The sequence below is a fragment of the Dermacentor andersoni genome, chromosome 1, assembly GCF_023375885.2.
Source record: "Dermacentor andersoni chromosome 1, qqDerAnde1_hic_scaffold, whole genome shotgun sequence".
Taxonomy (NCBI): domain Eukaryota; kingdom Metazoa; phylum Arthropoda; class Arachnida; order Ixodida; family Ixodidae; genus Dermacentor; species Dermacentor andersoni.
The window spans coordinates 361579311-361651399 of NC_092814.1; the positions used below are offsets into that span (position 1 = coordinate 361579311).

A 72089-nucleotide genomic window follows, 5' to 3' on the forward strand; every position below is an offset into this window, starting at 1 on the left:
GATCGCGATGATGCTCTCGCATCATCGGGCGGTGTTGCCATTGTTATTCAGAAAGGCATAGCGTGTCAACGTTTGCAGCTACAAACGCCCCTTGAGGCAGTGGCGGTTCGTGCTGTTCTCCTCAACAAACTTATCACTGTCTGCTCGCTCTACATACCCCCCCATTACAAATTAACTAAACATGAATTTCAGTCCTTCATAGACGAATTGCCAGAACCTTACGTTGTGCTTGGGGATTTCAATGCGCACAACAGCCTGTGGGGAGACTCTCGTATCGATGCGCGAGGTCGCCTCGTTGAACAGTTCCTTTTTTCGTCCGGTGCGTGTCTGCTGAATAAGAAGACATCCACATATTATTCTCTCGCAAACAGAACATTTTCTTCAATTGACCTCAGCCTACTTTCCCCTTGTATGCTGTCTGAACTCGAATGGGAAGTCACCAAGAATCCTTACGGAAGCGACCACTTCCCCATACTGCTAAAAACACATAAAGAAAAAGAATGTCTACCACAGGCTCCTAGGTGGAAGATCGATAGAGCCGACTGGGAGAAGTTCAGAAACTTAACAAATATCTCATGGAATGACATGTCTTGTTTAGGAATTGATGCTGCTGTGCAGTATCTCACAGCCTTCATTATAGACATGGCATCTAAATGCATATCAGAAGCACATGGCTTGGCATGTAAACGGCGGGTCCCGTGGTGGAACGAAGACTGTAGGATCGCTCGAAAGAAACAAAACAAAGCGTGGGGGTTGCTACGCGCTTCTCCCACTGCAGAGAATCTAGTCAACTTTAAGCAAGTAAAATCCCAAGGCAGGAGAACCCGCCGACTGGCCAGAAGAGAAAGCTGGCAGAAGTATTTATCGAGCATTAACTCGTTTACAGACGAGGCCAAAGTCTGGAACAGGGTAAATAGAATTAGAGGGCGACAAACATATTCACTCCCTCTGGTAAATACACAAGGCGATACACTAGAAGATTAGGCAGACTCACTTGCGGAGCACTTTCAGAGCGTGTCAAGTTCAAACAATTATTCGCAATCTTTTCTCATACATAAAGAAATAGAAGAACGTAAGCCTTTAACAAGAAAAAGCCGACAGAATGAGCCTTACAACCGTCCTTTCAGTATTGCCGAATTGAGAGCTGCCTTGAGCGCATGCAAGAGCTCCGCACCAGGATCTGATAGAATCATGTATGAAATGCTCAAAAACTTACAAAATGACACCCAAGTTACACTACTTACACTTTTCAACACTATCTGGGACGCAGGGTACCTTCCGACCGCATGGAAAGAAGCCATTGTGATCCCTGTTCTAAAACAAGGCAAAGATCCTTCATCAGTGGCAAGCTACCGCCCGATAGCCCTCACAAGTTGCATGTGTAAGGTATTTGAAAAAATGATAAATCGGCGACTGATCCATTTCCTTGAAGAGAACAAAATGCTTGATCCCTGTCAGTGTGGCTTCCGAGAAGGGCGCTCCACAACCGACCATCTTGTACGTATTGAAACAAATATCCGGGACGCATTTATACATAAACAGTTCTTCCTCTCGATATTTCTGGATATGGAAAAGGCGTATGACACAACGTGGCGTTACGGAATCTTAAGAGACCTGTCAGAAATGGGCATCCACGGTAATATGTTTAATATAATAAAAAGCTATCTGTCAAATCGTACCTTCCGGGTAAAAGTCGGCAATGCACTCTCACGTCCTTTTACGCAAGAAACGGGTGTACCCCAAGGAGGCGTGCTCAGCTGCACGCTATTTATCGTGAAGATGAACACGCTTCGTGCTTCACTACCACCCGCCATCTTTTACTCTGTCTACGTGGACGACATTCAAATAGGCTTCAAATCCTGTAACCTCGCAGTATGCGAGAGACAGGTACAGCATGGTTTGAACAAGGTGTCAGGGTGGGCAGAGAAAAATGGTTTTAAAATCAATCCTCAAAAGAGTTCTTGTGTGCTGTTCACAAGGAAGAGAGGCCTGGTCCCGGATCCTTGCTTGGAAATGTGTGGACATCAGATACCTGTAAAAAAAGAGCACAAATTTCTAGGTGTTATACTCGACAATAAACTTACTTTCGTTCCACACATTAAACATCTTAAAGAAAAGTGTCTGAAAACAATGAACTTAATGAAACTTCTATCCCAGACTACATGGGGTAGTGATAGAAAGTGTTTAATGAACCTATACAAGAGCCTAATTCGGTCTCGATTGGATTATGGTGCCGTTGTGTATAACTCTGCCGCCCCGAGCGCGCTAAAGATGCTAGACCCAGTCCACCATCTGGGAATCCGACTGGCCACTGGCGCTTTCAGAACGAGTCCCATACAAAGTCTATATGTGGAATCAAATGAATGGTCTCTCCACCTACAGAGATCATACATTAGCTTTAGATATTTCCTTAAAGTACGCGCCAATCCTGAACATCCATGTTTTCATAACGTTACCGATATGACGTGCGCTACACTTTTCAGCAATCGTCCCTCCATAAGACAGCCTTTCTCGCTGCGTGTGAAGCAGCTTAGCGATGAAATGCATGTCCCGCTCCTCGAGCATCGCTTAATGCACTTAACCAAGCTCTTACCTCCTTGGGAGTGGCAGGTGATACAATGTGACATATCCTTTATAAAAGTTACAAAGCACGCTCCTGAGGCTGAAATCCGAATGCATTTCCTAGAACTCCAGCAAAATCACTCCTGCGCAGAGTTCTACACAGACGCTTCGAAGTCAAATGCCGGGGTATCCTATGCAGCCGTCGGCCCATCGTTTTTGGAATCCGATGTACTGCATCCGGAAACAAGTATCTTTACGGCCGAGGCCTACGCACTACTCTCTGCTGTAAAGCACATAAGAAAATCGAAACTTCCAAAAGCAGCGATCTATACAGACTCTCTCAGCGTCGTGAAGGCCTTAATGTCACTCAGCAAACATAAAAATCCCGTATTCAATGAACTGTATTCGGTATTGTGTAAAGCGTACTCATCTAACCAGAACATCATAATATGCTGGGTACCTGGCCATAGAGGTATCGAGGGCAATGTACTGGCTGATAAAATGGCCACATCACTCACATCACTAAACTCTTCTTCTGCAGTTGCTGTCCCGTTCACAGATCTGAAGCCTTTCTTGCGTAAGAAACTGCGACAACACTGGCAACGCATGTGGAACGCAGAAATAAACAATAAACTGCACGTTATAAAGCCACAGCTAGGTTTTTGGCCCTTCCCATCCAAATCACGGCGAACAGATGTCCTATTCTGCCGCCTCAGAATAGGGCACACATTTGGTACACACAATTTTCTTCTTACTGGAAACGAACCGCCAACCTGTGGTCGATGTGGTGAGAGGCTGACCGTCCTCCACGTCCTCTTGGAGTGTCGCGAAGCCGAACCTGAAAGAAAGAAGCATTTTCCTCTTGCATATCGTCATTGCATACCTCTTCACCCAGCAATGTTTCTTGGTAAGGAACCACTTTTCAACACCAAGGCAGTTCTCGACTTCTTAAAGGATGTGGTTCTACACGTTATAAGCCCAATAAATTCGTAGAGCATCCTCGCTCCAGAGGATGCCGCTGCGATAATTGTTCTGAATAGCACATGCCTCCAGGCCCTTGTGTTTTCAAGGGCCATCTGGAGGCAGTAGTGCTCTAGCATTTCTTATAATCTGCTATATTTTACCTATCGTATCATTCTTTTTAAATGCATCTAAATGTTCATAGTACAAGTCATACGTCATCGCCATAATTTTATTATACAGATTTTACGCACTTTATTGCGTATATTTTAAGGCCCCTTTACAGCCACGTCACACCAACCTCATAGTAATCATAAGTACATTGCAAACCCATTAGCACAGACATGGCGCTCTTTGGCCATACCTGGCCCTTGCGCCAAAAAACCCCCATACATCATCATTACCGCTCCCGTTCCGCTCCAGTAAACTTGCCATTATCTATAGCATCGACAAGTTCATAGACCAAACCGTCATGACATTAGTCGGTCAGCGGAGTCGGGCGGGCGTCTCAGTGCGCGTTTTCCGGACATCGCAGACCCGGCGCCGTAGCAGAAATCCTCCTCGCATCTGACCTTGCTGCATACGCGATTTGTAGCCGATGACTGTTTGCCGGTTTTATGTTTCGCGAGCCGAGCTTCACGCAGCTTCTTGTCTTGTGGCTACGTGTGAATAGGGCTGACACCGGGCTCCGTTGCGTACGTCCGGCACTGCGGCACCGAGCAGCCTACCAGGAGTAGCCTACCATGTGGCGCGCATTCAAAGGTAGCCACTACCTATTGTAGTGCTTTCAAGCGTTGTAAAGGAGACACTCGAAGCGATCGCCACTAAATGAGGACCGCAGTGTACGAGGGAATTTAAACTTTCGTTTCCAGCTCGCTTCGGCGCTCCCGAAGCAGCCGACGCGGCCGCTATGTCAACGTGATCCCTAATAGCACGTCCCGGCGGCGGTGGCGCCAGCTTTTCCAGTGGTGGAGCTCGAGGCCAATAGCAAGAACAATGCGCAAGCGGACGCAAAGCTGACAAAAGAGAACGGTCGTTTTTTGGCTCTCTTGTCGTATGTTTCGTCTGCGTTGGTGTGCTATTTTCAACAGAGATCGACTCGAGTTTTTTTTACATGTCAACCGAAAGTGAAATATAGACGAAATATATCCATGTAGCCAAAATAAATTTCTCAACCATGAGGCGGAGAAATAATGTAGCCCAAGAGAACTATTATTATCCCAGTCTGACGACTCTGTTGATTTGTTTGCGCTGTCTGGTTAGGCGCCTGCGAAATCACCTTCCGCCCTGTGAATTTGATAAACAGCCATTGGGGCGTTTGTGGAAAATGCACGGGATCAACTTAACACATTGTATCATATGTATACGCCCCACCCGCAAATTATTATGCTTGCATTTAATTTTCAATGTAGACTATGTGGTGATGATGGTGATTTAGTGGCGTCCTCTTTGAAACGGAGCGGCGATAAATACTCACCTTAGCCTGCTTTAGTTAATCAGGTATGCTATAGATGCTGTTCATTATAGCCTTTTGTGTACGTCTTCTTATTTTTTTTTCTCAGAGCTTCCCTATCTACCTTTTACATCTACCTATGTTAGTAACTGATCCGGTCGTATCAATCTCTTCCGTGCATTTTGTTCCCGACGAATACTCTATACATCACTCGCTCATCTCGACGGCTCATCGGTTGATACTTCGGTCCACATTAAACCCAAGCGATTCTGTGATGTGTACTTCACCTACGAACGTGCGTCGACGTCAGCGCCGCCTATCAGGCAGCCTAGTATAGACTACGCTGCGTTAAGGTGCCCTAATACGGCATCGAGGTTCACTAATGTAGACTAGTTACTCTAGCGTAGATCATTGGTCAGCGTACCCAGCATCAGTTGCAAACAAAACTCATTTGTACTGAACCAATTCCTCCCCAATTCGGAGCTTCAAAATGCGTAAAGCACGCTCTCATCTTTCAAATCGTCAATGTATAGACAGCGGTAGTACGGGCGACATACACATCATGCCCAGTCAGTGAAAACGAACAGCGTACATAAGGTGCCTTGTTGCTGTATGACGCCACAGTAGTTGTGGAAATATTTCATAAGTATACTAAATCTATGAAACGCTCTGCTTCCGGCGTTCTCACGGGTGTTGGAGACATGATCAAGTCATATAGTAAGCAAACGTGGAATAAAGGAAACGTACATAATTTGAGGCACTGCCTAAAACACAATTCAAGGACCTTGCCTCAACGGTCTCCTGACGCAAAAAAACTAGAAAATAGAAATTGAAATCGTTTACATATAAAATGAGTCAGAAGTATTCATCGCTCCGATACGCGCCTTTCTGTCTGCTTCGGCCTTCACTATGGCGCTGGAAGTTACGCAGGGATGGAGTCAAGGCTCCGGCCAGAAGCTGGACATTTTGGCTGTCTTTTCTTGTTTGTTTTCTACCACGCTACATCCGTTTGAGACGCCCGCATTCTTCTCTAGACGCGAGATGGCGCTTGGGCTGCCTCGAGTTGCAATACTACTCACCCGTTACAAACGGTACGACCACAAGTTCAGTTGAGTTCAGTTCAGTCACCACGCCCTTGGAGCTACGTCACCCACGGAAACCAATCAGCGCAGGCGGTTGTAAGCGGAAAGAGGCCGAACAACTGTATCTACGCTGCCCAGCGCGCGCCACTGTTGGGTGTAGACTGGCAGTGCTCAGGTGTCAAATACATATTTTTTTTTTTTTGCCTGTGACATGGCCGATATATACATTTTCCACTGCTTTACCGCCAAATAAGCAATGATATGACAGGAAATTACTGAGAATGTCATCGCGGTCACGAAATCCACTAATTCCAGTTGGTTGGCTGCTTTCAACACAGATGCTGACGACATTGCGAATGTCGTTTGCGAGGGAGTTTGGAAGTGATTTCTGACAGTTTTCGACACACAATTTTAAATTTCCTCCTGCATGCAGCGGAAAAATATTTGGCTCACACGTTCAAAGCAGCTTCCTCTACAGGTCCGCAAAGGTTTCTTACTCTGGTCAAGAAGTGTTTCGGGGCCCCTTTAAAGCCCATCCATTAGAGCGCGAAAGATGCGCCGAACGGTAGACAATGCACAGAACCCTTTGATTTTCAGCATGCACCAACAAGCGCAGTTCAGCGTACACCGTCATACAGGCGTAGCGCGGTGAGGCAAGGGCGAAAGAACAACGGACCGCGTAAAAAGCCTAGCTTCACACACTGTACAAAATGCAGGAGCCTCGCGGTTCAAGATTTTCCCTTTGAAATACGAGTGGATGCGTCGCAAAAAGCTCGCAAAGGAAGATGTGTTTGACACGGTTAAAAGAAAAAGAAGGAATGTCGTTACCACTGGCCAGATGTCATTCTTGACCCGCTTGTTTCCGCCATTATTGTATACAACTGCTAGCGTGAACGTTACCTGAAAGGAGAGAAAGTGAAGTTGAAAACGCTGTATTATTTCTCATCAGCAGGAGCGCACCGGAATATCTGACAGAGGTGATAGCTATTTGTAAACTCGTGCAGCTTTATATTCTATTACAGCCATCACCACTATGACTTGACACATACAGCAAAAAAAGGAGTGCAATCCTCATCTCCATCCTACGCCATACGACTTGGGTGTTAGCGACGGTGCAAACCAAACAGCCATAAAGGTGCTTGATATTTGTGTATTCCCGAAAACAGAATTCGAGAGAGGGAGAAAACAACGTCCGCCTTCTTACACAGTCGGAGGAGGTATTTACACGCAGCTGCCAAACGAAGCGAAATTCTATTTGGCGAGCGCGAACAGAAATCGACACAGACGCCGATAAACGTGGGTAATGAGAGACGTTTATTGCACAGCACATTAGTGTATTATTATTGAACACGTATACACATATACACAGGTATCAGGAAAGGGAAAGCGAGGAGCAGGCTGGCAACTGCCACCAGAAGGGGCACAACGCCTGCCTACTCCTCTGAAGGGAGGTGACATCAACACAGAAATGGAAGATAGGAAGGAGGGGAGGAAAAGGAAAGAGGAAAGGAGAGCAACAGGACAAGTCTAAAGACAAAAGTAGAACACTGCAACAGGTGTTCAGGAAGACAGGTGTTCAGTGTACAGGAAGACAATAGCACGCAGGGAATATAATGACACTAGTAACGGCTGGCCGCTTACAATAATTTGGCACAAGTGGTGTAACCATGCTCCATCATGGAGTTTCTCTTATAAACGGAATAAAAATATGGAACATTTATTATTTTATGTAATAAAGTTAACCGGTATTCTATGGCACTGCTGTGACTAGAGCAGCTGCTATTTAAAACGCAGTGGGTCGTAAAACGTATTGTTCTGCTATCATAGACTAACATTAGAGTTGATTGGAATGTAACAGCTGACCTTTTTAAAAACATTGCATAAGATCGCTTGTACACGAGTTGCTGCAGTTAAATATCACCGAAGAGCCAAACACAGAAGCATGAATGTTTACTCTTGAAGGAAATAAGTGCCATTAGGTGTCACAAAATAGTTTGCAACACCTTCGCTTGCTTACGTATTACATCGTTGCCTACAATAAGCTATCACAGAAAATTACCACGACGAAGCTTCATTCGTGAAGTATTCCGCATGTTTACCTTCGATGAAATATTACAAATTGCTTTGTAGCATCTGACATTGTTAACTATCACAGAGGATTATCTAAAGTAAAACAAAAGATTATTGTCTGTAGCTAAACATCATCGACGAAATGGAAAGTTTCTTACAAGGATGTCTTCTGAAAAACTGTTTCTCGGCCGGGCTAGTCCGATCAAAGCAGTCACGCTACAAAGCCTGCGAAGACGGGTTGTGATGCAGGAATAGGTCGTCGGAGCATCGCCACTTTCCGATGGTCGGCTCGGTCTAGTCGGGCCTCCATTAACGAATCCACGTGAAGGCCTGCTGATTGTTCCGGAGGCTCTTGTATCGTACGTGAAGCGAATGCAGCTGCGGCAAGTGAGCCCGCAGGATCACAAAAAAACAGCTCCGCCATAGTGTCTAGGGTCGGAGTAGAAGTGAGCACGCAGAGATGGCGCAGGCAACGGGCCGCGTGTTTCTATTTACGCCCAAGCCCAGCGCTCGACCGCTGCGCCGCCATGCGCCACTCGCGCGTACCGCACTTCTGGGTACTTTTTTCGCTGAAGCACCACGGCAAGCGCCCTAAATCCCCTAGATTCTTCTAGGTACTTGGGGGACTAGGGAGGTGTTCTACGCCTGGGCGCGCAGTCTGCTTCGCCAGCTCGCCAACGGCCTTCGGCGACGCCCGCCTTCATGCCTCGGCAACGCACCGCCGTTCTACGCGTTTGGGTCTTCGGCAAGAACTCCGTTGTTTTTGTGCGCATACACTGCGGGTCTTCGCAGAGTGTAGAGGTAAGCATTTCCTTGTTTTTGTTTCTGAACTTGGTGTGATAGTTTGGTATCGCTGTGTGGCGGCTGCGTCTTGCTGCTGTCTGGGCTGGGAGAAGGCAAACGCTATATACTGAACGCTATACTGGTGCAGTAATCCGCGTTTCTCATAGGAGATGAAGTCAGAACCAAGTCAGAACTTAGCCGTTTTTGTAACACGGGTGCGCACTTTTGATGCGCGAGAGAGCCAATCGAAGTCGAGAACTTCCATCCAGATCGGTCCCGATCGCGATCATAAGTGTACGTGTGACACCGGTATAACCCACGTTGCGTGGTATACGCACCGCGTTCAACGAATTTCAATTTTTATCATAAAGTGGTCTTAGTTTTATGTACCCTTCCTGTTTATGTAGAAACGTTTTCTACGCTAGATTTCAGTATTTCACTCATGTGATTAATGGCTCTATTACTTTTTTGTGATCATTTTGTACCATGCTGTGCCAAAATTGATGATTTACTTGGCTTCTATTTTCCTTTTTGAAGTACCACATTCAAGCACTGTGGTCACGGTTTGGGTCTTTTGAAAAAATTACAAGCAATTTAGTTGAAGTATGGGTTTACTCTCTTCAACTGCTAAAAAATACAATGTGTAAACATATTTTTATTTACCTTGAATTTAACTCTTTCATATAATTAATACCTGGTTGACTCTAGGTGCAGTTTTTGACGCCTTAGAGATTCTCAAGCACTGATCTATCACTTTTGCTTGAGTTAATATTTGCTTTAGTGTCCCTTTAACAAGTCCTGTAACTGAAATAACTCGCCTTTTGCATGTGTCTCATCCCGTGTGCTGCAGGGCACTGCCCTCAGCCTTGTTCAACTCCTTAATAATGAATTGCCACATCTTATTGCTATCAAAATATGTCCCAACATAGTTGGCTGCATGCCGTTCCATGAGATTCCATTGGTCAGATTACTTTTAACATTGAGTTCACATACTCTCCATGTATCTGACACTGGGCAAATGAGCTCTAGCTTCTGTTGTACTGTCGCATGATGATGCACTAGTGAAGTCGGATTGTGCACGTGTCTTGAGTACTCCCGTTTTTTCAAGGAAAGTGGGTTCGTCGTATCATCTTATGTGCAAGTTTGAAGATGATTGTGTTTGTTCCGCAGTTTACCCCATCGCTGCCATTACTTATGAAAGTGTGATGATATTGAGATAAATAACGACAGCTGAAGCCTGTGGGATTTCATATTATGATTACAGAATACATTTTCTGTCATCACTGCTAATGAATTATTCTTGGCTTTCCTGTTGGGCACAAGCTTGCCAAAATAAAGCTTTATTTTCATTTGTTGCTTTTTTTTTTCTGCCATCTGGAGCGCTCCAGCCAGTGCATGACAGTACCTTAAAAAATTCCTTGCTACAGGCATGCCTGAATATGTTGGTCTCCTGCACACTATTGATTTGTCTTGGTGTAAACACATCAAAGTGCGAAAAATAGATAACTTGCATATGTCCTGCACTTATCTCATGTAGCTATCAAAAAACTAACTTGCTGGCCTGGCGCCCACTTGTCTAATCTGTGAGTGTTTGTAAGCTGTAAACATTAATGCAATAATATTAGCTGGGCTGCATGTACACAGAACTAAGACGTGCACATATGCCGATACTCACTTCCTTACAGATCTAAATAAAGAAAACTAACCCCACCTTAGATTGACTATCCTACTGAATGTCTTACCTAATGGGTAATATTACTCCAGTTTAGCTCCATACATACAGTTTGCAGAAGGAACAATTGCCAGATCTAAGAACATTAATATTCTCACCTTTTAGCCATGTGTATTCATTGTCACCTCTTATTTTATGTTTTCAAGTAAATATATTAACGATAAAAGTAGTGAGGATCATAAGCAGGCACTGTAACTTCAGCCAAGCGCATCAGTAACTCTAGATGTATCCACACTGACATGGAAAAGATTGCTCAGATTCGTGTTTTAGGAAGGGCAACAGCTCTTTGAGATGGTGATTGGTAAGTTTGGCAAAAATAGAAGTATGATGGATGGCCGCTTAGTTGGCTTACATATTTCATGTGAAATGTTTTGAGTATAATTCATGGTATGTTAACTAAGAGGTGGTTCATGATCATTAGTCTCATTTGCTTGTTCAAGCTGGAATGTGATGTCCATTGTCAGTACTCAGTTATAAGAACTTCACTAAATGATTAGAGCAAATGTTGCGTGTCAATATCGAAGGACGCAGATTGTTGTGAAAGAGAAACAAGAAAGAATAATAGGCTGCCAACGAGAACAATTTATTCTTTAAATGTGTCAACAGCAGTTACAAAACAACTTGGCACATTTGCGCTGCAAAAACGTAACAGACAGTACAACAAAGAACAAAAGGTGAAAAGTGAAGTCACAGAGGAGAGGCGGCAGAGAAAATAAAGAGCTGTACAATGCCAAAAGGATATGGTACAAAACGAAGATAGCATTTTTGTTCAGCTCATCTTACGTCTCTTCCATGGTTACCTTTTTCATGCAGTGCACCGTCTAACTCTATTATGCATTTCTGTTGCATCAAGGCATGTCTTTATGTTGCATCATGGCATGTATTGGTGCTGGTCACTTATCTAATCAACACAGGACTAACGCTACAAAAAAATTAAAATGGCGTGCTACATGATCAAATCATGCTTTTGGCATGTAAAACCCAGAATTCAATATAAAAAAATTCACACTCTATTCACACTAGGTTGAGAACGACACAAGCAGAGCTAGAAATGTTCCTGTGACCAAAGTAACAAAATTTACGAAGAGCGCCAGTGTAACACTGCCAATCACAATTTACTGAGGTGTGAGGAACCGAGGGCCACCATGTGGCATCAATGTTTGAAGCACAACTTATGCGCAAGGCTGGCAACTTGCAAGCTGAACGGATGCTATTCATACATTGCTTTGGGCTGTACCTTACTGCTACCAATCAAGAAGCCCTGCCTGATAAACAAAAGCTAGCCCTACAGCTCACTATAGCCACAGCACTGGTGGTTGTTACACACATAATGAAGGAGTGGAGGACAGCCGAAGTGCAAGCAGGATCGCCAATGCAGAGCACGAGACAGTGCTCGACCTGAACCAGCGCTCATCGCTGCGGACCTTTCTGCATTCATGGCCCATGTTCAGTAAACATCTTTTTACTTGCGAACGTAGATATTGTAAGCACTATTAACATACTTCGTCATTTTAATTTGTACATAGCCATCATCTTCCCTGTTCTACTTCTTCACGCATGAGCTGGGGCGTTTCCTTTTTGGAATAAAAAGCGCTTGACAGCTTGGTTGGTCTCAGTCATATAATATTAGTGCTAGATTTCAATACAAATAGCAATATCATCCTTGAAAAGTCGCTTGAAGGAATGGCACCATGAAGGCAACAGAACTAGAGGTGGACTCTTGGTAATGTGCGGATGCTGCATGAAGTATTTAAACCACCTCAAGAAGGGACAGACAATTGATATAGGGTTCAGGAGCAGCTGGCTATGCAATTTCATAAAAATAACAAACTGCAAAAGGGAAGGGGCATGTTAGCATTAGTAACCACTGCAATCAGACTTTGTGAGCTACAGTTACTGCTTGAAAATCGTCCTAGTGCAGGCCGAAACGGCATTTTCGATGACCTATGACGTGTGTTCAACATATTCACTGTCCTTAAGCATGCTGAGACATATTTGGTGGGTCAACTGTGAGGTGTCCGTAGAGTTTGAGTTCTTAATGGCATTTGGCCCCAGGTACATCATCCCGCACACTTTGGCTGAGCACATGCCCACGTTTTGTTTTCCTGATTTTTCCAGCTGTTCTTGGTCGGCCGGCAGGAATGCGTCCCGAACCTCTCGGTAGGCCAGGTCGGCGCCTTGCCAAGCTTGTTGGTTGTACCTTAATTTTGTTACCGTGCCTGATAGCCCTTCCCATGGCCTTTTGCCTCAACATGTATGCAAACACAGCGCTGCTGGTGTTCAGCTTTAACAGGTCTTCTGTTATGGACTTGATAACAGCAGCATACTGAGGAATGCATTCACCAAGTCCATGGGCGCGCTGGTATGCTTCATTGAATGCAGCACACTCTTTTTTGTGGTCCTGCAAAAAGTCACGTAAATGAACATGTTTAAATCTTGAAAGTCCTTTAAGCCAACAAATGTTTTTTTGCTTTGAAGTGATGTTTGTTAAAGCCAACGCACTTACATATGTGTTAAAAGAAAAAGCCAAAGAAGAGAACAGGGATGCAGACGGATGAAGCCATCAAAAATACACTCCTTTGATAAGTTGTTCAAGTCATGTTCTAGTTTGTGGACATCTTAACAGAGTACATTTTCTAAAAATCTACAAGCTATAGATGGAGATTGGATATTAGCTATTAAAAAAAGGCTATATTAAGCACCCAAAGGTGTATTTTAGGTGCTGTAGAGGCCACAATATGCACAAGCTGTTTGCACACAGTCATTTTTTTTGGCATGTGCGAATAGTAGATTTTGAGCTCGAAGCAAATATTGATTTTGGATGAACATTTTTTTATCGAATATTGAATAGCTGTTGTGTAGAGAATTCACTGCAAACTTGAATGAATGAATGAGTGAACTTTTTTTATTTATCAGGGAGAAACAGGGGGTTATGGAATGTAACTACTGAATATTGTACTAATTGTTCTGTGGAAGAATGAGATCAAACTTTGGTGCTGTAGGACTTGTTAAATAAATGTCAAAAGCTATAAAGAGGTTAATTGATAGTAAAGCATGGTGCAACTGTCTTTGTGAATGCAGTAAGTTAATGAGAAGAAACAAAAGTAAAACAGTGCACGCATTAACAATTAGACTACAGCTATGACTAGAAGTATAACGGGGATGGTGCCATAACAGTGCTTTCACTTTAATTAGACATCTCGATTACACTTAATAGACATCTTGGTGCTCATACTGACACTGTAGCCAGCGCGTGCACACACGTAAGCGAATGCATTCTAAGTTCTGTTACAGTGCCTCTTGCAGTCCTGGTATGCTTCACTGCATGGTATATATGCTTCACCGCATGACACACTAGTATTGCGACGGAGCGGAATCAAAAAGACCGATTATTACTATTACACTTTGAAAAACTATTTTTGTTGTGAACATAGAATTGCACAATATTCGAAACTACTAGTAAAGTTATGTCTCATATCTACCTTAAAGTACAAAAGCCTTCACTTAGGGGAGGAACAGTATTGTGCAACCCTTCATAGTCTCTACACTTGGTTGGATTTGCGACAGGCTACCACATGGACTAATAGAATGTTGCAGCAAACCTGCCATTTCATACAGTTCCTGATGCAATGAGCAGGTAATGGAGATATAAGGGCTACACTTCTTACAATGCATCATGTGCCACTTGCTTGCACAGAAATTGAGATGCTAAAATTCTAATTGGCATCTATAGGCATGTAGATTAGAAAATTGACAACTCACAGGCACCATCAAACTTGTGCTAAATTTCTTCATAACCCATAAATTCTAATCTTCTGCCTTTGATTTGAAGAAATGGAGATATAACCCAGTGTCTGCTCCTGAATGACAGCTTAGTGATATTCTTCAAAAGTTGTAGGTATTTTACTGCATGCCAAAATCATAGTAACGTTTTTTGTTTTAAAAAAAACGCACATGAGCTTATCACTGTTCCCCCTCCTAATCATTTAAAGTGAATGCCTTCCTTTGGATGCGTTACCCATTATTGATGTTTGGGCACCAACTGGTAATGGAAGCCGAGTGGCACTGGCTAGGTTAAATAAGCTAAAAGGTGGAAAAGTTGTATGTAGCCCTGATTGGATATCTTAAAAAGTTATTCACATTTCTAGATATACTTAGCACACTATAACAGCTGTATAATGCTAGACCTAAGCATTTAGGCAGAAGCTTTTTGGTGGCAAAGAAGTTTGAAAAGGAGGTAAGGGTCATGCATTGGTTGACAAAAGGAAAAACTGTAGTGTATACGAAAAAAAATTTACTCTTCCCACTGCTGTAGAAAGCAGAGAGAACAGCTAGTGAAATCAAAGTACCTAACTTTCAAATCAACACTAAGAAGAATTAGTGGATATAGACAAGTTGTGTAATGCATAGTACTATAAATGCTGGTGTAAGTGTGTGATGGACGCATCTTTTCTCTGTTGATAGTGTTGAGTCAAACCTGTTCAGAATTGAGCTCATCACATTTTGTAAAGGAAAATGCTATCAAAACCTCGTACCAGATGTATTTGGCCCAAGTCAGCCATCTCTTCTTGCACCTCTGGCGCTGTGGAGATTGTCTGCGTCTCCTGCCCTACGTCTTCGTGCGAAGTGGATGGTCCTGCTTCGCACACAGATGAGGGTGCCAAGGTGGGGGCATGTGCAGTCAAAGGCATGAAAAAGCCTGCTGCTGGACAACGCTTTCCGAGGGCAAGCTGGCCAAGCTCTGTGCGGTCTCCAACTGTCAGCTCCGGGCTGTTCGGGAAAGCACCACCAAAGGCTTGTTGCACAGCAGCCTGGTGCTTACAGAAAGCACCCTGGTTCCCTGCCCTGCAGCTGCATAGCCCAATGTCCGCCCATACCTCATATGTCCCAGTTCCAGAAGAATTCGGAACATGGTAGCAATTTTGTTCTACTTCTAGAATTGATTTTGGGGGGGATTCCGGCATTTTTTGCAGAAGGTGCTCATAGCCAATTCGGTGGGTAGGTTCCCGATTGTGTGCGTGGCGCAGCAGCCGTGTTTCGAAATATTTCTCCCAATTAGTAATCACAAATTCAATTAAAGCTACTGCGTTGTAGGCTTTTGTTCTGTTTAGGATGATGTCCTTTAGAATACGGACAGAAGCCTCCGAATAGTTATTTGTGTTTTGGCCTCTTGTTAGCACACCAGTACGATACAAGAGCACCCACTCACATTGGCGCAAAAGAAACGTGTTCACTCTCTGAACATAGGGCATATGAGGCAGGGACTGAAGCTCTGCAATGGCTGTCTCCAGTTCGTGCTCCTCCTTTGCATAGAGAATCTGAAACACCAGTTCAAGCATGCATTTCTTTATTAGCATTTTGTTTTCAGCATATCTCGTTATCTGCTATTTCCATTTCTCTGTTAAAGCAGAGTTTTGCAACCATTAAAAAGTATAACTTTTCCAGAAAAGATTTCCACATGGAAAGAGTACAGTATCATGATATATTTCTTTTTCTTTTTTTTCATTTCATTGCACGTGTCAGTGATAGCAGTAACTTTGCTTTCAGTATGACTTCTCTTCAGCTACATATTTTTTTTACTTTAAATAACTTGTATGCTGTGTTCCTTTTCTTCTGTTACTGTTAAAAAAGATTGCCAAATTTCATGCTAATTCGACACTACATGCACAGGCCTTTGGGAAAAGGCAGTAAAAGGTGCTGTGCTTTATTGGTTATAACTTATCAAAAAAGATATTTAAGTGTTGATAATGTCACCTGAAAAATAAATTATTAAAAGATAGTGGAAATTCAATATCCAATCCTTAGTGTAGGTTTGTTCTGTGCCTATCAGCATGGGTCATGTGGGCTCACTGCTTAGTCCCTCCAAGCATGCTCTTTTTCTGCCTTTTAATGGGAACCACATTTCTAATAAATAGTAGTTTTTCTAGTGATGTGTGTTTGTGAGTGCATGTGTGTGACATTGTTTTCTGTGCTATGCGTTCTGGTTCATGCTAGCCAAAGAAAAGTCATGGCCAAAATTTCCTGGCTGCTCTTATTAATCTCAATTGAAAGCTGTTCAGCTGAAAGTGCTTAGAGATAGCACTGCATGTGCGGAAGCATGAAAATAATTTTTGCAACTTTTCTGCTCTAATTATGAATAAATTACTTGGTGTGGAGAGACAGGATTGCTGCATTGTTTTGGTATTTAATTTGTATAAAGTATGCAGCAAACAAGAAAAAATGAAAATATATAAAAGGGTATGAACACACTAATAAGACTGTTGAGTTTAGAGTGACACAAGAGGCCTTCGCTAGAATCGGGATATTTGTTTTTGAAATAATTTACATTCTTACCTCAGACAGAGCTCCCATGAATGAGGAAATTATGTGAATGTGACAGACGTGACAGAGCAGTACAAGCATGACAAATTTGGATTAGCATGCTAGGTGGCATGAGGGTCCTCCCGTAGTCTGTTTTTGGTTGACTGTACATTACGGTGAAACAATGCCAACAGGAAATGTCTTGTCCTGTCCCGTTTTTCACATGTCCCGTCATCTGCACTGCTTCGCCATAGTGCTGTGCTGATTCTGTTTTGATATTATGCTATGGCTCTACATTGTAATTGGAGTGAGAGAGTGAACAAGGTAGTGCACATTGCCTCTGGGATGATGCATGCAATTAAGTCAGCTCACTTATTCCTACAGTAAGAAAGGGATGTAACCTATTCTTCCTTTTTCTTTTTTTTCACAGGCAAGTTGGATTGTGAGGTACATGAACGGCCTGTTACTTTTGACAAGTTTAGTTGCAAACAACTGCAATAAAGAAGCGCTAATAGATTGACCCCCAGCCGCAAAATATTGCATGGCATGCAACCACATGGCAAAATAGGCTTCTGCACCTTATAGCGGTGCACACTTGTTATTGACAGTAATATTTCTGCATGTGCATCCTTCCACAACTGCAAACGTGAATATTTGGTGTTTTTGCTATGTGTGCTCGCAGTATGTCAGTTTGAGTGGGAGATGTCACTTATCTGTTTGTATTCTTGCAAGTTGGGTGGCTTAAGGAGTGAAACGAAGTTTGCGCTGTTCACAGGGCTTACACTCCATCACTAATGTGACAGCGCATATCATGTGTGTTCGGTGACGAGTGCGCAGCGGTTCTTCTTTCTTAATTTCACTTCTTTGTTGCCAAGCTCCATTTGTTCTTATTTTTGTCTGTGTATGTGTGTTTTCACATCTTTGAACATGCTAAAGGATTCGCAGTGGAAAAGAAAGACTAACCAAATCTTGTTGTAGTTTGCAAACACACTGTGCATACACATCGTTTAATACTACTGCCTAGTCCCGTGACCCATCATAAGACTTGGTGTTCCATTGGCCCATGGTGCATTTCTGTGCATCATTCCTTTGTCTAATGCTACACGGCATAGCTCTTCACAACATGCAAAATACTACACACATTTCAAGGTGCATGTCACTTGAAGCAGGAATCCATGTTACATAGGCATCGTAGGGCAGTTGTTGGATAAAAGTTCTGTTTCCAAAATTTTGGTAATGTGAACAGTTCTCAGAAGTTCCGATAATGGTCTCATTGTTTGCTGTAGCTGCATAATGTTCAGTGTGCCGTATTTAATAAACCATGTTCAGTAAGCAAACTAAGGCCTCCTGACATCCAAGCATTCCGAGCCAATGTACACCTACCAGTCTAAGATAAAATTACAGCACAAAAAATATTTAAGCTGACCAAAACAATTTGACTTTATAAATACATAACTTCAGTAGTTCATAGTTTCATGCCAGAGGTTTTGATGACACTGCATCAAGTCTTCTTAAATATCTTAAATTTCTTGCTACTCAAAGGGCCCCTGAAACAATTTGGAGAAATATTGTAGACGCATAGGGTTCAGCTACAGTAGATTATTCGCATCACAATTCGTAGGAAGCGCCGCATGTTAAGATAGCTAGAGACGAGTACAAGTTACCCTCCTCCATAGTGATGCATTTTCTCCTCAACTTGTTCACCGAGTGATCGGGGCTAAGCTCCGCCTTCACTGGCTCTGCGTCATGATGACAGGTCATGTCATCTACTTCCATTTGTCTGGGAGCGAGTGCTCAAAGCCTCTCCAACCTCTCCGCCAGCTGCTTGGCAGTCGATCCCACGGTGTAAGCGAGAGCTATCGAAGCAGCGTGCGCTGCGAGCATTCTATCGCAGCGCTGAACGTGTCTGCTATTTCGGTAACCGCAAGCGAGCTGAGCGTTTCAAAGGATGGGTGGAGGCATAAACTCAAGCTAATGAAAAAGCTTTGGCGTAGATGTATGTGAGTGGCCTGATTGGTCTGCATGGTCCAGCCACCTAGTGGTGCAGAGCTTAACCACCCAAAGAGCTAATATTGCTCTAACCAAGTGTAAAACGTCTTAAACATTTACAAAAACAATGTGTTCATGATTATGCTCCTGAGAAAAATTTACACCAGTATCAAAGTATAATAGACTTCGCTACAGCTACTGTCCTTGGTTGAACTTTTGCAACCAGGTGGCTTCACCGTGCAGACTATTCACATTTGCACTTCTGCTCATCCTGTAAAACGGCACAGTCAAATGGCCGGGTCCAGTCTGCTTGCGCTTGCATTTACCCAAATAATGGACACGCGAAACACTATTGTGGTAGTAATTCTCAGGCGTAAAGTGACGGCCACAAACGCGCAAAATGGCATTGATCGGATAGCAACAGTCTATGCATTGTAGCCACTCCGCTCGTCTGCTTCCTTGCATAGGGACACAAAGTTGCAGCTTGACGTATTGCCAGTTGCTAGGTTTGCGGCCCACAATGTGACAAGGGTGAACCATGGTGCTTGTGAAAGTAAAGATCGAGATCAACACTGACTGTGGGGCTCTTGTTGACACGGAGAACGTTGTAACAAAAGCAAACACTTGCTTTGTGCCACAAGTGCTTAAGTGTAGTGAGAAATTGTCCTGGTGCATTCTCTTTGAGTTACTTTCTTTTTATAGAAAAAAATTAATAACATTCCAATTAGTACAAACATTTGTTCACCATAAAGGTAGAAAAATTATAGATGATGCGCTCTAGGTAGCCTATGGGATAACTCACCACACTGCCATCATTAGGAAAACTTGCGTCAAATAGTCAGGGGTGGCTGAAAATTCAGCCGAGTGACATGGTGCGATTGGTAGCAATGTACGTTTTTAAAACCTTATAATAAATTACAGGCTTTACGCAGAGCACTTAGATATGTCAATTAACGATCATAAAGATCTACCCTAACAACTCAGTACGATTGTACAAAATCGTCAAAATCATTTTAGGGTCTTTTACTAATTAGTATCTAAGTATACGCAACGAAAGTATTAATTATCTGAAACTTTGCTCTACCTTCTGGAAAGCTGCCATGAGCTGACGTCTTTCTGCTTTCCCTATGCTGTTCTGTGCTGATTTGAGCCAGCGCCACTCCGCTTGCAACACATGAAAATGGCACAGCAGCTGCCTGGCGGAGGGCCATACGTCACGCAGGGCATCTTTTTCCGCTCTGGCATTGTCCGTCATGAACGCACAGGGCACCTGCGTATCACAAAAATAGTGTCTGTTAGTAGTGTTATGCAGCACTTTTTTATATATTATGACCTATTATGCAGCAACAGCTCATTGGTCACTTTTCAGTGCAAGTCATAATGGGTACATATTGGTAAAAAGCATGCATGCACACGAGCGGTTATTTTTCATTCCTTAGCATGCTCTGTAACCACAGAATCATTGCCTGTGGTAAATTGAATGTTGCGCAACAGGTGCAGAGCCAAACAAAGGCACTTTTGACAAGAGTGCCGCCACCATCCTCTACTTTCCTCTAACAAAATGTTAGGATCATTCTAGCCCACAGAAGAAGACAGGCCATGAGTGAAGGGAGTCAGAGGCTTTAAGGAAACACAACAAAGAAAATGTGAGGACAGAAATGTAGCTGCAAATTGACCTGCCAGTATGCCACATTACCCCGACGTTCACACCTACGAGTACGTAGCTTTTTAAAATGTTTCTAACTGGTATGTTAGCTCATTTCTAGCTAGCAACATACGTAGGAACATTATCATGAAACAATGTTGTGCTTAGCACTGCGTCAACTACCCTTCTATTTATTTATTTACCTACTTCACTTTTGTACTTCTAATGCTATACTTTATTTATGGCCTATTAAGCTTGGATGACAGTGTACGTTCACTGCACAATATGAACTCAAGATCATCACAATAATTCAAGCAGTATGTCGTTGCTGCCCCGATAGATGGATTGCCAAGTGTCCTTATAAACCTGTTGGCTGTAAAGAAACATGTAGTGCAGAGTAGGCTGCAGTTTCACTATTTTTTCTTTACAATGCTAATTCAAAGCTGAACAGTGAATAAAAGCAATAAATTAGATTATTCTTATAAAATATTACTTTAGAGCCTGCCTCCTCCCTCCCATTCCCTTTTGTTTCATTTATTTGTTGTAAAAAGTCTGGTTAGTGAAGGGGAAAATAAATTGACAAATATTTTGTATTTAATTTTGTGCCACTTTGTGGCTACAGTGACGGCATGGTATCAAATTGTATAGCTTTTTCGCCTTTGTGGAATAACACAAGGTGAAGTTTTTTGCCTGTTGACCCTGTAGGTACCTTGGGAGGCAGTGCAGCCCGTTAAGATCAAACAGGTCTATAAACTGAAGAAAAAGAAAAAGAACAGGGAATCGCAAGACTATGTCGCTGCTCCCTCTTCACTTTTTGCATTCCCTCGGGTCTGCTAAGGTGCAGCACATGCTAATAATGTTGTATTTGGTATTCGAAAAGGTCATTAACTCAATGTGATAAGTAATGATGTCATTATATGTGTTTTGGCATAACTATCTCTGCCGTTCTCATTATAGGCGCACATAATGTACCCAAGTCAGTGCAGTTCGTGCCCCTGCTACAATGTGCGAGTTCTGCTCCTGCTGTGTGCCGAGTCTGGTTGTCACACTCTGTTTCCCTTCAATGTTTGTTTGAGCTTTGGGACATCTTTGCCTTGTGGTTTTAAGGCTGTTCTGTTTTTAGCAGTTGCACATATACCAAAGCACTTGAACTGTTGTTACATGTTAGTCTCACATGTTTCTGTTGAATAGAAATGCTGAGGCAGCTGTCACCTTGCTCCATTCAAAGATACCTTATTGGCTATTCATACAGCTGCCTGGCAAGTGATGACTACCAGGTCTTGAGAGCAGTGCTTAAATTTTTTGAAAACTCGCATTTCAATATCACAGTTGCCTTGGATTTGCTTTGATATTGTTAGGCATAGAATGCTGTGAATAAAATATAAAAGGGTTTTACCTTGTTGTTGCCAAAGCATTTGGGATAGTTCTTCTCGAGGAGCTTGAAGGCAAGCCTGTAGGCTTCTCTGCTCTGACCGCGGTGTATAAGCACAGCTATAGGAACTGCACCTGCTTTGGTCGCTGTCAGAAGTATAGTAGCTGTATTCCCATCTACATCGCATGATGATGTCGAATCTACAAAAATGATGTTCTGGGCGGATTCCAGGTTCTGGGCACGGCGCATGATGGGCGTTATGACCAGTGCTGCCCAGCCACCATCTGATGTTTCACAAGTGCTGACGTCTGCTCCTGCATATTTGCCACAAAAGGTACAAAGTTAACGGGTGCTAAGTTGTATTGATACAAGCAGAACATACAAGTTATGATGCCAATTTCGTTTTTTATCATAGGGAACTGCTGAAAGAATTTCTGCAACTTTTCTTTTGTGTCATTAGATACCAGTCAAATGTTTCTTTTTCTTTCTGCAGCATCAATTCTTCTAGTTAAGAAGAAATAAAATGCTGGTGTTTATCATATGCTGGCTAGATTTACATGAACGGAATTCACAAGCGGTGTTTTACTGCAATATTTAGGTGAATCATACTAATACAAAAGCATTATGTGGCCCATTACACAAAAATGCATCAGCGTGACCGAAAGATGGTACCAAAAATGGCCAACGCTGCAAAGAGTAAAAATACATGCAAAAAGGCTTGGATTGATGTCACATTTGTGAGGAAGCTTCCTGTAAACAAGGTAAATTAATGGCTTTGAAAAGAACATTTTGTAACTTTCGGTCTGGGTGGGAATCGAACCCCGGGCTTCCGGGATGCGAGACAAGCATGCTTCCCCAACGCCACAGCGACTCCATGTTTCTGGCTGACTAAAGGTGTGCCTAGCGCATGCGTGATTGCACACGTCACGTCGTAGCCATTTGAGTGATTAAAGGTGTTTCACCAAAGGGACTATAATGCCAAAAGGACTATAATGCTTTTGCATTCCTAGACTTAAGCAGTCTTCAGTGTGCCTGCCGAAATTTTCTCTTATTGCATTAGGAACAGTTCAGTATATTTTATGACTGCTAAGAAATCATTTTCATGAGGAGACTTACCTCCAGCTGCATATTCATCCACTTTCTCCAGCAGCTTTGCCACAGGATTCCCTGCTGGTCCGTATTTAGCATTTCTCCACTCTTGATGCCAAAAGTAAACACTCTTCCTGTTAGGGTTTATGCTCCCATTGGCAAGAAGAAATGGGCCATCAGGCTTGGCGGACAGAAGTTGTTCATGACGCTGGATTGCCTCTGCCGGAGTCATGCCCTCCTCAAAGTACTCTGAGAAGGCACTTCTTACTTCAGGGCTTGCACGTAGTAGACGGAGTGCATCAGCGGACTCAGTGCTGTGGTTGTGCCTCTCTCTCAACTTAACCACAGCAGGCAATGGTACTGCTTTACGCAAGAATTCATCATTTTTTTTTGTGTCCTTGTTCACTTTTTTTATCTTAATGTCAACTCTTGCCTGGCAGTCAGTATTGCGTCCTGCTGCAGTTTTGTTGCGCTTACTATGCTGGCAATGCCAGACCTTGTGGTAGACCATCCTGCAGGTGAAATGTAATTACACATGTCAGTAATAAGCACAGATGTACTGGAAATATGAAAATGCTGTCCAGCACAAACCTGGTGCATGGTCACATTCAACCTGTCTAACATAAGTTTATTACTGGAAGTGAATTCAATAGCACTTGCCTCATTTCTAAGAATGCAAAATAGTGGCAACAAGGTACAGCTTAGTGGAGTTTGCCATACAATTTAGCTGCTGCTGGAGCGTATAATCTGTTGCTTTTGATTACAAGTGCTCTAAACAAGTCTGTTCCAAAATAAGAAAACATTCTTGACATGTATAAAATTATGCAGGTCCCACACACTGTGGGAATCAATGTAAGCGAAGCTTTCCATGCTGGATGCTTTTATTGACAATAGTTAGCGGTGATGTTGACAGCTAAAGCTTTATTTCTTCAACATTTAGGCTAACACGAGAGTGGTCAGCTGATGCTCCACATTACCTTGCGTGCACCACTGCTGTTTGTCTGCGTAGTACACAGAACACATAGGGAGAGGTGTTTGCTTCAGGTGTTGTTGTGGGCCATATTTTATAACCTCTGAGCGAGTTCAGCGTTGTCATTCCCTCACTTTGCGCATCGCATTCTGGCAAAAGTATTAAACTTGAATTGGATTATGGGGTTGTACGTGCCAAAACCACACTAGGATTATGAGGCAAACCGTAGTGGCGGACTCCGCATTAATTTTGACACCGTGACATTCTTTAACGTATCCCAATATATAAGTGCACATGCACTTTCTATTTCGCCCCCGTCGAAATGTGGCTGTCGCGATTGGGATCAAATCCATGACGTCTAGCAATGCCATAGCCACAAAGGTAATGCGGTGGGCACAGAACTGTTGATTTGACGGTCGACTGCTTCCGTAGTGTCTCCTGGACCCTGCGGTGCACTTTAATTAATGCGGCTCTGCTTCTCCACGCCCTGCGTAAGTTGCCCACTTCACATATTTGCATGGCGTTTATTTTTCAGAAATAGCAGCAACGTACCTTGAACTTAAGCTTATTCTGTTTTCCCGCAACCCGACCACTGTCCTAAAGTAGTGGGGTTTCCTTGCCTACTCACGTCACCTCCTCCCCTCTCTCATATGGGAACTGACTCTTCTCCTCCTTCTCTCTACAATTCTGTGTCCCCTCTGGCCTGGCACGTTAGTAGGAAGGGAAGCACTGCAGTTTATGCAATGCTTCTGAGGGGAGTCAAATAATTACAGCTGTCAAGTGGCTAATGGGGCGCTGGCCAGGGAGCTCCAGAGGGCATTGTGCACATTCGACATGGTAGGGTGAAAACGAGTTTCTCCTGTGGCCATTCCTCTCTGACTCTTGCCCGTCATCTATATACAGGCTCTGATTCCCCCCCACCGCCCACGCGCTGTGAACGACTGCAGCAGCCACAGTAGCCCACAGCAGCAGCAGCTGTGGGAAAGTCGAAGGAAGAGGCAAAGAAAGCTTCGCTTTAAAAAGCTGTCCTGAACAGGTGAACCACACTTTTCCGCTCATTGAAGAGGGAACCTCCAATTAAGATTCCTCACTTCCTCCAGAGGCTTTTGAATCCCATACTTCTTCTCATGCTTACTGAGACACTATAAGAGAGCCTGTGCTTAGAGAAAAGTGGTGCGTTTGTGGCATGGTTCCTTCGCATCAGTAATTGTCCTGTATCTCTGGTGTTACTATAGTCGCATTAAAAAAGTCAAGTGAAAAACATTCCTCTGACCATACTTTACAGCCACCAACTGATAACAAAGTCCCTCCTTGCCCTGGTGCAGGGCCCTGAAGTGTTAACGTTCAACTTTGAAACCAGCACTTCGAAATTTCATAGTTACAGCCACATTATCCTGGTATTGTGCTGATGTGCATGTGCACTGTTTATTGCAATTGAATGCCAGTCCTCACTCATGTAGACATATTGATTTAGTGTTTGCTTGAGATGGAACTGCAGTTAATAATAATTGGCCGATTCCAAAAATCTTTCTGCGCGTGCGCCAAGCCGGCACGGCATGAGTCTCCCTTGCGATGGTTATCGTAACTAGACTTGGTTGGGAAACAATGCGAGACAACGCGGCCACGCGGCTACTCTGGACAGTGTTGCTACGGAAGTACTGGTGGTTGCTCTTCTGATTTTTTTTTCGAGTATACCGGTTAATTGTGTCGCCTATGGGTACACGAACTACTGTGCAAATGGAAACTCGAGCTTCTTCCAATTTCCATCTGCAAAAATGTATGCGAAGATGGCTCTGTGGATATCTGCAGCGAGGCGTGCAAACCGGGACAGCTAACTGTGGCAGCCAGCAGAGCATTCTAGAATCTTCTGGGCGCACTTCATCACTGGCAAGTTTCCTTTAAAAAAAAAAAAAACTCCGAGTGACCATCGTATTGCAACCTCCTTCTCTCAAACGTACACCGGCCGCTGAAGCTGATAAACAGTGGTGTAGCAATAGGGGGGGCCGGGGGGCCGTGGGCCCCGGGTGCAAGGGGCCTGTGGAGGGGGGGGGGGGGTGTCATATACGTCTGAAGACACCCCTCTTTCCGCCGGCTACACCCGGGGGGGGGGGGGTGACAGAAGACCTATGGGCCCCGGGTGCCAGACGACCTAGCTACGCCACTGCTGATAAATCATCCGGACTATGTGCCAACAGTGATCACGTACAGCAAGACTCCGGACGATGCTGCTGTACGTGAAACTTAAGTACACGAATGTGCTGTCGCAAAAAATTTGTATTGCTGCCCTGTGGGTCACGATGTTAAGTCACCATGCACAGGGACTGAAAGGTGTGTAGGATCCTGTCAGGGTGTTTATTCAAGTTCGTTCGGCTCTGAATTGTTCTGGGGCCGTCTATAGTTTGGCTGCCTCGTTACTATAGGCTCTTGCATAAGGTCTACAACACGTCATCGTGCCGACGTGAAGGTGGTTCATTGTCACGTCAGCTAGCTTTCTATCCACCGCTCATATTCTGCATGTTTTAACGTATGTACCATCATTGGCCGTGTTTAATATGTTTCCTTAGTATGCACACTGACAGGACAGCGCGAGCCGAACCCCCCTTCTCCCTTCATTCTTTCCCCCTTTTCTTTTTCTGCACGCGATTGCACTGTGCGCTGCCTTGAGTTGCACGCAGCCACACTGCTATTATTTTCTAATGTAAATGCAGCATGCGAGTTGTCTTATGAAGCCAATGCACTAAATCGTACAGTCAACTGTATTTGCTTGTAACAGAAACATATCATTACATTGCTGTGCAACAATGTCGTCCACTAGCATTTCCGCTTACTGAAAAGTTATCATGATCTGAGACTTAAAGGCAGCAAAAATGTGTTATTTTAATAGAGTAGTTAATGATGTGAGTGAGTATAAAGACATTTTTGACGTTGTTTTAACAATTTCTAAAAGTATCTAAACGTTGCTTGGCCGTATATAGCATATCATGTTATGTATAAGCTGTACAGGAACTGCCAACACAGGTTCCAGTCATATACTACACCGACACCATGTATACACTGCCCGTCTTCATTGACGGCTTGCACATTGCCCGTACCAGTCAGTCCACCTTCTGAATCAGCTGTGGGGAAGCTTATAATTTGATTTGCCACGTAGCCTTCATCATGTAGCGCCCAGCCTCGATGCACCTGACGAACAGTTGAAGTGTTCGAGAAAAGATACCACCAAATGCCATCGTTCATTATGGAGCACTTCGAGAATCCCCGTTTGCACAAATGAGAGGGGTACATTGTCTTCTTAAATCATTACTCATGCACTGATTGAAAGCACTGAAACGACCCAGAAAGCAGGTTGTATCGATACACGGAGCACGAACTGTGTGGCACGAGATTCTCAGTTTTCCCTGCAGGTGGCGCTCACAATTTTGGAATCTGTCAATTACCTACAGTGTGGTGATGTGTTGCAGTACATATATGACGTCTCGTATATCGGCCATTAGTTCTATATAAAATCATGTTTTATATGAACGCAGTATATGTAGTGTAGATATCCCAAAATTGAAGCAAAATGTAAGGGTGTCACACCCCGCAGGGGCGTCTGCGTAAGCAGGCGTTTGGTGTGTTGCGCCACCACGTACCCGAGCACATGAGGGTTGGACCCTCCCGCGTGTAGCCGTGCGCGGCTTAGCCGTGTCCGGGGAAAGGGGGATCCTGGAGGTTGAGCCGATGTCGGGTGTTCGGACCTTTAAGGCCCCCCGGCGGAGGCAACACACCTCTTTGGCCTCTGCTTCACGTAGACGGCACCCCCGGACTGACCCACCCGGGGGAAATCGGTAGTTGCCTTTTCCTGTCTCTCGCTCTCCCTCCAACCTTCGTCTTTCCCTCACTTTCCATCTTTCCTGTCTTCTCCTAACTTCCGCTCACTTCCAATTTTTCCAGGCAGCAAGGGTTAACCTTGTGTGAATAGCCAACCTAGGTTATCTCATATTTGGTTATAGTGATAACGTACAGCTGGCGCTTACAGGACCTGTTTTTTACAGTCCCTGTAGCGTCCCCTTGTAGGGCTCCATGGTGGGTGGTTGGCGTTATTGCCGAAAATTACATTATTCTATGGCTAGTTCCTTCCCTGCACTTCCTGATCGCCCTCAGAAAAGAGGGCGCACCGATGAAGTATTCCAGTTTTTTGGACGGCAAAAAGAATCCTTCCCACGTTTCCACGTGATACATTCTGCAAAACCAGATAAACCAGTACGAACAATCTCACCCTTCCTTGTTTCCAAGTCATTGACTGAAGTCTTTGGTCCTGGATATAAGGCGTCGAGGATGGCAAGCGGAGATCTCCTCTTGGAGCTCCGCAATCAAAAACAGTATGAAAAATTGTCAACACTTGTTTCATTTGGGGAAACCCAAATAATTATAACCCCGCACCGCACGATGAACACCACCCGTGGTGTTGTCTCTGACGATGACATGATGGAGCTCACTGAGGCTGAACTCTTGGAGGGCTTCAGTGACCAGAATGTTATCAATGTTAAGCGAATTAAGATGAGGCGAGATGGAAAAGAGATCAAAACGAAACACCTGATACTCACCTTCGGCTCAAGTGTCCTTCCCGAGTCCATCGAGGCCGGTTATATCAAACTTCGTGTTAGGCCATACGTTCCCAATCCTCTGAGATGCTTTAAGTGCCAAAGGTTCGGCCACAGTTCACAGAACTGTCGAGGCCGGCTGACATGCGCCAAGTGTAGTGACACTGAACATTCCTCCGAAACATGTCAGAAGACTCCACATTGTGTCAACTGTGATGGCGAGCACGCCGCATACTCGCGCGCCTGCCCGTCCTGGAAAAGAGAAAAAGAGATTGTGACCATAAAAGTAAAAGAAAACATATCATTCAAAGAGGCACGCAGGCGGGTTGCATACCTTCCTAAGGCCAGCTTTGCCGAAGTGGCGCGTCAGGGGGCAGCGTCACAACGGCCTCCGGCGGCTGTCCGACCCACAAGCAGTGAGTCGGCAGTCACGCCATCTGCCCCCGCGGCGGTTGCAGCTAGCGCTGCTCCATCAACCGAGGAGAAGGGACCATCCACCCCGAAGGTGGGTGCAGCCGAGGCTGCCCCAACCTCCGAGGCTCCTTCCAGCGCTGGCAACGGCCAGCGCAGCCAAATCCCTCAGGGAGTCCCATCGACCTCCGGGCTGGTGGGCGCAGGGGTCTTGCCCTCCAAGGCGGGACTCCCTCTGAAAACTTCCCGCTCGCAAGAGCACGTGTCCGGCGCCTCACAAGAGGCAATGGACACCACACCTATCCTCAAGGCGCACCAGGCGCCTAAGGAGCGTCGAGAATCACTCGAACGCTTCAAAAAGAACAAAACACCAATTACAGGGCCTCGAAAGGGCTCTGTAATCTAAGGCATCTTTCCGTTTCCGTACACACAGCACTAATTTACATTAAATATGGATACACAAATCATACAATGGAACGTCAGAGGTCTCCTTAGAAACCTTGATGATTTGCAAGAACTCATCCACAAACATAATCCAAAAGTGCTGTGTTTACAGGAAACACACTTAAAATCTAAACACACAAACTTTCTCCGTACGTATGTTACGTTTCGCAAAGATCGCGATGATGCCGTCGCATCATCGGGTGGTGTTGCGATTCTTTCTCATAGAAGTATTGCGTGTCAACCTCTACAGCTACAAACGCCCCTTGAAGCAGTGGCGGTTCGAGTTGTCCTACTAAACAAACTCATCACCATTTGCTCCCTTTACATACCCCCGCACTACCAACTGAACAAACATGAATTTCACTCCTTGATCGATCAATTGCCAGAACCTTATGCTCTTCTTGGCGATTTCAATGCGCACAGCTCCCTGTGGGGCGACTCTCGTATAGATGCGCGAGGTCGCCTTGTTGAACAGTTCCTTTTTTCTTCTGGAGCGTGCCTTATCAATAAGAAAGAACCTACATATTACTCTCTTGCAAACCGATCCTTTTCGTCAGTAGATCTTAGTATAGTCTCCCCGTCGGTACTGCCTGAACTTGAATGGGAAGTTACCGACAACCCTTACGGTAGCGACCACTTCCCTATACTGCTAAGATCATATAAAGAAAACCAATATCCACCATACGCTCCTAGGTGGAAGATTGAGACAGCTGATTGGGAGAAATTTCGATCTCTAACTAGTATCTCATGGGCCGACCTGTCTTCGTTAGGAATTGACGCTGCAGTTGAGTTTTTTACAGCATTCATAATAGATGTCGCATTTAAATGCATATCAGAAGTAAAAGGCTTGGCCTGCAAACGACGTGTCCCATGGTGGAACGACGATTGTAGGATCGCTCGTAAAAAACAGAACAGGGCGTGGGGGTTGCTACGCGCTTCTCCCACTGCAGAGAATCTAGTCAACTTTAAAAAAGTAAAATCCGAAGGCAGGCGAACCCGCCGACAGGCCAGACGAGAAAGTTGGCAGAAGTTTCTATCGAGTATTAACTCTTTCAGAGATGAGGCGAAAGCCTGGAACAGGGTCAATAGGATAAGAGGGCGACAAGCACATGCACTCCCTTTGGTAAACACAGAAGGCGATACCCTACAAGATCAGGCGGACTCACTTGGGGAGCACTTTGAGAGCGTGTCAAGTGCCAACCATTACTCGCAATCCTTTCTCATATATAAACAAATAGAAGAATGTAAGCCACTCATGAGAAAATGTCAACAGAATGAACCATACAACTGTCCTTTTAGCATTGCCGAGTTGAGAGCTGCCTTGAGTGCATGCAAGAGCTCTGCACCGGGATCTGACAGGATCATGTATGAAATGATCAAAAACTTACATAAAGACACCCAAGTTACACTAGTCACACTTTTCAACACCATTTGGGCTGCGGGATACCTCCCGACTGCATGGAAAGAAGCTATAGTGATCCCGGTTTTGAAACAAGGCAAAGATCCTTCCTCAGTGGCAAGTTACCGCCCGATAGCCCTGACAAGCTGCCTTTGTAAGGTATTTGAAAAAATGATCAATCGCCGTCTCGTGCATCTCCTAGAGTCCAGGAAAATGCTTGACCCATTTCAGTGTGGTTTTCGGGAAGGGCGATCTACAACCGATCATCTTGTGCGCATCGAAGCGAGCATTCGCGATGCATTCGTGCACAAGCAATCTTTCTTATCTGTATTTCTGGATATGGAAAAAGCGTACGACACAACCTGGCGGTACGGAATCCTGCGCGATCTTTCCGCGCTAGGTATCCGCGGCAATATGTTAAATATTATAGAGAGCTACCTAGAGAACCGTACATTTCGAGTGAAAATAGGTCCTGCACTGTCGCGTACATTCATACAGGAAACTGGGGTACCCCAGGGTGGCGTACTCAGCTGCACGCTCTTTGTCGTCAAAATGAACACGCTTCGTGCATCTCTACCACCAGCTATTTTCTACTCCGTCTACGTAGACGATATACAGATAGGATTCAAATCCTGCAATCTCACTGTCTGCGAGAGACAGGTACAGCATGGTTTGAACAAGGTGTCACAGTGGGCAGAGAAAAACGGATTTAAAATCAATCCTCAAAAGAGTTCTTGTGTGCTGTTCACAAGGAAGAGAGGCCTAGTTCCGGATCCTTGCTTACAAATGTGTGGACAAGAGATACCAGTAAACAAAGAGCACAAATTTCTAGGTGTCATACTTGACTACAAACTCACTTTCGTCCCCCACATTAAACATCTTAAAGAAAAGTGTCTAAAAACAATGAACATAATCAAAATTCTATCCCAGACTACGTGGGGTAGTGACAGAAAGTGCTTAATGAACCTCTATAAAAGCCTCATTCGATCACGACTAGACTATGGTGCCGTGATTTATCACTCTGCCGCCCCAAGTGCGCTAAAAATGCTAGACCCTATTCACCATCTAGGTATCCGCTTAGCCACGGGCGCTTTTAGGACAAGTCCCATTGAAAGTCTGTATGTAGAATCAAATGAGTGGTCACTCCATTTTCAAAGAACATACATCAGCCAAAGTTATTTCCTAAAAGTCCACTCTAACCCTCAACATCCATGTTTCAATACCGTTAACGATATGACATATGCTACACTCTTTCATAATCGTCCCTCAGTAAGACAGCCTTTCTCGGTACGTGTGAGGGAGCTTAGCGAAGAAATGCACGTTCCACTCCTCGAGCTTCGCCTAATGCATCCAGCCAAGCTGCTACCTCCTTGGGAGTGGCAGCTCATACAATGTGATATATCGTTCGTGGAAGTCACAAAGCATGCCCCAGAGATTGAAATAAAGATGCATTTCCGGGAACTCCAGCACAAATACTCCTGCACGGAGTTCTACACAGACGCATCAAAGTCACACGACGGGGTATCCTATGCAGCCGTCGGTCCATCCTTCTCGGAATCCGACGCACTGCACCCGGAAACAAATATCTTTACGGCTGAGGCCTACGCACTACTGTCGGCCGTAAAGCATATAAATAAATCACAACTCCAGAAATCAATTATATATACGGACTCCCTAAGCGTCGTGAAGGCCTTGATGTCACCCTATAGACACAAAAATCCAGTACTTAATAAACTATATTCCGTCTTGTGTAGGGCGTACATATCAAACCAGCATATCATTATATGCTGGGTGCCTGGCCATAGGAGCATCGAGGGCAACGTTCTGGCGGACGAGATGGCTACGTCTATAGCATCGCAAGCCGTTAACCCTACTGCTGAGGTGCCTGTCACAGATTTGAGGCCTTTCTTGCGAAGGCGGCTGCGTGCCCACTGGCAACGCATGTGGGACGCGGAAAAAGATAATAAGCTCCACCTAATAAAGCCACAGTTAGGACTCTGGCCTTCCGTAACAAAATCACGCCGGACAGATGTCCTATTCTGTCGTCTAAGAATAGGACACACATTTGGCACACATAACTTTTTACTCACCGGAAACGAGCCTCCAACCTGTGGTAGATGCGGGGAGAGGCTGACCGTCCTCCACGTCCTTCTGGAGTGTCGGGCAGCCGAATCTGAAAGAAAGAAACATTTTCTTTTAGCATACCGCCAGCACATCCCCCTTCATCCAGTAATGTTACTCGGCCCAGAACCGCTGTTTGACTCCAGCGCAGTGCTGGGCTTCCTGAAAGATGTTGTTTTGCATGTTCTTAGCCCCACATGTTCGTAGCGGGTCCTCTCTTCAGAGGATACCGCTGTGATAGCTCTTTCGTGTAGCACGCGCCTCTAGGCCCTTGTGTTTCAAGGGCTTTGGCGAGGCAGCAGTGCTCCAAGTAATTTTACTATCTTATACATTTTCCATTTTGCATCATTCTCCTACGATGGATTTTAATGGTCATAGTTTTCTTCATAAATCATCGCCATAATTTTATAGCACGTACATTTTACGCAGTTTACAGCGACTATTTTTAGGCCACTTTACAGCCAACTCACATCTTCCATAATAAATCAACAATAACACTTGTCATGGCGCTCTTTGGCCAAACCTGGCCCTTGCGCCACTAAACACAACACATCATCGTAAGGGTGTCACAGTTACTTTCATCATGCTGTGTAAAAATGTGCAAAGAGGTAGAAAAGTAACTGGGACATATCTGTATTTTGCCACACATATTAACTATGTATATCTGAAAAGTAGTGCTAATTAAAGAATGCGATGGAAATACAACTATATCTACAATAGGCCACAATTATTTGAATGTAGCATGAACCATGATGTCATGAATTAAATAGGTTTAGTTTACATTTGCAGAGGGGCTAAATTATAGGTGTAATGTTTTAAGTAACTAGTATCAGACACTTTAAGCATTGTAGATGCAGATAGCACTGTTTTGTCTCGTCCACGGAGGAAGGAAAACTAAGGAGAGGCCCTACCCCCTCCGCGCGCTTGGAGAAAAGTGTGGCGGAAATGACGTAGTAGGTTCTCATTTTTTTTGCTGCTTTTTTATTTTTTTGTTGTATGGCCACGCCTTTTGGGCCACAATGGCGGCGTTGTTATGGTTTTGAGCGCTCACACGTGTTGCTCTGGTAGGTTTCGGGCCGTGGCAAAGGCGCTGAGTGGGCGGGTTTGCGTTAGTCACCGTGTCTTGTTGCGCTGTGTTACCTGCACCGTGCTCTGCCAGATGTTGCGCGAGCGCGCGCGCTCCGCGCGCGACACCACGCGCAGCGCGCCGTGGTTTCGCGAAAGATGTAAACAAGAGAGGAGGGTGGCCCAAAAGGCGGAGCATCGCCATGAGCAACGCCGAATTCCGGCTTCACTTTTGCTTCACAAAGAGTGACGTCAGGGCCTCTCCTTAGTTTCCTTCCTCCGTGGTCTCGTCAGTCATTTAGCTCGGAATACTGTCGTGCATGTACACAACCCTTAGTATCAAAAGAAAAAAAAAAACTTGACCTGTTTACTGCACAGTACATACCACAAGAGCATGAACAGTAAGCTACATATCCTAGTAAAGCGGGGCAGAAATAGGGAAATTTTGTCGTGTGTGTAAAAGTAAATTGTGATGTTTTTCCCCAAATGCACTAAGTAATATTTTGCCCCCGCAGGGGCGTCTGCGTCAGCAGGCGTTTGGTGTGTTGCGACACCACGGACCCGAGCACACGAGGGTTGGACCCTCCCGCGTGTAGCCGTGCGCGGCTTAGCCGTGTCTGGGGAAAAGGGGATCCTGGGGGTTGAGCCGATGCTGGGTGTTTGGACCTTTAAGGCCCCCCGGCGGAGGCAACACACCTCTTCGGCCTCGGCTTCACATAGACGGCACCTCCAGACTGACCCACCTGGAGGACATCGGCAGTCGCCTTTTCCTGTCTCTCCCTCCTCGAATCTTCGTCTTTATCCCTCACTTTTTGACCTTTCCTGTCTCCTTCTCTCTTCTGTTTACTTCTTTTCTCCTGGCGGCAAGGGTTAACCCTGTGTGGCTATCCAACCTTGGGTACACCATATTCGGTTATAGTGACGGCGTACGACTGGCGTCGTGCAGACTTGCGTGCAAGCTCTGCCGCGTCCCCTCGTTGGGCTCCGTGGTGGGCGGTCGGCGCTGTTGCCGAATTTTTATATATTTCATGGAAACTTCTTTCCCCAAACTCCCTGATCGCCCTCACAAACGAGGGCGCACCGAAGATCTCTTTCAGTTTTTCGGACGACAAGTCCAGAACTTTCCTAAATACCATGTGATTCACTCAGAAAACCCAGACAAACTAGTGCGTAACATTTCACCGTTCCTTGTTTCGAAGACATTAACTCAAGTTTTTGGAACAGGATATAAGGCGTCGAGAATGACAAGTGGTGATCTTCTCTTAGAGCTCCACGATAAGAAGCAGTACGAGAAACTGCCGAAACTTGTCTCTTTTGGGGAGACCCAAATAACAGTAACTCCGCACCGTACCATGAACACCACCCGCGGCGTTGTCTCGGACGATGACATGCTAGAGCTCACTGAAGCTGAACTCTTGGAGGGCTTCAGTGAACAGAATGTCATAAATGTTAAGCGAATTAAGATCAGGCGAGACGGCAAAGAGATCAATACGAAACACCTGATACTCACTTTCGGTTCAAGTGTCCTCCCCGAGTCCATCGAGGCCGGTTATATCAAACTTCGTGTTAGGCCATACGTGCCCAATCCTCTGAGATGCTTTAAGTGCCAAAGGTTCGGCCACAGTTCACAGAACTGTCGAGGCCGGCTGACATGCGCCAAGTGTAGTGACACTGAACATTCCTCCGAAACATGTCAGAAGACTCCACATTGTGTCAACTGTGATGGCGAGCACGCCGCATACTCGCGCGCCTGCCCGTCCTGGAAAAGAGAAAAAGAGATTGTGACAATCAAAGTCAAAGAAAACATATCTTTCAAGGAGGCACGTAGGCGGGTGTCATACCTGTCTAAGAGCAGCTTTGCCGATGTGGCGCGTAAGGGGGCACCGTCACAACGGCCTCCGGCGGCTGTCCGACCCACAGGCAGTGAGTCGGCAGTTACGCCATCTGCCCCCGCGGCGGTTGCAGCTAGCGCTGCTCCGTCAACCGAGGAGAAGGGACCATCCACACCGAAGGTGGGTACAGCCGAGGCTGCCCCAACCTCCGAGGCCCCTTCCAGCGCTGGCGACGGCCAGCGCAGCCAAATCCCTCAGGGAGCCCCATCGACCTCCGGGCTGGTGGGCGCAGGGGTCTTGCCCTCCAAGGCGGGACTCCCTCTGAAAACTTCCCGCTCGCAAGAGCACGTGTCCGGCGCCTCACAAGAGGCAATGGACACCACACCTATCCTCAAGGCGCACCAGGCGCCTAAGGAGCGTCGAGAATCACTCGAACGCTTCAAAAAGAACAAAACACCAATTACAGGGCCTCGAAAGGGCTCTGTAATCTAAGGCATCTTTCCGTTTCCGTACACACAGCACTAATTTACATTAAATATGGATACACAAATCATACAATGGAACGTCAGAGGTCTCCTTAGAAACCTTGATGATGTACAAGAACTGATCCACCAACACAATCCAAAAGTGCTGTGTTTACAGGAAACACATTTAAAATCTAAACACACAAATTTTCTCCGACAGTACATAACTTTTCGCAAAGATCGCGATGATGCTGTCGCATCATCGGGCGGTGTCGCCATTGTTATCCATAAGAGCATTGCATGTCAACTTTTACAGCTACGAACGCCTCTCGAAGCAGTGGCGGTTCGAGCTGTACTCCTAAACAAACTCATCACCATTAGCTCTCTTTACATACCCCCACATTACAAATTAACGAAACATGAATTCCAATCCTTTATAGATCAATTGCCAGAACCTTACGTTGTACTTGGCGATTTCAATGCGCACAGCTCCCTGTGGGGCGACTCTCGTATAGATGCGCGAGGTCGTCTTGTTGAAAAGTTCCTTTTTTCCTCTGGTGCGTGCCTTCTGAATAAGAAGAAACCCACATATTACTGTCTTGCAAACAATACCTTTTCTTCAATAGATCTGAGCATAGTTTCTCCGTCCATACTGCCTGAACTAGAATGGGAAGTTACGAATGATCCTTACGGAAGCGACCACTTCCCCGTACTACTAAGAACACTTAAACAATACGAATATCCACCACAGGCTCCTAGGTGGAAGATTGACACAGCAGACTGGGAGAGGTTCCGAAACTTAACTAGTATATCATGGGATGACATGTCTTCTTTAGAAATCGACGCTGCTGTGGAGTACTTCACAGCCTTTGTAATAGATGCCGCATCTAAATGCATACGTGAATTAAGCGGCTCGGCATGCAAACGGCATGTCCCATGGTGGAACAATGAATGCAGAATCGCACGTAGAAATCAGAACAAAGCGTGGGGGTTGCTACGCGCTTCGCCCACTGCAGAAAATCTTGTCAACTTTAAGAAAGTAAAGTCCCAAGGCAGGAGAACCCGCCGACAGGCTAGAAGAGAAAGTTGGGAGAAGTTTTTATCAAGTATAAACTCTTATACAGATGAGGCCAAAGTATGGAACAAGGTAAATAGAATTATAGGGCGACAAACATATTCGCTTCCTCTGGTAAATACACAGGGCGATACACTGCAAGATCAGGCAGACTCACTTGGGGAGCACTTTGAGAGCGTATCAAGTTCAAATCATTATTCGCAATCCTTCCTGAAATATAAGCAAATAGAAGAACGTAAGCCACTAACAAGAAAATGTCGAGAGAATGAGCCTTACAACCGTCCATTTAGTATTGCCGAATTAAGAGCTGCCCTGAGCGCATGCAAGAGCTCCGCACCAGGATCTGATAGAGTCATGTATGAAATGCTCAAAAACTTACACAATGACACGCAACTTACACTACTCACACTTTTCAACACCATCTGGAATGCAGGGTACCTTCCAACCGCGTGGAAGGAAGCCATTGTGGTCCCTGTTTTGAAACAAGGCAAAGACCCTTCCTCAGTGGCAAGTTACCGCCCGATAGCCCTCACAAGTTGCATTTGTAAAGTGTTTGAAAAAATGATAAACCGGCGACTCATTCATTTCCTTGAACAGAGCAAAATGCTTGATCCTTATCAGTGCGGCTTCCGAGAAGGGCGCTCCACAACTGACCATCTTGTACGTGTAGAAGCAAATATTCGGGACGCATTTGTACACAAACAGTTTTTGTTATCCATATTCCTAGATATGGAGAAGGCGTATGATACGACGTGGCGTTACGGAATCTTAAGAGACTTGTCGGAAATGGGCATCCATGGTAATATGCTAAACCTCATAGAAAGCTATTTGTCCAGTCGTACATTCCGGGTAAAAGTCGGTAATGTACTTTCGCGTCCTTTTACGCAAGAAACGGGTGTACCCCAAGGAGGCGTGCTCAGCTGCACACTCTTCATCGTGAAGATGAACACGCTTCGCGCTTCTTTACCACCGGCAATCTTTTATTCTGTCTACGTGGACGACATTCAGATAGCTTTCAAATCCTGTAACCTCGCAGTGTGCGAGAGACAGGTACAGCATGGCCTGAACAAAGTCTCAATGTGGGCAGACAAGAATGGATTTAAGATCAACCCTAACAAAAGCTCTTGTGTTGTTTTTACAAAAAAGAGAGGCCTGGTTCCGGATCCTTCCTTAGAACTGTGTGGACAACGAATACCTATCAGCAAAGAGCACAAATTCCTAGGTATCATACTTGACTACAGACTCACTTTCGTCTCCCACATTAAACATCTTAAAGAAAAATGTCTAAAAACAATGAACATAATGAAACTTCTATCCCACACTACGTGGGGTAGTGACAGGAAGTGTTTATTGAAACTCTATAAAAGCCTCATTCGATCACGATTAGACTATGGTGCCGTGATTTATCACTCTGCCGCCCCGAGCGCACTAAAGATGCTGGACCCAGTCCACCATCTAGGAATCCGGCTGGCCACTGGTGCTTTCAGAACGAGTCCCATACAAAGTCTATATGCAGAATCGAATGAGTGGTCACTTCATATCCAGAGAACATACATCAGCCAAACATATTTTTTGAAAGTCCACTCTAATCCTGAACATCCCTGTTTTAACACCATTAATGATATGACATATGCTACACTGTTTCGTAATCGTCCTTCCGTAAGACAGCCTTTCTCGCTGCGTGTGAGGGAGCTTAGTCATGAAATGCGTGTTCCACTCCTCGAACTTCGCCTAATGCATCCAGCCAAGCTGCTACCTCCTTGGGAGTGGCAGCTCATACAATGCGATATATCTTTCATCCAAGTTACGAAACACGCTTCAGACATTGAAATCCAAATGCATTTCCGGGAACTCCAGCACAAACACTCCTGCACGGAGTTCTACACAGACGCATCGAAGTCGCACGACGGGGTGTCCTACGCAGCCGTCGGGCCATCCTTCTCGGAAACCGATGTACTACATGCGGAAACTAGTATCTTTACGGCTGAGGCCTACGCACTATTGTCGGCTGTGAAGCATATCAGAAAATCAAAACTCCAGAAAGCAGTCATATATACGGATTCCCTTAGTGTTGTGAAGGCCCTGATGGCATTCTCTAACCACAAAAATCCGGTAATTAACGAACTCTATTCTGCTCTGTGTAAAGCGTATATAGGTAATCAGCATGTCATCATATGCTGGGTGCCAGGTCATAGGGGCATCGAAGGTAACGTTCTGGCGGACCAGATGGCCACGTCAGTTGCATCATATTCTGCTAATCACACCGCTGCAGTTCCTGTCACAGACCTGAAGCCCTTCTTACGGAGGAAACTACAGAACCAGTGGCAACGCCTATGGGACGCGGAAACAAATAATAAGCTCCACGTGATAAAGCCACAATTACGATTCTGGCCTTCCGTAACAAAATCACGCCGGACAGATGTCCTATTCTGTCGTCTAAGAATAGGACACACATTTGGCACACATAACTATTTACTCACCGGAAACGAGCCTCCAACCTGCGGTAGATGCGGGGAGAGGCTCACCGTCCTCCACGTCCTTCTGGAGTGTCGGAAAGCCGAATATGAAAGAAAGAAACATTTTTCCATAGCATACCAGCAGCAGATCCCCCTTCATCCAGTAATGTTACTCGGCCCAGAACCGCTATTTGACACCGTCGCAGTTCTAAGTTATCTGAAAGATGTTGTGTTTCATGTTTTTAGCCCCACATGTTCGTAGCGTCTCCTCTCTTCAGAGGATGGCGCTATGATAATTACTTTGAATAGCACATGCCTCTAGGCCCTTGTGGTTCAAGGGCTCTGGCGAGGCAGCAGTGCTCCAAGTAATTTTACCATCTTATATATTTTATAATTTGCATCATCCTTCTACGATGGATTTTAATGTTCATAGTACTCGTCATTAATCATCGCCATAATTTTATAGCACGTAGATTTTACGCACTTTACAGCGACTATTTTTAGGCCACTTTACAGCCAAGTCACATCTTCCATAGTACATCAACATTAACACTTGTCATGGCGCTCTTTGGCCAAACCTGGCCCTTGCGCCACTAAACACAACACATCATCATCATCATTAAGTAATATTTTGTGATCTAATTTTTAATTGTGCATTTTCAGCAATTCTTACTATCTCATGAGAATAAACGTTTGTCATGTGTACTGACATTAAATAGTGCATTTTCCTGCATTCAGTGCATGAATAAGCTAGCCAGTAAAAATTCACGAATATAGGGAAAATAAGTATGCAAAAGTAAATGTTTTAGGCATTTTTTTCCTTTTTAGTGCCTTGTAGACCATTGCAAAATTTCGTAAGCAGGGAAATTCCCACATAGCTAACACAACCTAACCAAGGTGGTCGTGTTCCAGCTAGTCGCATTGTTAAACCTGAGACGCGTTTTCAAAGATGGTGCGCAGGAGGGAAGGCAGCAGAAATAATGCCAGCAGTTCGCATGCTTACACCTTAATTTCCGATTCTAACCTGACGACCGCCATCACGCACGTGATTAGGTCAAACTAGGTGTGCGGAGAGCGCACTTGCGGAATTTCGCATATCGCCCATTGGCTTCACTTCAAAAATGTTATAAAAGCTATTATAGCAGTTTCATTTGCCTGCTGCACTGTTTTGTCAGACTGAAATAATGGTACTCACTTTGTGCAGTTCGTTTGGTTGTATTTCATAATCCATGACGTGTTTGTCGCCGCCTTGTACTGCCGCATCCATTCTTCAGCAGATGCTGGATCTGCGATGTTCATTCGCAGGACTCTCGTGTCTGATGTCGACGCAGCAATGTCCTCCGCGCACTCTGTGTTGCCGAAATTGTGCCAAGCAGCTGATCTGGACACCGAAAAGTTATCAGTGCAGTCCATATCGCACGCTATTTCCTCGGCTCCAACGTCGCCAGAAAAGTTATCAGTGCAGTCCATATCGCACGCGATTTCCTCGGCTCCAACGTCGCCAGATAGTTCGCACGACATTGTGCACGCCTTTCCTGCACCAATCTCGAAAATATCTTTACAGAAAACTCCAAAATGTTTCGGGGCCTTGAGGTTCGCTGGAACAACTCGGGAGTCAGGACTTGACAGGTGAATGAAAAGCGCCGGTTGCGCGCGCGTATATATACCCGCGCTAGCGTGTGACGTAAGCGTCAATTCACGGCCGCTCAATATAACGCACTTGGTGCGGCCCGTCGCGTCGGCCGAGAGAGGCGTGACGCGCCTAGTTCCCATCGCCACCGCCGCAGCGCCACTGCTCCGGGACAGTTGCGGGGGGGGAGAGCTGTGCTCCGCCCGCCGCGGCCGCGCGGTCAGCGCTTGATTTGTTCCGATAAAGAACTGTGTAGCGGTGTTTCACAAAATATGAATGGTAATGTCAACTGGCGATTTGCTACTGATAGCAGTACGTCAGCATCGCTGCAGTTGTCAGCGACAGTTTGTGTCGGAAGTCACCTATGTTAGGTGCGCTTCTTCGAGCGTTCAACACACACGAAGCCGGTTATCCGCTATATTAACTTGTTGCATATAATTAGTTGGTTAGCATAAAAATGCTCGTTTTAAGAAGTCCGAACTCTGATCAGTCTGGTCCGCAATTAGAGCCGATGATTAATGCTGTTTTACGTTTCTGGACATGCAGAAATGTACTGTATTATAGTTCAGCTGGTTCACGCGGGAAATATTTTGCAAATGGGCAGTACTAGCCTACATCAATGGTCGCAAAGAAAACAGTAAAGCCAGAAGTCAGTAGGTTGCGTCCAGTTTTTCTTTTCATTTAATAGTTCATGTACACAGAATCTGAAAGCGTTACAAGCGCAGAACTTTCCTTGGGAGAGGTTTATGTGTAAGCAAAATTTTTTCCCATTGTCGAATTCAGGCTGCTAGCCCAGTTCGTCAACAATGGTCTTATGAGCTTGCTCAAAAATACTCTGCAGAGGTCCTCAGCGTGGTTGCGATCCTCTTTTTCACAAGTCAGCGCCGGACATGTGTGCGTGTGTGTGTGTGTGTGTGTGTGTGTGTGTGTGTGTGTGTGTGTGTGTGTGTGTGTGTGTGTGTGTGTGTGTGTGTGTGTGTGTGTGTGTGTGTGTGTGTGTGTGTGTGTGTGTGTGTGTGTGTGTGTGTGTGTGTGTGTGTGTGTGTGTGTGTGAATTAGTCGCTTGAACAAAGGACCAAAGAATGCACGCCTAATCCAATTTATTAAACTTGTAAAACAACTGTACCTTTTCCTCACATGCACGTGCAACGTAGCCGGCCAGGTATGCAATTGGTGCTAACTCTATATCACCTGCTAGCTCACTCCATATAGTGATGAATTCAAGCTCACTCGAGAGCTCACTGGCTGCAGAAGAGATGACAGCTGGCAAGACAAGTTTCACCATCCTGAATGGGAAGTTTAACGGCTGTTTTCGCCAAACATGGCGAAACCATGTTTTTCAACCATGCTGCCCGCCGTTGAGGATCGCACGGAAGTTCATGATATCGGATCGTCGGATCTTTCCTTGCGTTGGTGCTGCACAGCGGCACACAGCAGTTGCGCGGCATGGTACCGTCTGTGCTAACGTCTGTTCACACCGTGCACGATCACACACGTGCGCAGATCCAGTAGGGCAGTCGTATATCATAAAGAAACCCGCTGCCACGCGTGAGACCCACTGACTCTGCGGCAATGGAAAGCAATGGAAACACGCGGCTGAGAAAGCGCATCGCTTGCCGTGCACTTCATTTGTTTCGGTCTTGGCAGTATTATCTAAAAAAAAAAACGCAATAGTTTCGGTTTTGGTTCGCGGATGTTTTAAAGTTTGGGTTACGTTTTCGCCGCACGTTGCGGTTGCGGGTGAGTAGCTTGTTGATAGTGCCACTTGTTGATGTGGCACGTTGTTGACGGTGCCAAGTCGGGCTTATCTGTACTGGACTTATTGGCACCTCTTCGCTACGTACTTTCCACTTACCTGTGCTGTGGAGGTTTTGTGGCTTACAGGCGTGTGACAGAAATGGGCAACACGCAGCACACTCGGATTAGTAAGAGAAGCGGCTCAGTTTTGCTAAACGGTGGTAAACGTTTGTACCACACACCACTGCTACCCGCACGCTGGATTTGATAGCCATTTGCTATCGCCACCGCAGGAAAAAAGCTGGGCGCAACGCGATGAGCAGCTATCATTTTGGAAAGATTAAGGTAGGCTCCCACCATGTCTGCGAAGAAGCAGTTTAGTCTTTTAAAAAGCGCGGAACGCGAAAAATAAAACAATAAACGGCATTACATGTGATTGAAGCGCGAGAACGTTACGGTTTCGGTTTCGGCGCAAAAAACGCGAAATGCCACTTGCCCTCTCCACGCATACGTTGCCGTTACGGCGTTCGGATGTTTAACATGATGTGGCCGCTACGTCAGTTACGTGAATGCCATAAGCAAGGCTTTTGCAGTAGCTTAGTACAGCACGAACATTTATAGATCTAATCTGAAATTGTTGGTATAGCACACGGTTTACAAACTTTGATAGGGTTCTCACTTCCCGTTACTTTCGATTCCTGTCACCAGGGGCCTCTCTGTGAAGTGTTTCAAACATGGCGTCCCCCAGTAGCACCAGCACTCCGCGCGACTCGCATAACAATTCACCGTGGTTTTTGTTCCAGGAAAGGTAAATGAAGTTTTTTTGCGATGACTGCTTATATTGCTGTAGCATTTAGGAGTCCCGTGATGTTTCTGTTGGCGTGCATCACATTTGACTAAGCGTCTCTCGTACGAGCGCCCTTGTTTCAGAGTTGAATCATAGGCTAATGCTAGCAACTTACTTTATCGCTCTCTTTTTCTTTTCTTGTTGTCAGTATGTAACATGGTGTTGAGAGCAATGTACCAAGAGGAACACGACGGAAAAGGTTACGTGTTATCCCCGAGCGCAGGGAAGAAAGAGTGTCTTTTCGCCTGCTGCGGCTCTTGACTTTGATGTAAGGCAAAATCGAGAAGAGAAGACAGGCAAACTGTAAGCATCAGTTGAAAAAAAAGAAGAAAATGAAGAATTCCACTAGGAAGTGAGAAATAACGGCGTAGGCGTGTTCAGATGAGGACACACTTGGGGGAGTGCCGACTATTCTTTCTCAGCGAAAAATTTTGTATGAAGTGGGCATGTGGTCTAGTGCCTCTATAGAAAAGAATCAATCAACCTTTGTGTTAAGAAACTCAGAGCGAATTTGGAGAAAGTCTAATCGTGGAGAAGAGCATTCTTGCGACTTTCAGATTTTGCAAACTTGAAGACCAATCACTTCAAAAATAAAACTTTGTACACTGCCAAACATATTTTTCGTAATATTAAACTATTGGAACTACTGGCCCAAAAAAACTTCGATTTATGCCACCCACAATCTTTTTTCTTTAAGTTGCCGTACTTTTCTTGTTCAGCAAGCGCCTCTCATTGACCCTGAGATCAGCGGCCATGTGGGGCTATTTTAGACAGGGCAGCGAAGCAGAAAATTTCCAGACAAATCTTCGAAGAAGTTTTTTGCAAATTAACGTAAAAAATTAGCAGCTACACTGCGTATTTGTTTTGTAAGAAAATGGCGAAGTCACCAAAATTTTACAGTACACCCTCACAGGAGTCATAAATCTAGTGCTGCAAGAACATTCAGCATTATTTTAGGCAGAAAGATTGGTCCTATATTTTAGAGCCCTATGATGTGTGTAGTTGTAATAATAACATCAAAGTTACATTCACATTGCATTCCGAACTCGCTGTTTTTCTGTTACTAAAGAATAGCGACCTAAATTGTGCAGTTCTTGCCTCTTCCGACTCACGAAATGACAAACGGGTTTTCGGGGCTCTGGTATCCACATTTTACTTGCGGTACGTTAAGGTAGCAAGCATGGGAGAGCGGGCACAGCGAGCTGTTTAATACCCGTGACATAAGCACCCACAAACTTCTTTTAACATTGCCGTCTTTATCTCGAGGGAGATGCACTTGGTGGCTCACAGTCACCCTTCCGCTAAGGGAACTTAATGGAGCTTTTGGTCAAAGGGGATTGGCGACACCGCAAGACGGCTAAATGGAGCACTCTCGTGCCCATACTGGTTGTTGTAAAATTGAGATTGTTTGCATTAAACTTTATTGTTGTGTGTGTTTAGAACATTAGTATTGAATTAAATAAAAGCTCAAGCACAGTTCAGCAGCAGTTGTACTTGCTGCTGCACAATACCCTTGACCTAGGCCGCTTGGCACAGTGTTTTTCTCGTCTTTCAGGGTGTTTGCATGAACCCGACAGAATCAGGTTGAGCCAGCTTGTCGGGCTGGAATATACCGTATTTGTTCGAATCTAGGCCGATAGTTTTTTTCAGATAATCATATTCCAAACCTAGGGTCGGCTTAGATTCGAGGATTTTAAAAAAACGTGCCAGTTTTTCATTGAAACTGCTAAATATGGTGCATAGCTAGTGCCATCTAGAAAAGTCAGTATCGCAGCCGCTACTAGCCGTGCCAGTAGCCAACCGTACACAAGCGAGGTCGCCATTTTGACCTGTGTCGTGTCGGCCGTGGTGTTATCACGATGGCACCAAGCAGGAGATGCCACTACAGTGTCGCTTTAAAGCGAAAAAGTTGTGATAGCCGCAGAGGCATCGTCGAACCTTCAAGCCGGGCAGCACTTCAGCGTCGACAAGAAAAACGTCCGTCGTTGAAAGGGACAACAGCAGCTTTTTGCGTGCGCCGCAACAAGGATGGTATTTAGCGGACCAAAGAAAGGCCGTCGCCACGAAGTGGAGACAGTTTTGGCCGACTTTGTTCGGACGCAGAGAGCAGCTGCCCTTCCAGTGACAACAGAAGTGCTCCAAGCGAAAGCTAGGGAACTTTCGAGGGAGCGAGGCCTAACGCGAAATGATTTCAAAGCCAGCCGGGGCTGGCTTCAGAAATTCATGAAGTGCTTCGGCTTCAGCCTCCGACGTCGCACTTCAATCACCCAGAAGCTGCCAAGCGATTTCGAAGAAAAGCTGATAGCTTTTCAGCACTACGTGCTGCGAAAGAGAGAAGCAGCAGGCTACAACCTTGGGCAAATTGACAACGCCGACCAGACGGCTGTGTATTTTGATATGCCAGTGGCGTACACCGTGAATGAAAAGGGTGCCAAGGAGGTGAAGGTGCACTCTGCGGGCTACGGGAAGCAGCGCGCAACTGTGATGCTGCGCTGCAGAGCTGATGGACATAAACTCCCTCCTTATATGATATTTAAAAGGAAGACACTGCCTGCTCGAGAAACTTTCCCAAGAAATGTCATGCTCGCTGTCATACCGGGCGGCATGATGGGCCAGTTGCAGCCACTTGATGTCTGCATCAACAAACCTTTCAAGGATCGTCTGCGGAAATATTACACGGACTGGTTGACTGATGAAGACCACATGCTAACGGCAACGGGTCGCATCAAACTTGCATCACAATCGCAGCTTGCGGGCTGGGTAGCTGCAGCATGGGACGACATCTCAGGTACTTTGATCGTGTGCTGCATTTTAGAAAGTGCAGCATATCTAATGTGCTTGACGGTACCGAAGATAGTGCACTGTTTGAAGGTGACAGTGACAAGGAACATAGCGACGAGTCTAGCAGCGATGATGACGTTGAATGAGCTCTGCACGTTCAGATTCAATAAATGCTGTTTGCATTTTGTGAACGCTGTCCTCACTTTTCTTGTTCGGCCTACATTCGAGGTAATATATATTTTTTTTTTTGTTGGCTTTGGACTTTAGGGACTCTGCCTAGATTTGAGTAAATACAGTACCTGTCAAGTTCACGTAAACATTAGCCGGTTGGACTGAACAAGCGTTGAGTTGGGCTGCCCAACTTGTTTGCAGCGTGTATGCACACGTAGAAGGGTCGGGCCCGCCAGTGCCAAGACTTGTGCGGGAACACTGTGATGTCGCGATTTAGGTGCCAGCAGCGGGAATAGCATCAGGATGAGGCCGAAACAAGCACTGTGCAGCCCAACCTCATCGTAGCAATAAGACCCACGGAATAGAGCTGTTGCAGACAGAAACGAACCAGAAGCTCAGTTAGGACGCGTTGGTGCCTCAGCTCGACACCGTGTGCCATCGTTGTCTGGACTTGTCAGAAGCGAGTTCATGTAAGCGCGGTCACGTGGGGCTCAGTCAGCCCAATTTTTTACTGCCCACTTGCGTTGGGTAAATGTAAATGCAGCCTTTGTCGTGCTAGTCATGCAGGGGTAGACAAAATAAGAAAGCTCACAAGGTGACCATTACATGAAATGTTGCGTTTTAGTACAGTTTGCAGCAGTTTGGGTTGCAGAACGCAGAGCCTACCCACTAGACCGCAAAGGAAAATGTCGATAAGCACAGGGTGGCTAGTGTGGCTGTCAGCACTGCTGTTTAGCGAGCGCATTTTGTTTTTTAACGAGGTGTATCTTTCATGCATCAAATATATTGAATAATATTTTTGTGGAAGGAGCGTTCATTGTAATAGCTACAAGCATAATTAACAGTTAGTTACATTCTTGTACTGAATGCACCTCTCGCGGCTTCTTTTATAGGCCGTGACACAATCACAAGTTCCTTGAGGTCGAACTCTCTTATCGTAAAGAAGTTTGTGGGTGCCTGTATGACACAAGCATAAGGCTAGTCTGGGTAAAGTACTACTGCCACTGCTCTCTAATTAAGCTTGATATCTGAAATTCATCCCATTTACATGACCAGTGTATATGCGTAGTGGGAAGTGACGCAACTGCAGTGGAGGAGTCAGCTGGGTGTGTTTAGATAAGGACAGATTGTAGAAGCAGTTCCAAATATTTATTTTAGGCACGAAAACCATCCCACAGAATAGGACAGAGGCTACTTTGTCACAGAAGAAATCTCAACTGTAAAAAAGTGCGAAAATCGCATTATCAGGCCGCAAAATTTTGCAACTGGAAGAACGCATGGTATAGAGAGTAGTTTTCTACACATTAAACATTTCACTATAATTCTATTGAATTAAGGTGAATTCAGTACGTGAAAGAACATTACGTTGTGCGACCTGACCAAGGAAATTCCTTATATGTTGTGCAGTGTGCATGCACAGATTGAAAAAAGAATGTTCGGTTTGCATTAGTACTTACTTCTCTGAATGGTTACTTACTGGGCACAAATAACGCAAATAATTACGTTCCGAAGTTGTAAACCTAAAGCTGCGGTTCTTCCACTTTCGTATAACTTCATCAGACACAGACCTCTCAACCCAAGCTTTGAATGATAAACCCGCCGTGGTTGCTCAGTGGCTATGGTGTTGGGCTGCTGAGCATGAGGTCGCGGGATCTAATCCCGGCCACGGTGGCCGCATTTCGATGGGGGCGAAATGCGAAAACGCCCATTTAGGTGCACGTTAAAGAACCCCAGGTGGTCAAAATTTCCGGAGTCCTCCACTACGGCGTGCCTCATAATCAGAAAGTGGTTTTGACACGTAAAAACCCATAATTTATTTTTTTAATGATAAATTAGTCAATCTCTATTAGCCTCGTCATAGCTTCGAAACGGCCCTTTATCGCAATAATGATTCTGGCTGCCTGTGCATGATTGCCACCAACTCCAGCTACTGTGAAATTTGTTTTCTTGGAAACAAAATTGGAATAAGTATGCTGTTGACCTTGATAACTACCCCCATCGTTGAACAGTGAAGTGAGTACCTTAGTATATATGTTGCATATTTTTATCAATAACAAAACATAGCAACATAATTTTGCTGGAAACTGATCACAAGAGATGAACGTCAAGTAATTTTACAGAAATCGGAAATTATTTTTATTTTCTGAAGACAAAAATAGGTGATATTCTGACTTATGATTTTTTTTTTTACATTTACCATCCAGTTCCTAGCGATAAAGAAAATGGTAAATACACTCTTTTGTAAGTAATGTAGCACATTATGAATAGAGCTAAAGATTTTCCATACGTAAGCAGTTCTAGGCGTACCTAACCAGGAAACCCATCCATCCGTCATGTAAGATGAATCGCTATAAAGAAATGAATGTGTAAAACAAAATAAATTCGAAAAGAAAAACGTTAGCAATATTGAATTTTGAACCTAACACCCCACACTCCAAAACTGAGTTTCTTATGCACTGGGCTAAATACCCACGCTTGCTGAATATAGCTGAACCATATGAATGTTGTACCGGCAGTACAAAACAAATGTCAAGAACAGTTTCTGTGAAGGCTTTGTTGAAAGATTTGATGATGGTGGAATAAAAGCCATCTCTAGGACCACACGTAGAGCCATCTTGGAGCGTTGTGCATATCATGAAAACTCAGACTTTGGGAAAATGTAATGCCAAACACGCCACATCCCCAATGCATTTCAGTGGTCACGGGATGCGCCTTGCATTGAGGGTTCCCTTCACCGACCGAAATGCCACTGATCTCCAAGGGCTCGTGTGCTTCGCATCTCGCAGCACAGATACACAAGGAGTCAATGAATTGATATAAGGAGTGATGAGGGGTTGTATTGGTCTTGTCACGGTTGCTACTGGTTCAGTGTGGGTGGATGAAGTGCTAAAAAGGGTTTATAATGATCAGAGCAATACTAGTAAGGTTGATAGTAGTTGATAGCAGTTGGATTGTGTCCCCATAAGGACAGATAAGTGTTAATAAGGACCCAATCAATTGCGATAAGATTGATAATGACTTATAAGGGTTGATAAGCATTTATACTGACCGGCCGGATCAAGTTTGATAAGATTGATAGTGGTACTGGGTTGCATGGAGATGAGCAAGTGGCACAATGATTATGCATACTTGGACAACACCTGTGGAGTTCCTGCATGAATTCTTTGAAGTTTAAGCCATCATTTCAAAATGCCAAATAAGCCACCAATTTTTTCTTGTATGTGAAAGTGGAAAGTTAGCATTTTTGTTCATGCCGTGCCACGATTAAACTCAACTTACCTTAATTCTGTGAGAGAGGTTGTATAGATGACTTTTCAATGTGTACAAAACTGTATTCTCTATACCACTCGCTTTTTAAGTTAGAACATTCTGAAACATGGATGTGACATTTTTGCACTTCATCTTATTCAAGATTTTTTCTGTGTGAAACGAAGACGTATGTGGGGAAAGTAGTCTCGGTTACAATGTGTGGATAGGTTTTTCTGCCTAATACAAATATGTTAACAAAAAAAATATTCTGGGCCTCATTTGTAACTGTCATTAACTGATCACACACACATTACTCCTCTACAACTGCGGTGTCGTTGCGATTTCCCACTGGCTGGTGCACCGGTCATATAAACAAAGCATTTTAGAGAGTAGTGCCAGTAGTAGTTTCCCAGACCAGCCTTCACCAGCTTGCTTTGCGCTCTCTTGTGTGCTTGCTACCTTAACATATGGTAGGTGAAATATTGATACAGGAGCCCTGAAAACTAAGGGTGTGCAAATATTCAAAAATATGGAATATTTTTAGTCATACTCGACTCGACAATAGGTACTCGATAATTTTTGAATATTCTATTGGATAGGAATATTTGAAATAAATTGAATATATTTCTTTCGGTGCAGGAGTAAACACGCTTCATAACGTTTGGTTTTAACCAATATAAGCAAGTGCGTGATTTTGTGCTGAATTTCGCGATTTTATGCAGCTGGCACAATTTCATTTGTAAAACATGCTTAGCTGCTGGACTTCTAAGCTGTGCAGGGAAGCTAACCTCTCTCTGGCAATGGACACGGATTTGTAAACAGCGAGGGTGCACTCTATTGCAGGTTGCAATCCTGAGCTTATTGCTTGTCAGCAAATTCGATGAGTTTCGGCAGGTACAGGGTCAAATGCCCCTGAGTTTCCAGGAAATTCATGCAGTATAACAGGGCACAGGTTGGTGAGAACAGACAACCAGTGGAAATTATTCAATTTTCAAGAGATAACAATCTTTTAGTATACCTTACTAGTTTATTTTTGTACCAATGACAATGTAATTGCAGTGTTCCAACATGTTAAACCAACTTGCTAATAAATGCATGTGCATATCATTTGATATTCGATTGTAAGTAATCATATTGAAACATTTTTATATTTGCACACCCCCTACTGAAAACTCAAGCTCATGTCATTTCGTGGCTTAGAAGAGGCAAAAAAGGTGCGATATTAGTCGCTTTTCCTTACTAACAGAAAAACAGCGAGCTTGGAATACAATATGAATGTAATTTCGATTTTGTTATTCTACATACGAGGAAAATTCCAAATGAAAGTTCTCCTATTTTTGGGGGACATAGAGAAACTGTTAATACAGTGTTGGCCACACTGTTGTGAGTGGCGCTTCCTCCACTCTCAAATAAGCCTGTGTGCGCTTTGCTCGGATGCTCAGTCTTGGTTTGGCAGCCATTGAAAATGAAGCTCCCGTTGAACGCTACTGCCAAGTGTGAAGTTCGCGCAGTTATTAAATTTTTTAATGCAAAAGGCGTTAAGCAGGTTGAAATTCATAGGTAATTGATGGAAGTGTATGACCACTTGTGCATGGATGTCAAGAACGTTTGCAAGTGGTGTAGAGAGTTTACAGCCGGCTGTACTGAAATTCACGACAAAGAAAGGAGCGGTAGGGCGTCAGTTTCCAAAGAGACAGTCGCGAAGATTGAGGTCATGCGTGAAGATCGCAGGGTCACTCTGGGTACTCTCTGCATTTTGGTTCCGGAGGCTTCCCAAAGCACCATCCACAGGATTTTAATGGAAACGTTGCAATATCAGAAGGTGTGTGCAAGATGGGTACCATGGCATTCCACTTTACACCTGAGACAAAACAGTCCCACGAGTTACGGCATCCCTCTTTGCCCCAGCCACAAAAATTCCAACACAGTCTGCCAATAAAGTCATGGCAACTGTGTTTTGGGACAGGAAAAGGGTATTGTTGGTCAACTTTCTGCCTGCTGAGACAGCAATAAACACTGACAGATGTTGTGAAACAACAAAAAAACTCTCAAGGGCAATTCAGAACCGGAGAAGAGACATAAGGACCTCCCAGAGTCGGTCCTTATCTGAACGCACCCTATATGTAAAGACGTCTTGAACAAGTACAAGTGTTTCTAACTATCTCTTGTTAAATTAGTGCTCATGTAGCCAATCTGGGAGCGAAGAAGATTCCAGCATCTTCTTTATTTTCTATATTTTGAACTTCACGGAGTCAAAATGCTTCAGTTCTTCCAGCCTGTAGAGCTCCGAAGAGCAATGTTTCGCTGTTCAACATTGCTTTTCTCATTGGCGCTGCCAGGCATGGTTGTTCGACACTATCATGTCCGTAACTTGATGACATCGTGGGTGCAAAATGAACAAGTAAGGTGGCAACCTGTGCTTTGGTACAATCACAGTGGGTTTTGTGATGGTGAAAGCTTATATTTCTATTGTTCTGATTCAGAAGAATAATCATTTCCGATACACTACTGTATGCGGCCTCTGTGAAGCTTTGTAGAAAAGATGGCCACATTGACAGTGAGCATGTATCGGATGAATTCTGTATGGCTCGGTTGAATATTGTCACTGTTAACCAAAGAGGTGACAACTATGCAGAATCCTTTTCGTATCTCCGAAAATATTCGACCAATCTGAAAAATTATTTCTGGCAAGCCTTTGGGAAGGGCAATGCGCTCGCTGCAATGCATATTTCAGTTTTCATAGAAAGTGTTTCCGGGCCCCTCAAGCTTTTTGTGGATACTCATGTACCATAAAACTAGTAATTACGAGGGCCACTTTTCTCGGAGTGTATCACTTAGCAAAGGGGAGGTTGTGAGCAGTGACAAATGTCAAGACAATGAAAGCTGTTCTAATGACCGTGACGAGGACAAAAGTACCCTTAGACTGTGTAAATAATTCTTCGAGGGGAAAAATGGGAAAATTAAGCCATTTCGTTTCAGTGCCTAAGCAAAGCAATTTTCAGGTGCAAGGTGGGCTAGTTGGTTTCTTGGCTGACCTGTGCAACGTGTCACATTTTTATCTTGCAGGCTAGACCACCTGTCCAGTCAGCTTGTTCGGCGAGTGGCTGGGTACGTAGCTGGCTGAAAATGCTGCCTGTGCACATAGTTGAGAGCACAAGCAAGGCAGCAGTACATGCATTATAAGTTGTTAAGATATAAGGTTACAGACTTGCAAATCACTGATCACCTTGGTTCAATTAGTAATTACAGTTGGTACTACTGTGAAGCTGAACCAATTTTGCAGCCAAGTCTGACAAATTGAAAAAATTTAAAAGGTGAAATCTTCAACATGCACTTACATTAGTCTATTTTTTCTCTTCTCTGAGCAATATGCTAGTGTGAGCCTTTCAACTATAATACTATTAGTGGTTGCTTCTCACTGGTGTTGAGCAATTTTATTTTTGGTGTGGAAGACTAAGCCTTTTTCTTTTGGTTGCATTGTGTATTGCAGTTTTTACCATGTCACCCAAGAAGTAGAGTAATTACTGTTTAAGAATAGACATACTGAGATGCATATATACATTGTTGAATGTAATTTCTGGTTGTGCAATAAAAATGCATCTTTTTCATAAAAGAATGGCTGTCCTCATTACTGTTTGATACAAGTGCTGGGTGGGGTGTTTCAGAGATCAAGTATCATTTACAGCAAGCACATATTTAACTGCACTGTAAAATGTAGCTCGTACTGGACCTACTGTATACACATATACCACACATTGACATTTTTTATTTAATAATTTAAAAATTTCTTCATGATAGAAATTGCAGTTTCGGTGCCTTAACTTTCGTTGCACTATGTGTTGCACTTGATTAACTTGAAATGATCGGAACTGCTCACTTTTTAATTATTGGCATGAGATTGCTTCAAGATTTTTATTTCCGAGAATGATTATGTATTTATTTAAAATACCTTACAGGCCCAAAGGGCATTAAGTAAGCGGGGTTTAGTTATTACAGTGAAAGTACAAGCAAACTAGTAACATCGAAATGTAATGCAACAAAGCAAATTGCAAAATACAAAACAGGGTTCCAATGCAAGTGAACAAAAATATGCAACACAACAAAATATTTATTTATTTATTTTATTTATTTACAATACTGCCAGTCTCTACTGAGACCATAGCAGGTTTGTGAAAAAAGCACTAAAAGAGCATTTGACTGCAAGTGAAGAAGAAAGTGCAACACATCACAAAATGAACAAATTATGGACTAATCGGACCAATCCATAATACAGCACTACTGCAAAAAATTCACCTCAAGCTTCTGACGGAAGTTATGTAGTATTACGTGTTATTGGTCATGTAACCCCCCCTTACACAATGCTTCCTTGAAGAGTCTAAGGTACATTAAATAAATTACTTTACAAGAAAACATGCACTTTTTGTGACTGCAAGAGATTTATATATTTCAATCCACAGGCTTCTTTTACTAGTCAGCACTTGAGCTGTTTGGCATTATGGAGACACCTAGGTCTTATTTCACTTGTTACCAAGCCAGAAACCTCTTACTCTTAGCGGTTTTCTATCCGGTGGAAACAAAAGCTTCTCAAGGAGTGCAAACTGCACTGGAGTGCACAGATATGTCTGTGTTGTAACTTGGGAATGGATGCCAGACCATCTGGCTCTCTCAGGACATCAGGTAGTATACATATACTGCAACACTGCAGTAACTTTTACACAGACCATGTGTTTCAGTCAAGTAAATGTAAAAAAAGAGTTGTATATATTTGTGCATTTCTTCCAGTAATCCATTATTTGCTGTGGTGGACATCAGATGCATATATTGAAATTGCTTATGAAAGTCAAAGCTAGCCAGTCGGGAAAGTATTTGTTAGTAGGTATGTCAACTGGCAGCAGCTTCAAGAAATGTGCACTAGAATTAAACATTGCACGCAAAATTTTCGCACACTGACCAAACATAGATAGGCGGGTAGAATAGAGAGCAGGATGTCACTGCATCTGGAATATCTTTAAACTGGTGCCACTTATGAAGCTTCTGTCAAATATTCTTCCTGCACGAGGTAGGTGCAGTTTGGCAATCACATGATGCCAAAGTAAAGACAAATTTGCATTAAATTTTGTTGGCATGTTCATTAAGAATTTGAAGATGTACACCTGTAATTTACTGAGACTAATATTACTTGAATCCCCTAATCTGAGAAAATATGTATTTATTATCCACATAAAATTGTTTTAACATGTAGTATAGTTAAGTGGTCTCTATTTGTTCCTGACAGTACATTTAGTACTATGCACCTTTCGTTATACTAATTTGGATGGATTTCGCAGGAGTTTTGTTGAGTGCGATCCTAAATCTACCAGAAAGGTGCACATAGCAAGCGCCCAGATGTTACTAAATATTCTCTTCAAAGAAGAAAATATATTGGGTGCCTGACAAAACAGTGCCGAATACACACTTGAAGCCGTGTTAGACCTTTAACATTGGGCACTTGAGACTGCAGTTAATCGAAATGTTCTGTGTAATGTATGGTGCACAAACACATTGTCCAGGTGGTGCTTGTGGCTGAGAAGCCTGTGTGTTGAATGATGTGTGAATAACTTTACTGTTATTTGCCTTCTTCTTTACCACTGTATGAAGAGATGTAAAAAATAGACAGCGAGAAGGGTGCATGTACATGCGTGCCTAACTGTACACAAAATAAGGTTTATCCAAACAAAGTGCCTCTACCAACTGAATTTTCTTTCACAGTACAAGTTTTCTTTTTTTTTTTATAACACCCATCATGATTGGCTAAGGCAGAACTGTTGCTAAGCATGAGACAGCGGGATTAAATTGCAGCCACAGTGGCTGCATTTTGATGGAGTCAAAATGCAAAAACATCCATCTGCTGCCTGCATTGCAATGAATGTTAAAAAAGAAAACTAAATCGTCAAGAGTAATTGGAAGCCATCCACTATGGCGTGCCTCTTAATCATACGGTAGTTTTGCTTTAAACATCAGAATTTTTTTTTTATATATAAAACTGGAGGTGCACATGGGTATTGTTCCTTATACTACAGCATGCTGGAGAGCAATTCCCGTGTTGTACAATGAAAGTGATGTGTTGCTGACATACATTTCCGAATTTCTTGATATGAAATGCTATGAGGGCCTCTCCTGCCACTGACTCTCCAACCCTTCTCATTGTCTTCAATATGAACTCTCCCAGTAGCTATAGCAACTAAAGCAATGAGTTGCACTTTGCCAATAAGTAAAAGGAATGGGTGGAGCAGCAGACCAGAGCCACACTATTGCAGGCACCTTTTTGTACAAAAGATAGCGTGTCTTTCTCTGTGTGCTACAAGTAAATTATTGCCAGGGAAGAAACTCAAAACAGGGGGTCACTTCACTTGATCCCCCATGGCACCTGTACAGCACTTTGAGTGGGAAATATGCACTTCACCACATGATAAGCAATGGAAGTTGGCTGCCAATAATAAAATCGCCTTCAGAACAACTCTGTGCTTGGTCACATCAACGCTCTGTATCCTGTTCTTTGAATGCATTTTCATGACAGCGTTTTCACGACCTGCAAAAAAAGAAAGCGTTGAAGTGGGACAACCTTGCAGTAGACAATAGTAAAGTCCAGTGGAGCTGCTACAATGATTAACACAACAAACTTTTTTTTCTACAAATTGTCAGTGTACACTGATTGTAGGATCGGAGCTTCAGGAGGCCCATGAGGACTTATAAAAAAAATTCATTTAAGCAAGCAACACCTTGAAACTCCGCTCAGGTACTGCACCCTTTTGCATCTATGTGGCTGGAAATGCCACCGAGCACATCAGTGTGGGTAAGAGGCCTATGAGGCTATTCAGTTGAAAATTTGAGCCTTTGCAATGTTGTGTGCTTTTCGAAAGGTTCAGCGTTTTCTTTTTTTTCTTTTTTTTGTAATTTGCACTACCAGAAACGTAGCTATACGCCCTCCATTCAAACATCAAATAAAAGTAATGGTACAGCTTCTTCATACAAATGCGGTTCACTGTTTAATTTAAGCAAGGAACACCTTGAAACTCCGCTCAGGCACTGCACCCTTTCCCATCTATGTGGCTGGAAATGCCACCGAGCACATCAGTGTGGGTAATTATAAGAGGCCTATGAGGCTATTCAGTTGAAAATTTGAGCCTTTGCAATGTTGTGTGCTTTTCGAAAGGTTCAGCGTTTTTTTTTTTTTTTTTTTTTTTTTTTTTGTAATTTGCACTACCAGAAATGTAGCTATACGGCCTCCATTCAAACACCAAATAAAAGTAATGGTACAGCCTCTTCATACAAATGCGGTTCACTGTTTAATTGGCAGTGGAAAACGAGTACAATGTTCTTGTTCAACTGCAGCACTGCCCCTCATACATTGAGCATACTTATAACTTAATTTTTGGCTGCTGCTTGAGCATTTGCAATTATCAAATGCGGATTCGCACCGAGTTTCGGAAAATTGCGCGGCTCACATGGTTTCTCGCGTATATGATTCTGCACACGCGAATTCGTCAAGTGAAACGGGAATACAGGAGTGCAACATAGTGACAAAATAACTGAATGACGAATAATGCAAAATACATTGTCGCGTTTTAAATCGCAGCAAAGTATAGTCGCTAAAAGTTCATCGGGGATAGCTTTCATTGGTATGAAGCCACGTTTGATACTGTTCCAAAAAAAGAAAAATTATGTTGGAACCTTGAGAAGGGGCGGCACGAGTGTCTACCAGTTTATTATGAAACAATACGTTCTACATGTGGAGCACTTGTACTTGATACAAGTGATCGCGTCGCTAAAGGCGTATGGGTTTTTCAATTGATACACGCCGCCTAGGCTACTCCGAGATAAAAGTTGCGTGCGTGCGCTAGGAGTAACACACGACGAAATTTTTCAGTATGGATAAGGGGATAAAGGGACGTGATAAGAAGGTGTATATAGTGCGCGAGGCGCTTCGATCTACAAAAGCTGGGATAATCGTGTGGGATGGAGCGTTTCTCGCACCAGCCATATCATCGCTGCAATGAAGCGTCCTTCTTCACATCACTGCCTCTCTTCCAGGCGAAACGGTAGCAAGGCACAGGCGCCACACATTACGCACATTAAACAAACTATCGCGTGACATGGAGCAAAACAACAACAAAAAGCTTACCTGCACGCGCCCAAACTTTGCGAATGCAGGCAAAGCGGGCTTGGGCTGAGCAGACTGCTGGGCGTGCACGCCCCAGGCGTACCGCATCTCCCTAGTGCCTAGGGACGTACCTAGTAGGATCTAGGGCGCGTGCCGTGCCGCTTCGGTGAAAAAGTACCTAAAACGTGGTTCGTGCGAGCACCGCATAGTGGCGCAGCGGTCGAGCGCTGGGCTTGGGCGTAAATAGAAACACGCCAACGGGCCACGCTAAGTGTCGAAGCGAGGCGTCTTTGCTGGCTAGAAGGGTCAAGGAACTGAACCGAGGGTTGTAGCAAAGAAGCCGACCCAGTGTCCAGGGGTAGCTTTTAAGCTTCTTGGCGTTCGTGCTGTCCACGCTGAGACGTAGTTCCTCGACCTGGCACACGGCAAGGAACTTCAGGCTCACAACCTTGGCTGTCTCGGCCATGCTGAGTCGGCGCAGCCTGGTTCTTCTGTGGAAGTCGCGCGAAGCAGCAGCCGGTAAACTGCAGGGGAAGCTGGCAGGTTTCGCGACGATGAAGCAGCGTCACACCCAACCTCGAGCTGCCCCAGAAAGCGGCAGCCACGCTTGAGAAACTTGAGAGAGTGTTGATGGTTGGCTGCGCAAGGCGAGAGCGCCAGCGAGCGGAGATTGGACAGCGTCCATGCAACTACGGAGCAGCAGTCGGATTCTGTAGCGAAGTAGTAAGCGGACAAGTTGAGTCCCAGGATTCGGGAGACGCACACACTGAAGAACAGCTTCATTGGGATCATGTAGCCGCTGTGCGCGGTCGGGAACCTCGGGACTTCAACTCCCTTCGGTGCCATCAAAACGAGGGACAGGTATATCGGGTCCTTCCGCGACTCGGGTTTTCTGGCACCTGCTCCGAACAGGCGGGTGACTTCCGAGTCGGCCTCCACGACCACAATGGCTTGCTTGACACCGTTCAGGAATACCTTTTTTTCCCACGACGTCGGTAAAGTCGACGAGGCTGCTTGAGTGTTCGGGTTTGAACCGTCAGTCGTTGTTGCCCCAGATTGCGCTTTCAGGTAGTAAAATACGGCGTCGCTCGTCCCGTACTTCGATCCGAGCTTGCATCAGCAGCTGTTCGCAGCTATACTTGATTTTCCAGATGGCGCTCGTGTTTTGACAGCTCTATGCGGAAGGCTTCGGTGCTCGGCAGATCAGCCGGCTCGTTCCGGACTATGTGAACGTGTAGGTGGCGCAGCGTGCTGTAGCGGCACAAGACGTGGTCCAACAGAATGGCGGTCGCGTGCACGAGGACCAGCTCGACGTACATGGTGTTTATCTTGGGCCTCTGCTACTAGGGGAAGGTGCGAATGTGAGTAACGGCGTGGCTATCTAGCCAAGTCTTCTAGTAGCCGACCTCGTACAGCGACCATTCGAGCTTTTGAAGGCAGGGCAGCTTTAGGGACTAGAGGTTAAAGAGTACCGTGGGTTCCACGACGCAGTTGACGCAGTACAGCTCTCCGAGGTTATGGCAGTGCCTGGCACAGTCGATAATCAACTCGGATGACAACCTGAGACAGTTTATGAAGTCCAGATGTCGAACGTACTGCTCGCGGATTGCCACGAAAAACTTCTTGATCGCTCACTCATGTGTCTGAGGTTTGAAGGCCACGCCCTGGACGATCGACGAGCAGAAGGCGGTCCTTCAGTTTCGGCACCGCCTTGGCCAAGGCTAAAAGAGACGCGGCGTCTAGGTGACTAAAGATCATGGTCCACACTTCGGGCGGAAAGGGTCCAGTGAAGCTGGGGGCTCCGCAGAACCAGTCCGCGGAGCCCCGACCCATTACTTCGCTACGCTTTCCCGACCCACGCTTTCAACCACTACCTCGTATGTAGCAAGGACAGTATCAAGCCGTTGGCATGTCAACTCTTGCAGTTTGCTGTTTTACAGCTCTACTGTGCTTGTAGCTTCTATTACACTTGTTTCAGTGCGACCTGGTGTCTATTTTCGCTGTTTCAGTCAGGGCGTCCACTGCAGGTAGGTGAACAGACGCTAGCTGCTGTGATGTGTGCCCTTGCTGCTGAATGATCTATTGCTTTTCTTGTGGACATGCAGGAGGTAGTGCTTGGGTATCAGCATGCAACAACGTTTCTAGGTTTCCACCAGCACGCAGAACACTGTCCTCTGCACTTTCAGTTTGGTCTTGTTTGTCATGGTCACTGCTGGGTTGGCCACGTTCGCCAACACACTGGCGAGGTCGTTTGACTGGGCTTACAGCCTGCCTGATTAGCAGACGCCTGCCCTTCACCACCTGCACATTGAAAACAAACTATATGTTATAGTAAGAACGGCTGTAGTTCTTTTCCATGCCATATCTGCTGGGAAGATATAAAGTCCTCTCAAAATGAAATAGAGAATACACAAGGCCAATTGTATCGTGCAACCACTTAAAAGCACAACATTCAGAAGATAAGCCTACAGCACTTGAACAAGCAGCGTATGACGCTAAGCCTGCACTCATTGGAAAATGAGGAACTACAGAGGTTCAACTACATGTGCAGTCATGGCCCATATAAAAGGGTGAGCACGACAGAAGCAGGTGTTGTACAGTTGTTGCACAAACCATGGAAGGGCACATAAAATTATCATCCCTACTTAAACATGCATCATGGGGGAACCATTTGGTACAAAACAATAACCACCCCTGTATTCCAAGAAATTAGCCCCACCAACTTCATCTACCTGGTATCAGACCTGTTTCGCTTGTGTGAGGCCATATCGGATTGTTGGCGCTCCCTTAGAAAAAAAAAACTAAGAACTGGTGAAAACGAGGAAAATTTTGTTACAAAATACAACAATAATTAACTCTCTCATTTTCCTCACTATATGAACGGAAAAATTTTGCGCTTTGCCCCGCATAACAGCACGCACGCAATTTAGAGCTCGGGAGGCTCAAATAAATTCGTTACGAATGACACCTGCAACACCAGCTCGTAAAGACACGCGCGCTGCAAGAACACCTTCGGTAAACGACGAGCAGTCGTCATTTACCTTTTGTGGACGCATGCTACGTGAATAGCAGACTTCGGTTTACTTTCATTAGCAATAACGCTCACCAGCAGAGAAACATTATATTGCCTACGACTTGTCGTTTCCGCTTTATGATCGTGCCGTGCACCAGCTGCAAGTCTCTCTAACCGCAAACTCTACTGTTCCTCTTAACCGTCGGGAGCTGTGCATGAATGAAAGCACGAAAAGGCTTTCCTTTTTGTTATAGCCAAGGGGAATCGCCAGCATGGGATTCTGCTCTGTAGGATTGCTGTCCAGAAAGTTCTCGGAGCAAACCTGCGTCTTACACATATTACATTCATAGGGCGCAAAGTTGAACCTGGCACCAAAATATACACAGCTTACATACTCACTCGTGCATTTTCAGTGGGTGGGTAGTTCTTCCTATTCACTGCAGCTATCCACCGGTGGCGCAGCTTGGCGTTCTTCGCTGCGGATGGAAATCGGTGCAAGCTGAAAACACCGCACCGGCACGATTCCCTACTTCGCAAACAACGCTAAGTAAGCTGCTCCTTTTGCTCTGGTTGTTTTGGCATCCAAACACAACGCAATCCCGCCCAGATGACTTCTTGTACTTTGGATCTGCGTGAACGGGCACATTTCCGCACTTTGAAGTCCTAGAGCTGGCGTTTGCCATGTCCACTGGTCGCCGACGAACACACCTTGGCAGCCCAGTACAATCCGGTGCTGCTCGACCGGGCAACCCGGGTGTTAGAGTATGCGTTCGGTTAGTCTGGGTGCGAGGCTATCGTTTTCTGGTCTATAGCCCCCATCAATCAGCAGAACCGACCATTTTCCCCAGAGAAATGTTCAATCCTACCACAATGGTGCCTGGCGCAACTCATCCTGAAAAGAAGGGAGGTGGGGGGGGGGGGGGGTCCATTTTTCTGAACATCAGCCAACGGTTTTAGATCTAAAAACGCTGACTGCAGCAGTTCACCTGTCGCATCATCCGTAACTTGTACAGATCGGAGCATGCTGCGACGGCTAAGAGGAGATTTTTTTTCCTTTTTCATATCATGACTGAGTGAAGCTGCCTGGTGGGAGAATCCGAACTACACGCAAGATGGCGGCCGTGATAACTTCACCTTAAAGGGACTGGCCGCCATGAAAAAACCGAGGTTAGGTAAGGAGAAATACCGCAAGGTAGAAATGTAGCCTCCAGGGAAAGAAGTTGTCCCTAAGAACAAAGTCGCGTGTCATAGCAATTTTGGACAGTTTGCGAAAACGTTGCTGCACATGAGCTCGGGTGAAAATGATTTTGTCCACTGCCGAGTGGAATCAAGCATTCTTGCCAAGCAAAAGTTTCCTTCACTCCAGTTCTGAGCTCCGCTCACCTTTCTCCCGTGCAGGGGTTCAGCGGAGATCGTGTAATTTTTTCTAATGCATAACAGTGGCAGTAAAAAAAGAGTTGAAGGTGCAGACGAGGGGGTATGTTTGTCTCGTCAAATGGTTGTCGTGCACTAACAGCTATGGGTCACGCCAGCTCTGGGCCCATCAAGCACAGCGAAGAGCACCGAGGTTTTGCTTATTGTACGGTAGCTGTAGCTTTCATAACACCCGTAGAAGGTACGTGACCGGTTTCAGAGGTAGTAGGAGCAGAGTTGTGGCCGTCTGGAGTCCGGGTCGCCAGTAACTGCAAAACCACCAAGCACAGTTTAGAGCATAGATTTATTTGTACGTGCCTTGATCGTTGATTCGCTTTGCTTTCCACGTAGAGTGGCTCACAGCCATCATGGGGGATTGGCCAAGAATCGGGTGATCTAACATTATCCGAGTCTGGAAACAATCGATATTCAGAAACTTTGAGTGGGTGACGAAATGAATTCAGAAAATTTCTAAGAATTTGACAAGGAAATCGTCCCGATTCAGTTATATTCCCCACATAAGCTGCACCAACATCCCTATGGCAATGTCCCAGAGAAGAGGCTCCCAATGATAGAATATCGGGAATGCTTATATGCAATTCAGCACTATGAAATTTCCCTCCTAAAGTGTGCTTCCTTAATGGGGTAAGAAGGTGACATGAGAGGAATAACTGTTCTCTTCTACTGTCTTTACCACAGTGTGAGCACAAGGAGGAGGATGCCAGGCCAGATTGATGCAGATAATAGTTTAATGCAGGTATTCGATATCGAATTTTCTTCAACAGAACTTTCCAATTACGACAGAAGTTTCTGTTCCAAGGGAATAAGCGGTGTCGGTAATCACTTAAATTTGTTAATGATAGGTTCCATGAATCTTGCATGATTTCGCATGTCCTTAATCTAGCGGCAGTTACGAAACCAACTACAGGAAGGACTGGAAGAATTGGACCACTAATGGCAGCTCTCGGCAAGCTGTCTGCTAATTCATTGATAACTAAGCCCCTGTGATTAGGCACTCATACCTGTGTAATTAGTGTTGAGTGAGAAGGTACTAAACAATGAAAAGTACGTGAACTATGGGAGCCATTCTTTGCAGTGAGAGCTGAACATAAAGATAGAAAGTCCGTTATTAGAACTTTCAAGATTGACGAGTTCCCTTTCCGTAGATCCAATGTAACCGCCTGAAACTCAGCTATAAATACTGGCACGTGGTCAGAAAGTCTTAAAGAAACGAACCAGTTGAAAGCGGAAGACAAAATTTCAATTCCAGATTTTTCTTCTGTTTGCGATGCATCTGTCGCTACGACAAAGTTTATTGTTAGCTCCACTGATGGATTTTGTAATAGCCCAGTTAATATATTGTAAGATAGGTGTGTTGCGTTCTTTGTGGATATATCGTCAAAGATAATCTGGAGACTGTCTCTCAATGCTAATAAGAGGGATCCCGCATAATCGTACACCTAAGGGACCAGAAAATGCCAGAATGAGGACGACCTGTGGAGTTTGGAGCCGAGGCCAGGAAGATTGACAAGATATCGCGGGTTGAGAAATAAACAAGACGTACTGCATAAATGATGTTGATGATAATGATTTCCTCATCATATGGCTGATACCAACACTGGAATATTGGCCAGTAATTGCGTGTTGAAACATTTACCTAATCTTTTGAAGTGTTACTTACTCAGCTACAAAAGAGAAAGACATACAAAAACAAATTACGACAGAACATTCAAAAAGTTATTCGTTTAGTTGATTGTACGTAACCGAAAATGGCATCAAACATGTCGCTGTGGCTGACCCCTATAAGTGACGCACCGAAAGGTAGTATATATTATTTCTGATGATAACGTTAACCCTAATTTAGCAAGCGAAATTTCTAGATGTCCTTTAACGATCTGTATCGCCGACGTAGTAAAACAATAGTGATCTACTTATTCTGTTTCTCGGGAGTGTGGACAAAGACTTGATAGCGTGAGACCAGTCCTGTGTAGATATAGGTTTAATGCAGGGAGACGCCAGCGTAATCTCGTGATCACTACTTCTGATTGTCTTCATGGACCACCACTGGTTTTTCCACGGAAATTTTAGGTGCTCAAATTCTGTCCATGTTCTTATTGATTCATTGGCATATCTATGAATTGAATGTTTTCGATATGTAATTGTTGGTATGTGCGCACTACTGGAAGAACCGCAATTATAGATCGACTTAGGGATATCGCGCTAATGAGTCTGTCATTTCATTTAAACGTAATCCACAATGGCTTGGTACCCATAATAATCTTAGAAAATTCAAATCGAGAATAAATGTTACAAAGATCTTTAGAGTTGACGAATTGAATGAAGCTGTAAGGCGAAATACAGATAGAAAGGGAATGACTTATCACAACTGCACTTATTGCGTTTAAAGGGAGTTTCCGAAGCGCTGAAATCATTGCTGAAAGCTCAGCTTCAGTAACGGGAGTGAAATCTGGCAGTCTCAACGAGAATGACCAGCCAAGCGGAAGCGAGAAAATGCCTACGCCCTCCTTTATTTGTTCACTGAAGCGTCTGTAGCTATTGTTCGTACGTGTGCAAGGCAATATTGCAACAGGTGATTTATAAAAAGTGGCTGATTGAAACTTAGACTTTGGGGGGGAAATATAATAGAATTCTATCCTATTATTCTGATTTGGTTAAGTTCATGGAATTACTTGATTACTTCTTCTGATGGAATTACCTCATTATACACTTCATGGCCATTCAATGAAAACGAAGAGCGTACATAAGGCGCCTTGTCGATGTACGACGCCGCCGTTGGTATTGAAATATTTCATAAGCAAACTAAATCTATCAAACGCTCTGGTTCCGGCGCTCTCACGGGTACTGGAGACATGGTCAAGTCATATAGCAAGAAAACGTGTAATAAAGGAAACGTACATACTTTGAGGCACTGCCTAAAACACAATTTAAGGAACTTGCCTCACAAGTCTTCTGCCGCAAAGAAAACATAACAAAAATGAGAAATAGGAATTCAAATCGTTTAGATATAAAAGGGGTCAGCGGTATTCATCGCTCCGATACGCGCCTTTCTGTCTGCTTCCGCCTTCACTAGCGCGCTGGAAGTTACGCAGGCATGGAGTCGAGGTTCCGTCCAGAAGCTGGACATTTTGGCTGTCTTTGTTTTCTACCACGCTATATCGATTTGAGACGCCCGCATTCTACTCTAGACGCGAGATGGCTCTTGGGCTCCCTGGTATCACCACGCCCCTGCAGGCGCGCCACCCACCGAGACACCAATCAGCGCAGGCGGTCGTCGGTGGAAAAAGGGCAAACAAAGGTATCTGCGCTGCCCAGTACGCGCCACTATCAGGTGTAGACTGGAAGCCCTAAGGTGTCAAATACATTTGTTTTTGTTCTTCCCTGAGGTCGCAGATGTAGACTGGAAGCCCTAAGGTGTCAAATACATTTGTTTTTGTTCTTCCCTGAGGTCGCAGATACATACAGTTTTCATTGCTTTAGCGCAAAATTAGCAATGATATGACAGAATATTACCGACAATGTCGCCACGGACCCAAAATTCACTAATTCCAGTTGGTTTGCTGCTTTCAACACAGATGCTGGCGACATTGCGAATGTCGTTTGCGAGCGATATTGCGAGGGACATTGTAATAAATTTTCGACGGTTTCTGAGAGAAAATTCTAAATTTTCTGCTCCATACAGCGTAAAAATATTTGGCTCACACGTTCACAGGAGCGTCCTGTACAGGTCGGCAACTTTTTCGTACTCTGGTCAAGTAGTGTTTCGGGGCTCCTTTAAAGCTCATTCATTAGAGTGCGAAAGATGTAACGAACGGTAGACTAGGCGCACAGCACTCTTTGGTTTTCAATATGCACCAACAAGCGCAGTTCAGCGTATACGTTCATACAGGTGTAGCGCGGTGAGGCAGGGACTTAAAGCAGGAGACACACAGTACAATTCGGCGTCCGATCCGATGTGCGACGTTGCATGCTGCGGCATACGACGATTCGGGGCACACGGTATGCGTGCATCCCAAACAGCGAGCGCCGCGCAAGCTCCGCCCAGATCCAGCGGCCCAGCTTGTCAGCTCATAGGACTTCATATCCACGACCAGAAACGCAATATAAACAACTTTGCTCAACGCTGCTTCGCGTGATGCGAACGCTGTCGTTCGAATTATGCCTCTACGAGTGACAAAGCACTTTACAACGGCGCGATGTCTACTGATGGCCTACTACGGCGCTTGCGATCCAGCCCGACCTCGTCTAAGAGCGCCTATTTTTGCCAAAACGATTAACATTGTACACTTAGGTCACCCGTAATTAAATACGATTGTTTTACTCGACGCAGTCGTTGCGAAGGCTAAACCTGCACGCGAAGCGAGCGGCCTCGCTCAGACGGTGGGTGTGTGCTGTCTGCCTGCGAAATGCCCTCACATCACGGCTGCCTATCTCGCCAGTTGCTTAGCGCTTGCGTACTAGGCGCTGCTTTGCAGAACAGGCACACATTCGAGATAACTTTACTGAACTGGTAACTACAACGCGTTGGAAACAAACTGTAGCCGGCAATAAAAAAATGAAAAGGCGGCGAGAAAATGGCGCGCCGGCACCGCCACAAACCTTCAAAGGCCAACCTCGCTGTGATTGGCTGCGGCCAAGCAGCGGTGCGGCGGTCGGACGCGTCGGACGATGAAAACCTGCCCGGTTTGTCGCACGCTGGGTGTCCGATCCGGCATTTCGACACGGCAATTAGATTCCAACTGCTAAAGAACGTCGGACCGCGTAAAAAAGCCTAGTTTCACACACTGCACAAAATGGAGGAGGCTGGGTTCAAGATTTTCCGTTCGAAATACAAGTGGACGCGTCGCAGAAAAAGCTCGCAAAGGAAGATGCGTTTGATACGGTTAAAGGAAAAAGAAAGAGCGTCGTTACCACTCGCCGCATGTGATTCTTGACCCATTTGTTTTTTCATTATTGTACACAAGTGCTAGCGCAGATGTTACCCGAAAGGAGGGATAGTGAAGTTGAAGCTGTATTATTTCTCACCACCAAGAGCGCGCCGGAATATCTGACACAGCTGATAGATATCTGTAAAATCATACAGATTTCTATTCTATTGCAGCCATCACCATCTTGACTTTTCCCACAAAGCAGCCCAATGAATTGATTTTAAAAAAAAGAGGCACATCTTCATTTCCCCCAAATTCCATTGTACGCCATACGACTTGGGTGTTAGCGATGGTGCGAAGCATACACCCAAAAGGTGCTTGATATTTGAGTGTTCCCTTAAAGAAAACTCGAGAGAGAAAACAACGTTCGCGTGCTAATACTTGCAGTAACAGCAAGTATTAGCACGCAGCTGCCAAACGAAGCAAACTTCGATCCACACAGACGCCGATAAACGTGCGTAATAAGCGATATTTATTGCACAGGAATTCGGTGTACAAGACGACAATCGCGCACAGGGAATATAATGACACTAGTAACGGCTGGCCTGCTTTGCGAGAGTTCGTGTAGCCCAAGGGAAGTGTATGCTTACAATAATTTGGCACAATTGTTGTAGCCGTGATGATGATGATGTGTGGTGTTTTATAGCGCAAGGGCCAGGTTTGGCCACAGAGTGCCATGACAAGTGGTAGTGTTAACGATGTGTTATGGAAGATGTGACTTGGCTGTAAAGTGGCCTAAAAATAGTCGCTGTAAAGTGCGTAAAATCTACGTGCTATAAAATTATTGCGATGACTAATGACGAATACTATGCACATTAAAATCCATCGTAGAAGAATGATGCATTGTTTAAAATATGCGAGATGTTAAATTGCTTACATCACTACTGCCTCGCCAGAGCCTTTGAACCACAATGGCCTAGAGGCATGTGCTATTCAAAATAATTATCACAGCTGCATCCTCTGAAGAGAGGAAGCGCTACGAACGTGTGGGGCTAATAACATGCAATACGACATCTTTCAAAAAACCTAGGACGGTGTTGGTGTCAAAGAGTGGTTCTGGACCAAGTAACATAACAGGATGAAGGGGGATGTGCTGCCGGTATGCTAAGAGAAAATGTTTCTTTCTTTCAGATTCGGCTTCCCGACACTCCAATAGCACGTGGAGGACGGTCAGCCTCTCCCCGCATCTACCACAGGTTGGAGGCTCGTTTCCCGTGAGTAAAAAGTTATGTGTGCCAAAAGTGTGTCCTATTCTTAGACGGCAGAATAGGACATCTGTCCGGCGGGATTTTGTTACAGGAGGCCAGAAACCTAATCGTGGCTTTATTACATGCAGTTTATTATTTATTTCTTCGTCCCACATGCGTTGCCAGTGGTTTCGTAGTTTCCTTCTTAAGAAAGGCTTCAGGTCTGTGACAGGGACCGAAGCAGTAGGATTAACTGCATGAAATGAAGTTGATGTGGCCATCTGGTCGGCTAGAACGTTTCCCTCCATGCCCCTATGTCCAGTGTTACGTTTCGCCTACAACGCACGGTATAGCCGGCGCGGATGCAACGGACGCCGGGGCTTCGTTCAAAGCGGCGGACATTTTGGCCCGTTCAGCGCCGCCGATACGCCTCCCCGCCAAGCGCGTCCAGGCATGTTTCGATGCCACGTGTCTTCAAGTGTGCGTGTGTGTGTGTGTGCATGTTGGTGCCCACGCTTGTCAAAGCGCGGCAGCCGGGGAGAGGAGCTCCCCAAGTGTGAAGCGAGGAGGTCTGACCGGCGCCGGGCCGGCGGATGCGTCACTACACTCGTCCCAACGTGTCTCTCAGCCTGTCCGTGCCGCGCGTCACGTGCGCCTCTATCAGGCGTTCCCTCTTGCCCTCGACTCCGAGACTATAAAAGCAGCTGCTCCCGGACGCCGAGGGAGGCTCCGATTTCTTCCGTTGAGTTACGTGCTCTCCCGTCTCTCCACTTCGGTCGACCTGACCGCCCGCTCTTTTGCGATGCTAGAATAAACAAGTTGTTCTGTTACCAGTCGACTCATGCTTTGCCGGGACCTTCGGATGCTTCCAGTTGTGCCCCAGGCCGCCAGGCCAACGCTACCCTTGGGGCTTGCGACCCATTTGCAACAGCGGGTGTCAGCGCTGAGATTACAACACCAGGCACCCAGCATATAATCACATGTTGGTTAGATATATATGCTTTACACAGTGCGGAGTAGAGTTCATTGAATACTGGATTTTTGTGATTACAGAAAGACATCAAGGCCTTCACAACACTGAGGGAGTCCGTATATATAACTGATTTCTGGAGTTGTGATTTATTTATATGCTTTACAGCCGACAGCAGTGCGTAGGCCTCAGCCGTAAGTATACTAGTTTCCGGATGCAGTACGTCGGATTCCGAGAAGGATGGACCGACGGCTGCATAGGACACCCCGTCGTGTGACTTCGATGCGTCTGTGTAGAACTCCGTGCAGGAGTATTTGTGCTGGAGTTCCCGGAAATGCATTTGGATTTCAATCTCTGGAGCGTGTTTTGTAACTTGCATGAAAGATATATCGCATTGTATCAGCTGCCACTCCCAAGGAGGTAGCAGCTTGGCTGGATGCATTAGGCGAAGCTCGAGGAGTGGGACATGCATTTCATGACTAAGCTCGCTCACACGTAGCGAGAAAGGCTGTCTTACGGAGGGACGATTATGAAAGAGTGTAGCATATGTCATCTCGTTAACGGTAGTATAACAAGGATGTTGAGGATTAGAGTGGACTTTCAGAAAATATGTTTGGCTATGTATGTTCTCTGGAGATGAAGGGACCACTCATTCGATTCTGCATATAAGCTTTGTATGGGACTCGTTCTGAAAGCGCCAGTGGCCAGTCGGATTCCTAGGTGGTGGACTGGGTCTAGCATATTTAGCGCGCTCGGGGCGTCAGAGTGATAAATCACGGCACCATAGTCTAGTCGTGAACGAATGAGGCTTTTATAGAGTTTCAATAAACACTTCCTGTCACTACCCCATGTAGTCTGGGATAGAAGTTTCATTATGTTCATCGTTTTTAGACATTTTTCCTTAACATGGTTAATGTGGGGGACGAAAGTGAGTCTGTAGTCAAGTATGACACCTAGAAATTTGTGTTCTTTTTTACAGGTATCTGTTCACGCAGTTCTATGCAAAGACCTGGGATAAGTCCTCTCTTTCTTGTAAAAAGAACACAAGAGCTTTTGTTAGGATTGATTGTAAATCCATTCCTGTCTGCCCACATTGACACTTTGTTCAGGCCATGCTGTACCTGTCTCTCGCAGACTGCGAGGTTACAAGATTTGAAGGCTATTTGAATGTCGTCCACGTAGACAGAGTAAAAGATGGCGGGTTGTAATGAAGCACGAAGCGTGTTCATCTTCACGGTAAAGAGCGTGCAGCTGAGCACGCCTCCTTGGGGTACACCCGTTTCTTGCGTAAAAGGACGTGAGAGTGCATTGCCGACTTTTACCCGGAAGGTGCGATTTGACAGATGGAAAAGCTTTCTATTATATTAAGCATATTACCGTGGATGCCCATTTCTGACAGGTCTCTTCAGATTCCGTAACGCCACGTTGTGTCATACGCCTTTTCCATATCGAGAAATATCGATAGGAAGAACTGTTTATGTATAAATGCGTCCCGGATATTCCCTTCAACACGTACGAGATGATCGGTTGTGGAGCGCCCTTCTCGGAAGCCGCACTGATAAGGATCAAGCATTTTGCTCTGTTCAAGGAAATGGATGAGTCGCCGATTTATAATTTTTTCGAACACCTTACAAATGCAACTTGTGAGGGCTATCGGGCGGTAACTTGTCACTGAGGAAGGGTCTTTGCCTTCTTTCAAAACAGGGACCACAATGGCTTCCTTCCATGCGGTTGGAAGGTACCCTGCATCCCAGATGGTGTTGAAACGTGTGAGTAGTGTAACTTGCGTGTCATTGTGTAAGTTTTTGAGCATTTCATACATGATTCAATCAGATCCTGGTGCGGAGCTCTTGCATGCGCTCAGGGCAGCTCTTAATTCGGCAATACTAAAAGGACGGTTGTAAGGCTCATTCTCTTGACACATTCATCGTTCCACCACGGGACATGCCGTTTGCATGCCGAGTCACCTACTTCACGTATGCATTTAGATGCGGCATCTATTATGACGGCTATAAAATACTGCACAGCAGCATCAATTTCTAACGAGAACATGTCATCCCATGATATACTAGTTAAGTTTCGGAATTTCTCCCATTCTGCTGTGTGAATCTTCCACCTAGGAGCCTGTGGTGGATATTCGTTTTGTTT

The 72089-nt window shown here is 44.9% G+C and overlaps 1 long non-coding RNA gene across 2 annotated transcripts; it reads left to right on the forward strand.

The window, feature by feature from the left end:
- Window positions 1-8745: 8745 nt before the first annotated feature.
- Window positions 8746-53888, forward strand: LOC140215156 (uncharacterized). 2 transcript variants are annotated; one of them, XR_011892074.1, is made up of 5 exons: window positions 8746-8928; window positions 22180-22282; window positions 24911-25043; window positions 43933-44032; window positions 53339-53888. It is a non-coding gene; the product is annotated as an uncharacterized lncRNA (long non-coding RNA). The 2 variants fall into 2 exon arrangements; XR_011892075.1 differs by lacking the exon at window positions 43933-44032 and having other exon boundaries at window positions 8751-8928.
- Window positions 53889-72089: the final 18201 nt, after the last annotated feature.